Raw genomic sequence first — 53379 nt, forward strand, 5'->3', positions numbered from 1 at the left:
TATAACATTGAAGTCGAGCTTTGAATGCGTCTACTGAACTGGCTTCTTTAACCGAACTTGGTACTTTGTTCCAGTAATTGGCAACACGGTTACTGAGGACCTGATTTCCTCTTTTATCTTTTAGGATCTTGGTACCGCTACGTGATATCCTGAAAAGATCTTGTCCATAGTCCACTTTACCCGTCGTTATTTTAAAGGTTTCAATAAGATCACCCCTCATACGGCGCTCCAGTAGTGTTGTTAACTGGAGGATTCTCAGTCTCTCATCGTATGGTAGGATACCAATCCCGTCGATTATTCGTGTAAATTCTCTCTGAACGTCTTCTATCTTCTTAATAGTCCTCCAGTTTCCGTGCTCTGCTGGTAGATTCCACACTTGCACAGCGTATTCGATGTGAGGTCGAACTAGAGTTCTGTAGACATTTAGCATAACAAATTTGTTACGGCAGATCAAACTTCGTTTGATCCAGCCTATAACAGACTTTGCTTTTTTCACGGACTTATCTATATGATCACTCCAGTCCAGGTTTCTGGTAGTTAGAACTCCAAGATCCTTTTCTGCCTTCACTTGGGGGAGGCGTTCCCCATTCATGAAGTACTCGTGCATTGGATTGTTACGCCCAATATGTAGTACCTTACACTTGCCATCCTTCACATTGAATCTTAGGAGCCATTCCTTCTCCCACGCATTGAGTTTCAGTATATCATCTTGTGCAACACTGTGCTTAGCTGTGCTCGTTACTAGCTTAAGATCGTCCGCAAAGAGTGATACGAAGCTCTCAATTCCATCAGGGAGATCATTTATGAAGAGCAGGAAGAGCAGGGGGCCCAGCACGGTTCCTTGAGGGACCCCAGATGTTACAGCAAACACTCTAGAAAATGATGATCCAACCCTGACGCGAAATGTTCTTCCTGTTAGAAAGTCTTCCACGACTGCAAGGGTGTTGCCAGATATTCCAAAGGATTGTAATTTTCTCAGCAATCGTTTGTGTGGTACAGAATCGAAAGCCTTCTGAAAATCGAGATACAGTATATCAGCTGACCCGTCCTTCTCTAGTATCTCACTGACAATGTCCATACATTCCAGTAGGTTCGAGACGCAGGATCTTTTTGGTAGGAAACCGTGTTGTTCATTCACAATCATGGGGGATACGTGAGCTAGAATATGGTTCCTTAAAAACCTCTCAAAGATCTTGGAAAGAACGCACGTTAGGCTAATAGGGCGATAATTGCTGGCTTGGGATTTATCCCCCTTTTTATGCAATGCAGTGACATTTGCCTGCTTCCAGATTTCGGGAATCTTTCCCTCGTTGTAGCATTTTTGGAACAGTGCTGTGACTGAATCAGCAAACTGTTTGTTTTCGGCTAGTGTTTTCAAAAGCTTGGGGTGTATATCATCAGGTCCAACGGACTTCCAGATGTTAACTTTACGAAGTTGATCTTGAACTTCACTTGTATTGAATTTCAGGTCAGGAATCGTCTCCTTTGCGCTGTCTCCGGGTAGTGGGTCAGGTATTGAGGCCTGATCCTCCTTTACAAACGTGCTCTCAAAGAAAATCCCAAGTTGGTTAGCCATATCATGTGCTGAGTGGAGTTCATCCCCACTAGCATCTCTGATTCCAGATATTGCAGCCCTAATCTTGCGCTTGGAGTTCATATAGCTGTAGAAAGCTTTTGGATTTATTTTTAGCTGGGCTGCTGCTTTATTCTCATAGCATATCATGAGCTGCTGTTGCTTCTTCTCGTAAGCACTCTGCTGATGTAGTGCATGATTCAGGTTTTTTGATGTCGGGTCGTTTTCAAAAATAGACCACAGTTTTTCTTTTAGCTTCCGTGCCTTGATTAGACATGGTTTGTCCCAGACCGATCGTGATTTTATTGCACCTGCACGATTTATCCTCAATTTGACGACTGGAACAGCTTCAGCAATGGTGTTGGCATTGGCCTGAATCAGATTCCAGTGCTCTTCAATAGTCAAGTCATGATTGGCACTCCATTGCAGCGGCCCTGCTGTATCAATGATTAGATCTTTGTTTGCTTTTGACCAATTTTTCTTCTGTTGAGTCACATACTCATCATGGTTAGCAATTGACCACTTACTGATAATTCCCACATGGTCTGATTTTCCCAGCGGTGCGGTTATTTGAACTTCCTGAAATATGGCGGGGTCTGAAGTCATAACATTGTCAAGAGTTGACGATTGCACTGTTGTTAAAACCTTCCTTCTGCGAGTTTTAACATCGTCTCCGATAACCCAACTGAGATCATGTTTTGCGAAAAAATCAAGATAGCACTGTTGAATCAGGAATTTTTGATTAATTGAATTATTCGGACATTTAACTACACCTAAATCCCACACAACATCAGGAAGATTGAAATCTCCCATCATGATTAGTTCGGTATTAGGGGCTAGATTTTCAATCGCTACGGACAGATTAGATAACATTGATTGACACTTATCGATTGTTAATGAAGGGGATCGGTATATAACAAATAATGCAATATCAATACAATCAGAATTTAGCATGACACATATGCAATCAGGTACATTTATTGTTACATTGTGAGATTGGATAGAATCATGCACATATATACAAGAACCACCACCTTTCCCCGTTAATCGATCTACTCTATACAGCCTAAAGTTCGCTAATGCTACCTCTGCATCATACACATCTGCACTGAACATTGTTTCTGTAATTCCCAAAACCTTGCAGTCGCTGGATTCGGCTACAATTTGCAGTTCACTGATTTTATTCTTCAAGTCATTTGCATTTGAATAAAAAACTTTCAGAAAATGACTAGCATTGTTTCTTAGTTTAGAGTTATAACTAGAGACAGCTAATAGGTCGCAACGTTGCCGGAGTTTTCCGATTCCGTACCACCTGTCAATAGTCCCTTGGAACCACTGTCCTTCGTCCGCTCCCGTCTTTTTTGCCGCGCCTCGTAGTTCGCCCTTCTTTCAGCCTGGGATAAGTCTGGATTTATCCAGTAGTCCTCACCATCCTTGAGAACCTTGCAGCCATTTCCGTACTTGTGCTTGCTACGGGCAAGATCTGGTGTCGCAAGCACAACAACAAGGGGTCGTGGCTTTGTTCTTTCCTTATTAGAGCCAGACCCGAGAGGGGGACCAGCTCTGTAGCAGCGTTCTATCTGGTCGGTTGTGACATCTAGAACCGTGGCAGCTATCAGCTTATCGGCTGCGATCCTGTCCTTTATCTCTGTTAGTGAGCTCTCGGGAACAGTAGTGATCACGACGTTCCTGATACGCTTCTCTTTGTCGAACACATCAGCTTCCTGTCGAGCTGTGGTCTGAGATACAATCTCAGACTGGCTTTCCTTAAGCGCAGATGCTAAACTGTTCTCGAAACATTTCTTCGTCTCGCGGCCAATGATACTTTCTGTATTCTTCACAACGTCAGCAAATGTTTTTGTCATTTTGTCTGTTTTGACTATCGTGGAGACAGTTTCAGTCATAATCTCTCTCTAGAGATGGAAATCAATAAAAAGCTTTCCCAGGTAATACAATTCTTATTGTTATTATCGAATATTATTTTACACTATTAACGCAGGATAAAGGGTAGCTTAACAAAGTTAAACTTGAAGGGATGCCATATTTCAGATCAGTGCGAGAACATTCTAGATTAGCTCATCATGAGCTATCATGGGACTTGGAGACCTAAATACTTAAATAGTATGCAGTGCTCACGACGTATTACCTTTATTAGGTCATAATCGTTCTATCACGCTTACTGCACTGCACAGTCCGGAGTGTGATGGTGCTCTACTGTTCATAGGAGAGTACTGGTACTCTACTGTTCATAGAAAGATAGAAGAGTAAGAGATTGGTACACTGCCACTATACTATTGAATAAACAAACATAAGTTTATAATTAGATAATAGCCGAGGTTGGACTCGAGCCAGACTAAGAACAAAATTCCAAAAATGTAAGGTTTTGAATAGTTGTTGCATAAAGTATAAATTAATGTAGGACGCTATAAGTTAAATGTGGAGAGTGATCTCACAATGTGGTGCAGTGCTATTTCTTTGTTTAATATGCCTGGGTTTAATTTTAAGTTGTTACTGCTCCAGTGTAACTTGTAAGCTGATTAAGTATGAATCATGAGTTTTTACTTTGCGGTTTATACTCTAAGTTGATGAACACCAAATTTATACACTGAAGGATATCAGGCTTGTCCGCCGCCGTCGAACGCCGCCGCCGCTGGTCAATTTGACCACGCCACATGCCGCCGGTACACAGCTCAAATTTACTCAAATTGTCGGAAAGAAAGCACGATAATAGACCAAACTTTCAGTTTCATTGAGTTATTGCTCAATAAATTTCGTTCTTAGTTCTACACATGCTCGATGTTGTTATTCAACTTACAGTTTGCAATTAATTCATGTTGTTTTTCTGAGACGTCTAGAATAAGCGCTGGCCGCTGACCCTTAAATATTATTGTTTTGTGATCGATACAACAAAATATCTGATTCTTATTTCATTTATAAGAATGAAACAGTGAAAAGTTACACATGTAAGCATGTGGCAAGCCAACCTTGGTATGCCGTTGACGGGCGAGGATGACGAAGGTTCGTTGTTTTTATTTTCCACAAAATAGGTTACAATATTGAGTACCATAATAAATTATATTTTCATAATACATAAGGAACTGAAACCGAGGGGTTCCGTTCAGGCCCTTCACACTTTGTTTCTGTATAGTTCTAATGTACCAGCTGCATTGTTCTTGTATGTATTGGTTTAGTACCAGCTGCATTGTTCTTGTATGTATTGGTTTAGTACCAGCTGCATTGTTCTTGTATGTATTGATTTATTACAAGCTTCATTGTTCTTGTATGTATTGGTTTAGTACAAGCTGCATTGTTCTTGTATGTATTGGTTTAGTACAAGCTGCCTTCCTAAATCGAGCCACCCTTATCATGAGTATTGCAATCTCTGTATAGAGTAAAAAGCAAAACTTCTGGTGTTAGAATATAAATAGCGATAGCAGATAGCAGATGGTTTTATTTTGGCATTGCGCACCCATGTAAGAATAAGGATAGGTTCCCACTAAGGACTAAACCTGATGGTCATTGGGCCACCAAGTACAGTTTGTACATGTATCTCCTGTAAAGCTGTAATGGTATTGTTCAGCTCTCACTTCTAAAATAACTTATGCATTAGGCCTGTACAAATCAGCTCTTCTCGGTAATATCAGTGTAATTACTGTTGGGGTTAGGGTTATGTTAGGGTTATGTTAGGGTTACGGTTATGTTAGGGTTAGGGTCGTGTTTTCAAACAGTCACTCTGCATACAGGGTGATCTAAAGGTCCGGCCACCGTTAAATTCAGTTATACTAGCGGGATTTTTAGATACCCGCACTATATAGTGACAACACTATAAAGTTTATCAGTTATTTAGAATATATATTCGCATTTATCCACACTATATTTACATTACACGTACAACGTGATATCGTTATCAGTGCAGTGTGTACAACACCAACTACACCGATCAATTGCCAATCTGCGAAACATTTTAATTATTATTATCACTTCGAGATGGCCAGGCCTACTCTCATGTCACTATAAAGTGCTTGTCACTTTATAGTGTCACTTCGAGATATACAGCCACTCATATACACCACTCATATACAGCACAATTTCAGCATGAAATTGTGCTGTATATGAGTGGTGATTTCGCTCTGAGAATCAGGGTCAGTAGCTCAATTGGTAGAGCAAGAGACGCGAAATCTCGAGGTTCTGGGATCATTCCCCAGTTGTCCCTAGTTTTTCAGAGTTAATCATCACATATAGACAGCATGAGAGTAGGCCTGGCCATCTCGAAGTGACACTATAAAGTGACAAGCACTTTATAGTGACATGTCACTATATAGTCCTGTCACTATAAAGTGCGTTTTGCACACTATATAGTGACATGTGAGACGGCTGCAAATTTACCTACAAGGATGTGACCCATGCCTCTAAATGGTAAGGTCGCGTAACATCGAACGTGCTACAGATCATCACTAGCTGATCCGTCATCTCAAATATTTTATATTATTTTATATATAGCGGGATTTTTACGAACTGGTTTCAATCCGACCTTCATTTATTTTGTACAAATCGAATTTAATTTCGTGGATGACACCCTAATTTAAAAATCTACGAACGTCACCAGATGAGGTTTTACCATATTAAGATTATTATACACTATACCTACACATAATATAATAGTGTCATCATCACATCTTGGTGAGGTACACTACATTGTGCCGATGTAAGCCACTTATCGAACTGGATCTTATTTCACTACAGTATAATTTGGACATACATAATTGCAAAATAATTCGCGATTTTTTATTATTTAATTAAATGATAATTTTTGCTTTGAAACAAAAGAACGTTTTTTTAAACCTTTATGTCCTGAACATTTTCGATGCACATTTCTTTCGGCAGTGTTTTGTTCAAATCTTAATTTCGTATAGTCAGAAAGTGAAATTAAAAGGGCCAAAAGTGTCGCAGACCTTTCACACATGCACAAGGCCTTACTGATGATTGCTCGATGAACTATATTATATATTGTAGTAGTTGGGGCATAGTGTTTATCATACATAACTTATATATAAATTAGTAAGTTATTTGTGATATAAACCATGCCTCAGACTTAAATTTTTGTCGATGCTACTGAACGGTGGTCGATGATTCTGATTTGTAGTTTTACTTAAAGGTTTAATTTTAGTTTTATTTACTTATAGGCTTAGTGGCTCAGTTGGTTAATCCGCCTTACGGCTTAGTGGCTCAGTTGGTTAATCCGCCTGGTATTGCTTGAGGTACCAGGTTCGATTCCCGACTCTGTCACTAGCCGTGAGGTGAGCGTCGTCGACGCTCAGCTAAGGATCCTGAGTGGTCTATGCAGCCCCCTGGTCCACTCAGCCAAATACTCGAGAAATCGGGTGTGAGGGTTAAATGAGGAGCTGCACATTGCAGCAAAGTCTCGGGCGAAGAAAGTATGGTACACACTACCTTAACCGTCACTGGCCTAATGTATAATCGAATCCTTCGGCTTCCTGTAATTGGCTGGTTACACACTTGTGTAACAATGTGGCTGTTGGACTGTCCGAAGTAAAATAAGTGTTGAGATAACAAAAAAAACAATAACACGAGCACCAACAGTATATCATTCTCACCGTTACAGCAGGTTACTCTGGTACAGGAAGAGATAATATAGTGTTGTTTCTAGACACTTCCCTTCTGCTTGTAACCGTGTACTTGTGCTGAGTAGCTACTTTATTTGTGCCTCATTTTGTATTTATTTCCTCCTAAGAATGAGGAGGAGGGACTGTTCGTATTTTGATATTCCTGCCAATAATCCACTGATCGCCGTGCAAAACAAAGTTATATAGACTAATCGAGTAATAACACGTTTATACTTATTTCGGAGCACAAATTTGTGCAATGTAAGTCAAATTGTGTTTGGATCAAATCTTTAGTTCGTGCATTCTTCACATCGCTTGCATTCTTTTTCCACTCTGCCAATGTTTTTGGATAAAATCTCTAATGCGTGCATTCTTCACATCGTTTGCTACAGCCTAAATTATGCTAAGACCATATTAACTATATTGTGTAAGTAGCTTAACATAATGCTCACTCTAACAAACCCAGCTGGGTAATCTCTCCCGGAAACGCTAAAGCGTGCCCTGAGCCTTCTCCTAGGATCCATCAAACATTAACACTCTGAGCAATGTTCAGGGACTCAGGTATAAACATTGCAATTTTTCCTCGCGGTATATCATATAATTTAATCGCCATTAAAACTCTAGATACTATAATGTAATACAAAACAGTGTCTTTCACCACTCCTAATGACATTAAACTAGGTGGTAATACTAGTGAACTCTTAGGTATTTTCCCTTGTTCGTTTTTATTGTTTTAAATTCGCTCAAATCACGTTGATTGTCCCTATTTTGCCAAAATGTTTTAGGGGCGAGAAGTTTGTTTGCTCAATAAGCAGTATAGGTACTGCTTATTGATTTGATATTTTATCATGTCTACTGCTATATGCCTAAGCAGTGAACATCATCAGTGTGTATAGCTTTTATGAAGGGTGACCGACAACTGAACCCAATTGAACCTAGTTCCCACGCAATTAATTAGTTTAATTCGCCAATTTAAATAATTATTGGAGTTGACTAGTTTAAGTTACTGTTATAATATTGTCTATTGTCTACTTGAGGAATTGAGGGAGAGCAGTCTTAGTGTCTTACACAAGAATTTGTGTTGCAAACTAATGGATAAACAATGATCTTATTATTACGAATTCTTGAAATACCTACAGTTCTTAACTTTAAAAACAATAGACCTTCAATAGACGGTACACTCTTGAGGATCAATCCCCTTACCGCCAGTTAGCATTCTTTTGGTGATGTTTTTTTGTTGTACATTTTATATGGAATAAGTGCAGACTGCAGAGTAAGAAATCTTTTTTTCGAAAAATCGTTCCGGACGAATTCTTTTTTAATGAGCTGCAAAAATTTTAAACTTCGGATAGGGGAAGCTGGGGTTAAATGAAACACCAGGGTCAAATGAAACACGGCTATATCTCTAGTACCATAAACTTGTCATGGCTTAAAACAGGCGGGATCGACTTCTATTGAATTACCTATTACATATACCTTTCCTAGAATATATGAGAAAAGTTGATTATAGAGTTACAATCTACTTCCTCTCCACTTCATCTTTCCCTAGAATGTTGCGCTTAACATTTGTTGCCTCTGTGCTTGAACCAATTACATTTACCGAATGTTTCTTGATTTAATCTTCAACATTAGTGATCGTATTTAAGTATTCTAGTGGTTTTTAAGCATAGGAACATACAATTAACATGCTGTATTGAAAAACTCTCACCATATACGATTTGGTCAAATGAAACAGTACCCCTTAGGGTCAAATGAAACATCTAATTAAATAAACAATTATTGAATTTTAATGAATGAAGTGTTTAGAACGTTCTTAAGAGCTTGTGTACCCAATATGAGTATATCCCAATGTATGGTATTAATGTTGCATCCAAAAGTTTGTACCCGTTTCATTTGACCCCTACTTCCCCTACAGTTCTCAACCTGTAGGGGAAGTCATTTGACACTGAGGAGGCCTGTTTCATTTGACCCTGGTAATTTGAAATGCAGTAATTCTTAGGGTCAAATGAAACATCTAATTAAATAAACAATTATTGAATTTTAATGAATGAAGTGGGTTGATAGTGTTTAGAACGTTCTTAAGAGCTTGTGTACCCAATATGAGTATATCCCAATGTATGGTATTGATGTTGCATCCAAAAGTTTGTACCCGTTTCATTTGACCCCTACTTCCCCTACCATTTGTACAATTAACATTAATATTGCTTACTCGGTAATAGCGTGTAGTTGTTTTTTAGTTTGTACTCGATTTGATATTACACGTTGTAACCAGAGTAAACAAGAAGTAACAAGATTAGACAAGTTATTATCAGGAATGAAAGGCAATTGGCATATCCTACCAAGCCTGCATTGAGTGCGATTACAAGTGTGAGACACAGTTTTCCCCTTTTCGTCATGCAAGTCTGAATATCAATTATCATATCAAAGCACAATAGTTCCCGATTAGGGGCACAATTGCGATTTGTTTGCCAGTCTGGTTATCTAACTATTCAATGATGAACCTCTCATTATTAGGGCAGTGTTTTATATCAACAGTGTAATTTTAATAATGCCCCTTGACAATACACAAGTTAAAAGATATGCAAATAACCAAGCTGGGGAGCCGTCACAAGTTTACTCTTTCTTACTGCATTTTGTTAACTATGTTATTTTGACTAATTAGATCGTGGTAGCGTCTTGCTAAATGTAATTTGCACCGTAATTATAAGGTTTCCGCAAAAGAAGATCGGAAAACTTTGTCAGATCTTCAGATCGTTGATCTCGAGCAGAATAAATTCAATTATGATATAAGCAGATCAAGGTCACCGCAATTTATTGAGGACCGGAATTTTTCTAATAACTCCGCAACTCAAAAGTTCTTAACTTTCGTCTGATGACGAAATTGTTGCGCGTATATAAACCCAAGTACATATTTGGATTTTGGAGGAGAGCTTACATATGAACAGTCACTAACTGGTAGACAGCAGTGACTGATATTTAAGCAGCATCACACTGTTTTTAATGTTTATTTTCCTGTTATTCATTCTGTTGTTTACAAACTAGGAGCCAACTCACCAACTGGGAGCCGATTGGGTCTTTGGTTCGTTCACTGATCCGTTCTGCTTTCATTTTCAATATCTTGATCTGTCGAACTTGTTTATTGAACAATCAGGAGTCATTTATAAGATTGTTAAAAAATAAGCTGTCACAATTATATTGACAAGAATATGAAATTTTATCAAACAACCGTAACTGTAACTGTAAGTGCCACACTGTGGTCCACACTGACACACTAGAAGTATTCCAGTTTGTTTTAGTTATGACTATTATAGAGTTCAACTAATATAATAGTTATGAACAACTAATATATCATAATTCTTCCACTTCTTCTGTCGATATTCCTGTCCGTCAAATTTTGCTTTTTACGGGAGGCCAGCCATTACTGTGCCTTGCGGATTTCACATCTATAGGGAGTCCAGGAACACGTCTTGTATAATAGTACTCAAAAAATACCAAAATTCCGTAGGAATAGTGGGATTCAGCTCCAGCTAGGTGTAAAACTATAATACTTAAATCTTGATGAAGTCCCAGCAGTTTTCAATGAGAATATAGCAAAATTATAGCAGTTATGGCTCGTCACTCCCTCTTTTTCGCTATTGTCACCATAAAGTGAGAGCGTTTTGAGCTAGGAACTCCGAAGTTTCTAGAAACATTTGGTTTGATAATTGAAGTGCTTTCCCAACATTTCAAGTTGGTTGTTTACAACAATACAACTAAGCCAAGGAGTGTACAATTGTACCGTTTTAGCATGCAAGCGGTTCCAATTAAGCGACACAGTAGTTCCCGATTTAGGGCACAACAGTACCTTGATTAGCATGCAAGCATATTTTATCACTGGATCATTTTTACCAGACCTCAAATTTGCAAAAAGTCAAAATAATTTCAAAGTTTTATCAAAACCACTTTTCTACACGTTTTATGCTACTATACCCTGTCAATTACTAGCCGAAAATATTTTTCGGTTTTTCAAACCCCGCATCTAGTCAAACAATTTTTAATTTTCGAGTTAAAATGTGACAAAACTATGCATTTCAAGATTTTAGAAATACATTTTTTAAAAGAAATATCCGGCAAAAATCTGGCAACACATTTTGAAACCGGAGCAGGAGCCGGAACCGGATATCAAAGCCGGATATCCAGCTGGATCCGATTCAGCCAGATATCCAGTCGGTTCCTAGTTGTGTCCTTCAGCTCCACATATAACCCAGGAGATGGTGAGTCTGGAAGAATGGCTGAGGCAAACAGTAACCAAAACAAAAAGCCAAACCGAAGAACCAATGGCACAAGAAGTGGGAAACTGGGTCGAAATCCGTTTGTTTATATCATCCACATTCGTGGACACCCAGGCAGAACGAGATGTGTTAGTTAAACGGGTAATACCGAGTATTAACCGTAAAATGGCTGATAGGTTTATCCGGATAGTACCAGTGGATCTAAGGTGGGGAGTCCTGGCGGAGGAGAGCAAAGATTGCCACACAATCCAGAAGACGTGTCTGAACCAGGTTGATAAGTGCAGGTTAACTCCACAGCAGACCCCATGGTTCCTGGGTCTGAGGACCTCGCGATATGGATGGGTTCAGAATGACATGATGCCTAGTCATGGGTTTGAGAATCCTGACCTCTTCAAATGGATTGATGAGTTTGCTAGTTCCGGTAGAACTGGAGTGAGTATAACGTCTTTAGAATGCATCCATGCTGTCCAAAATCCATCCAAAATGCTGTCCTCACCTACCGTGTTTTTCTACCAACGGAATATTGACGAAGGTCCCCTGGAGGAACAGTATATCGAGAAGAATATGAGGTGGGTGTTTGATTTCGAGTACAAAGAGGCTGACGAGGAGATACCTGAGGATTCCAAATACCAGTACAGTAAAACGGAAGAAGCTGGTAAATTTGCTAATGATCTGAAAAATCTTAACAAGTATCTTCAAGACATTCCCCATGTGAAATGGAACGAGTTTGAGGTTAGTTACGAACATGGTGGTGCTAAGTTCACCTGCAAAAGAGAGGGTGCTAAAAGTTTTGGGGTGGGTTACACTTCATCTTTAGAGGCATTTGAGGACCAGGTTGAGAAGGATTTGATTGAAGCTATTCAAGAGAACTTCAAGTCTGATTCCTCTAGCATCAATGATTTCCAGATGGAGACGGTACAACATGAAAATGCGATACAATTAAAGGCCTCGACATTTGTTGGAAGAACAGCATTAGTGGAAGACTGCACTGTCCACTGTGAAACCTCAGTTGATGATAGAAATGTTATGATCCTTCACGGAGAACCAGGTTGCGGTAAATCGGGTCTGCTTGCTGCTGTTACCCATGGAGTTACCAAGCCCAGTCGTGAAAGTGGCAACTTTGTTTTTATCCACGTGGTAGATTCCTGCCCTGGCTCTAATGTTCTAGAACAGATGCTGAGGAGGTTGCAGTGGGCCTTAAGAGACTTTCGGAGGGGCAACGGTGAAATCAACATTTCCTCGGATCCCCCTCAATCTGCGTCTGATCTGAGAGCCGAGCACCATAACTTCTTGACTGCCACCGCTGAGAAATACTCTAACAAAAGGTTCCTGATAGTTGTAGATGCTGTCAATCAGTTTCACGAAGGAATGAAGGCGTGGGACATGTGGTGGTTACCTCGCAAGGAGACAACGTCGAATGTTAGGTGCATGATCTCCACTCTTAACAAGGAAAACGGAACCTTTGATAATGCACAAGAAGCGTATCCCGATGCTGTGCTGACCCCAGTTCTGCAAATGTCTGACGATGATCTGGAAGGAATGGTTTCTGCTACTTTGGCTAGATTCAACAAAAAGTTGACAACCTATGACGACTCTCTGCTAGGAAACCAAATGGAGGTCTTGCTATCAAAGAGCGCTTCTCCACTCTACTTGATTGCCTGTTGTGAAGCGCTCCGGAAGTTTGGTATCTTCGAGCGGGTGAGTCAGTATATAAAAGATTTCCCAACCACAATCACTGAGTTGTTCAGTTTTCTCCTTGATGACTGGTCGGAAGAATATGGAAAGATGTTCGTTGAGGATGTAGCAGGATTGATTTGTTGTTCCAAGGATGGTCTACTTGAGAATGAAATCAATGACTTGCTTGCTTTCAAAGAAGAAAGGGACAGGGGGGACGAGGAATATCTTTATGATTCCTCCTTCAGTCGTATCTATGATTCCTTAGCAAGCTTCCTCGCTGCAGGAGGGGGTGGATACTTAAGGTTCTTCCACGACCAACTGAAATACACAATAAAAGACAAGTTCCTGAACGACGATTTTGCTCTTGAAACCAACCAATGGTTGTCTGATTTCTTCTTCTCCTGTACTGAATCACAACTCTGCGAGGAACCCGAGGAGGATCCGGCTGCCTACTACGAACATGTTTTACAACAGCTTGTGTACCACCAACTGAAAGCAACTCCCAAATCTGACAAACTGACAGCTCTAGATTCTACCCTAAGGAATATCTACTTTGTAAGAGAAAGGATTCTTTACAGACAGAGCCAAGATCTGATGGACGAGTATGAACTAGCTATAAAGCGGTGCTTCAAGAACCATGTTAACCTGGAGATCTCCACAGCTCTGACTCAATGGAAGAAGTTTGTACAAATGTATGCAGCTAAGATTGAGGAGTTCCCCCAATTTGCTCGGAACATGGCGGTCACACAAGCCCCTACATCGTGGGTTACTAAAGACACCAACAAGTTAGATACCCCTCCCTCTAAAGTTGGTTACCCGCTCATCTGGGAGAACATACCCGCTGGTGAGGACTCCATGGTCTGCAAATACACCTCCGTGGGAAGGACGTGTGGGATGGACGTTGCAGCAAGTACTCCCTCAGGTGATATAGTTGCCATAGCAGCCGGGGATGAAGCCTTGATTCTCGACCAAAGTTCTGGGGAGATCCAACATCGTCTGAAGACATCCTCCTACTCTATAGCGCTGAGTCCAGACTTCGAGAGAGTTTACAACGGAGGTAGTGAGGGTATCTCTGTATGGGACGTTGGTACAGGATCCAAGATAGCTGAAACTGGTGAGGACTTTAAAATGGATGATGTCGTGGTGTGGATCCAACACATTGGTTCCTTTATTGCTACAGGAACTGGACATGCAAGGAAAGCTATCCGTTGGGACGTTCATAACACTTCAGGTGGTATAGCCCTGTTCCCAGTGGACCACAGTGATATTCTAGTACCTTCCGAGAAGTGGGATGTAGGAGCCCCTTGTTACGACTACTGCTACCTGTCCTGTAGAGAATGGATCTTTGCTGCGAATAAAGGGGAGGTGAGAGGGTTCGACCTGGGAGGGGAGGAGGTGGTAAAGTTAACTGGAGCAGGGAGGTGCTGTTATGCTGTGGCATCTCATCCTACTGAACCTACTATCTTGTCGGGATCTAACGATCTCGTGATCAGAGAATGGAATGTGGACAGTCAAACTTTAGTCAGGTCATTATTATTTTCTTTATATCAATCAATGCTTTATCAGTTAATATAATCAACCAATTTTGCACCTTCATGCGATTGTAAGTCGGTCAGTAACTAAATCATTTTGTGAGCCCCATATTAAGTTATTAAAATAAATTGCAGGACTATCACCGATACCACTAGCAGTGGTTGGGCATTCGGTGGGAACTGGTCCGTGAGCTACGATCCTACAGGATGTTATGTGCTGTCCACAGAGCCAGACAGTAAAAGTCTCAGGTATGTGACCCAAAGTGTCAAGTATGTGACCCAAAGTGTCAGGTATCTGACTCAAAGTCTCAGGTATGTGACCCAAAGTCTCAGGTATGTGACCCAAAGTCTCAGGTATGTGACCCAAAGTCTCAGGTATGTGACCCAAAGTCTCAGGTATGTGACCCAAAGTCTCAGGTATGTGACCCAAAGTCTCAGGTATGTGACCCAAAGTCTCAGGTATGTGACCCAAAGTCTCAGGTATGTGACGCAAAGTCTCAGGTATGTGATTGTGACCCAAAGTCTCGGGTATGTCACCCAAAGTACACCCCAATGTTTCCATCAAATATCAATCTCTACTCTAAATATTACCCAAAGGTTCACCCTAAAATCCACCATAAAATTGACCCTGAAGTTGACCCTAGTGTCTATCCTAAAATCTATTCTAAAGTCCACTTTAATGTCTACCCTAAAATCTCAGATTGTACACCTTTGAGGGAAACTTCGTTGATGAGATGAAGGGACACGCTGACTGTATCAACAAGATTAAAATCGTTCCAGGTTTGTCATTTCGGGAGTTTGGTGATGATTGTAACTTAATAACTTAAAAGTTGAAGTTGGTTGAACATTTTTGTTGATGTTAATCTCTTTTCAATTATATGTTTAACACTGCACATCGCTGATCGCACATATTTTCAACTGTAACACTGTGCAACAGGTACCCAACAAGCGTTAACGTCAGACAGAGGAAGAGCTACCCTAATGTTCAATATACCAAATCCTGAGGATGGGGTCCCTAAGGCTGGCCAGGATATCGACGAGAAGGTTTGAGACTATTTAAGTATACACTTAGTAACCAGTTAGTAACCAATAAGTAACCACTAAGTAACCACTTAGTAACCAATAAGTAACCACTAAGTAACCACTAAGTAACCACTAAGTAACCCCTAAGTAACCACTAAGTAACCACTAAGTAACCACTAAGTAACCACTAAGTAACCACTAAGTAACCGCTAAGTTACCACTAAGTAACCACTAACTAACCACTAACTAACCACTAAGTAACCACTAAGTAACCACTAAATAACCACTAAGTAACCACTAAGTAACCACTACTTTAATACAGGTATTCTGGACTGGCTTTTGTAAAGATGGTGACTTCCTCTTCACGATCTCTAACGAAGCAATAAGAAAATGGAATGCTAAAAGTTTAGAGTTGTTGATCTCGAAGGAATTTGACGGGTTTCACCGTACAAAGGGGTTTTTAACCTGTGACGAGAAGTGGGTGTATGGTTCAGGAAGGGTGGGCGTTACAAGGTTCTCCTTTGAAGATCTTAATGTGGGCGGATATCTTGAGGGTGAGACGAAGCAATTAGAAGATAGTTAGAACATAATTACAACATAATCAGAACATTATCAGACCATAATCAGAACATAATCAGAACATAATCAGAACATAATCAGAACATAATCAGAACATAATCAGTTCATAATCAGAACATAATCAGAACATAATCAGAACATTATCAGAACATAATCAGAACATAATCAGAACAGTTCATAATCAGAGTAAATTAGAAGATAGTTAGAACATAATTACAACATAATCAGAACATTATCAGACCATAATCAGAACATAATCAGAACATAATCAGAACATAATCAGAACATAATCAGAACATAATCAGTTCATAATCAGAACATAATCAGAACATAATCAGAACATTATCAGAACATAATCAGAACATAATCAGAACAGTTCATAATCAGAGTAAAATTAGAACATAATTAGAACATAATTAATAGTCCAATATTGTTTTGTTTTTAACAATAATTGCTCGTTAGCTTTTAATTATTTCTTAGGCGCATTAATTGCAAGTCAAAGAATTGAATTTAAAAAGTTTAATTCCTCAGTATTGCCGGATCCTGACGGGTCCTTGTCTGACTTTTCTGTGACAAGAGATGAATCTAAGCTGCTGGTGACAGAGTGTAAGAATATGAAGCTTGATAGCAGTTATGCTTTTGTCTACGACATATCTGATTTTGATGCCGCTGAGGAAATCAACAAATACGAGTAAGTCTAATTACCTTATAATAATTTACATGGTTTAACCGAATATTGACGATAACTCGATAAACAGCTGACCCAGTTGATATAACTATATAGCACACCGCTATATTTGATATGTGGATTAATTTGCTGCTTTATAGAATGAGGTTAACATCATCATTGCTACTCTAAACTTCAAGCGTATCTCTCTAATGAGAACTCTAACCTCCCTCTAATATGAACTCTAACCTCTCTATTAAGAAGTCTAACCTCCCTCTAATATGAACTCTAACCTCTAATAAAGTAATAACCATCATTAGCAAGTACGGAGGGAGAATGTTTGCGTGTGACACACACTCAGACAACATGAGAGGAGTGGTGAGTGGTCACAATGGAACCCACGTGTTCACTCTGACCACATGTGAGGTGCTCTTCTCGATACCACGTGGTTGCTGGTGGGTCTGCTTCATGGAACTTTCAGACAGGCTCGCTTACTCTGGTTCGTTTAATTTTGAACTATTTATTACAGAGAAAACAAATCGATATTTTAAGGAAGCCTTATGTTTGGTTTGTTGATCGGTCGTTGATTTTATTTCTAAGATTAGTTGTTAAGCGGCCCATTACTGGTTGAAGTATTCGATAAATAACTAAATTTACCGCTTTAAAAAAAACTTAATTGATAAATTATTTAATTAAGTAAAAAGTACCATATAGATGATATTCTTTACATAACAACCTACCTGTAGCTGGAGACTCAGTCTACGTGTGCGACGTAGAATCAGGAGAGGATGTGTTAAAGCTGGAGGGGCACAAGGAGGACGTCAACGGAGGAGCACTGGTCAGGGGGGAGACTGAGATATACACTTCTTCTGCTGACGGCACTATCAAGTGAGTGGTGTCATGACGTCACGTGATAGTGTTATGACGTCACGTGATAGTATATGATGATTGATGGTGTTCTGCTTCACTTTCAAATCTGCTAATATTATAAATAAGAAGTGCATTTTTTCACTGACACGATTTATCTTTACAACACCACCACTACCCAGGTTATTCGACCTAGAAAAGGAGGAATGTATTTATACATTCTTCAACCACCGTGCACGGCAGTACACCAAGGTGGGAGCTAGTCCCTGTGGGGAGAAGGTGGCTGTGGGCAACGAAAACGGCATGTTGTACGTCCTCAAGAGTGGTAACTATCAGTAGTGACTAGTGGGAAAAGGTGGCTGTGGGTATTTATTTACTAAGCTAATACGTTCTTCAAAAAGTTAGCTGATAGAATGTCTAGAAAATCAGATCAAAGATACAGTAAGGCGATGACTTTTATGAGGAAAAGAATAAGATTTGACTTATGAAGGGCAACAATTATTGCTCTTAGAGGAGAAAGAGGAATAAAAAGTGGTAGTATAGTTGAAATATCAGATTTCGATATTAATTTAGAGCCAACAAATTGAATTGGCTACTTTTACTACTACAACAAAGGGTTCTTATGAAATTTTCTAAGATTTGTATTCAATTTTTGAATTTGTATATAGGGTCATTGTTATATGATGTCTTTATGTGTATATTGTTTGAATTTCTGTTCTTTACTAAGGTAAGTTTTTGTAAAAAGAAACTGTCGGTATGCTAGTAGTATAAATACCGTTATGATTGCATGTTTTTACTTCGCTGTCAATACACAATAATAAAGAAATAGCATTATATGCATGCCTTGTTTAAAAAATGAAAAATAGTTTTTTAGTATGTTTCTTATTGCTGATTTTAATTTGCTCTAAGCGAGTTATTGCTTAATTTTAAAATATTTCACCACCGAGTTGGTTTGCTACTATTATAAGGTAACACGACTCCTATCCGACAGCGACATCTGTCCGAAATCCCTAATTCGGCTGTCGGACAGATGTCGCTGTCGGACAGATGTCGCCCAATCTATTATAGTATTACTTACTGCCACTTGTTCATTCTTTGGAGCCTCCCGCGTTTTATGAACATCGTAAGAACTTTTTTTTTCTTTGAATAAATTGTTTTCTTTCCTTTTCGGTAGTTATAATTAGTTTTGTCCTTTTTTGTTTTTAAATTTGTCATGTTTTGTTTATAAATTCGTTTTAATCAGCAATTTTATATTCGTGTCTCAATATTTATCCACAACTAAACTAAATCAAATCAAAATCCTAATTTGAAGAAAACGTAAGTTATTTTCAAATTGTAGGTTCGAACTAGCCCGGGAAACGTAGTCTCGGAGGGCCTACTCTCTGTACGCAATGCTAAGCACCTATTAATAATAGGTCCGTCTGCCTGTCTGCGCACAAGTGCACGGCCATATCATGGCTTTCACTAACTAAAATGAAGATTGCGACGTGAGATAATTATGGGGGGAGGGGGGGGGGGGCAGACCAGGTACCAGCACACGTGACGTGTCAGGATTTTAAGAAAATGAGGAGGTTATCCAGCTTGACATGATCTTCACTTTGGGACCAAGAATAAGCCGATGAATTTAATTATTTGATTACTCGTTAATTGCGTTTTTGATCGCGATAATTAATATTTTACTATTAGTATTAGCAATATTGATATTTAACCATTAAAGTTAAACCTGTATCTTACAGCCCTCAAACACGCATGTTTCATTTTATTTCCATGTGAGTGCATTGTTCTTGCATGTATTGGTTTATAACAAGCTGCATTGTTCTTGTATGTATTGGTTTAGTACAATCTGCCTTCCTAAATCGAGCCACGCTAAACGTGAGTATTGCAATCTCTGTACTTTATAAATCGTTCGTCCAAAATTACAGCCTTAACGCGGTCTCTCTAGATCAACGACAGAGTAAAAAAGCAAAACTTCTGGTCTTAGAATTCAGAATTATGACATTGCACACCCGTGTAACTGTAACTGTAAGATTAAGGATAGGTTCCCACCAAGGACTAAACCTGATGGTCATTGGGCCACCAAATACAGTTTGTACATTGTACCTACCTCCTGTAAAGCTGTACTGGTATTGTTCAGCTCTCACTTCTAAAATAACTTATGCATTAGGGCTGTACAAACCAGCTCTTATCGGTAATATCAGTGTAACTGTTGGGGTTAGGGTTATGTTAGGGTTAGGGTCGTGTTTTCAAACAGTCATTCTGCATACAGGGTGATCTATAAAGGATCCTTTTTTATAAAGGTTCGGCCACAGTTAAATTCAGTTATACTATAGCGGGATTTTTACGAACTGGTTTCAATCCGCCCTTTATTTATTTTGTACAAATCGAATTTAATTTCGTGAATGACAACCTAATTTGAAAATCAAAATGTATGAACGTCACCAGATGAGGTTTTAACATATTAAGATTATTTATATTATACACTATACTCATAATATAGTATCATATTTTCATGAGGTACACTACATTGTACCAATGTATGAGTATTAGTATGAGTATAATATAATAAGCCACTTATCGAACTGGATCTTATTTCCCTACAGTATAACTATAATTTGGACATACATAATTGCAAAAAAATGTGCACCTTTTTATTACCTAATTAAATGATAATCTTTGCTTTGAAACAAAAGAACGTTTAAAAAATACTTTTTAAACGTGCAGACCCTTCACACACGGCCTTAAACTGATAATTGCTCGATGAACTGTATTTTGTATTGTAGTAGTTGGGGCATAGCGTTTATCATAAACGACTTATATATAAATTAGTAAGTTATTTGTGATATAAACCATGCCTCAGACTTAAATTTTTGTCGATGCTATACTGAACGGTGGTCGATGATTCTGATTTGTAGTTTTACTTATAGGTTTATTTGTAGTTTTATTTATTTATGCAGCATGTGGTAGTAGTCATCCAACCAACATCCGCCACTGCAATAATAACACGAACACCAACAGTATATCATTCTCGCCGTTACAGCAGGTTACCCTGGTACCCTGGTACAGGAAGAGATAATATAGTGTTGTTTCTAGACACTTCCCTTCTGCTTGTAACCGTGTACTTGTGCTGAGTAGCTACTTTATTTGTGCCTCATTTTGTAAATATTTCCTCCTAAGAATGAGGAGGAGGGACTGTTCGTATTTTGATATTCCTGCCAATAATCCACTGATCGCCGTGCAAAACAAAGTTATATAGACTAATCGAGTAATAACACGTTTATACTTATTTCGGAGCACAATTTTGTGCAATGTAAGTCAAAATGTGTTTAGATCAAATCTTTAGTTCGTGCATTCTTCACATCGCTTGCATTCTTTTTCCACTCTGCCAATTTGTTTGGATAAAATCTCTAATTCGTGCATTCGCATTTTTCACATCGTTTGCTACAGCCTAAATTACTTATACATATTAATTATACCGTGTAAGTAGCTTAACATAATGCTCACTCTAACAAACCCAGCTGGGTAATCTCTCCAGGAAATACTTCCTCGCGGTATATCATATAATTTAATCGCCATTAAAACTCTAGATTATAATGTAATACAAAACAGTGTCTTTCACCACTCCTAATGACATTAAACTAGGTGGTAGTACTAGTGAGTAGTGAACTCCTAGGTATTTTGCCTTGTTCGTTTTTACTGTTTTAAATTCGCTCAAATCACGTTGATTGTCCCTATTTTGCCAAAATTTTTCAAGGGCGAGGAGGAGGACTCCGGTACCCACGCAGTACCCACGCGGTACTCTCTCGGTACCCACTCCGGTACCCACGCGGTACCCACGCGGTACCCACGCGGTACCCACTCCGGTACCCACGCGGTACCCACTCCGGTACCCACGCGGTGCCCACTGTACTCCGGTACCCACGCGCTACCCACGCGCTACCCACTCCGGTACCCACGCGCTACCAACGCGCTACCCACTCTGGTACCCACGCGCTACCCACGCGCTACCCACTCCGGTACCCACGCGGCTAGCTACGTTACAGCGTATTATCTTATCATTGTATTTGTGAAGTATATTATTTAAAAAGCACATACACGGAATCATCAAAAATTTTCATCAGAAACATCAAAATAATGCGACCCTGAAATAATTTTCCTATCCGGATATTACATATATTATTTACCGAATGCTACTTCCTAGTTGGTAATTCATGATCAGATTTTGTTTACCGATCTGACACGGTGATCATTACTTCATTCGGGGCACTCTGTTTGTTTGCTCAGTACGTTACTTGATTTGATGTGGTTCATTGTGGCATGAGACCAGCAATTACTTAAAATGTGTGTAAGTCTGCAAAGGTAGTACCTCTGGAGCAGTGACCGGATTAATAACCCCGGAATATCTGACAATGTTGTGTAAATCACTATCAGTAACTTCAGCTCCACATATAACCCAGGAGATGGGGAGTCTGGAAGAATGGCTGAGGCAAACGGTAACCAAGACAAAAAGCCAAACCGAAGAACCAATGGCACAAGAAGTGGGAAACTGGGTCGAAATCCGTCTGTTCATATCATCCACATTCGTGGACACCCAGGCAGAACGAGATGTGTTAGTTAAACGGGTAATACCGAGTATTAACCGTAAAATGGCAGATAGGTTTATCCGGATAGTACCAGTGGATCTGAGGTGGGGAGTCCTGGCGGAGGAGAGCAAAGATTGCCACACAATCCAGAAGACGTGTCTGAACCAGGTTGATAAGTGCAGGTTAACTCCACAGCAGACCCCATGGTTCCTGGGTCTGAGGACCTCGCGATATGGCTGGGTTCAGAATGACATGATGCCTAGTCATGGGTTTGAGAATCCTGACCTCTTCAAATGGATTGATGAGTTTGCTAGTTCCGGTAGAACTGGAGTGAGTATAACGTCTTTAGAATGCATCCATGCTGTCCAAAATCCATCCAAAATGCTGTCCTCACCTACCGTGTTTTTCTACCAACGGAATATTGACGAAGGTCCCCTGGAGGAACAGTATATCGAGAAGAATATGAGGTGGGTGTTTGATTTCGAATACAAAGAGGCTGACGAGGAGATACCTGAGGATTCCAAATACCAGTACAGTAAAACGGAAGAAGCTCTTAAATTTTCTAATGATCTGACAAATCTTAACAAGTATCTTCAAGACATCCCCCATGTGAAATGGAACGAGTTTGAGGTCGGTTACGAACATGGTGGTGCTAAGTTCACCTGCAAAAGAGAGGGTGCTAAAAGTTTTGGGGTGGGTTACACTTCATCTTTAGAGGCATTTGAGGACCAGGTTGAGAAGGATTTGATTGAAGCTATTCAAGAGAACTTCAAGTCTGATTCCTCTAGCATCAATGATTTCCAGATGGAGACGGTACAGCATGAAAATGCGATACGATTAAAGGCCTCGACATTTGTTGGAAGAACATCATTAGTGGAAGTCTGCACTGTCCACTGTAAAAGCTCAAGTGATGATAGAAATGTTATGATCCTTCACGGAGAACCAGGTTGCGGTAAATCGGGTCTGCTTGCTGCTGTTACCTATGAAGTTACCAAGACCAGTCGTGAAAGTGGCAACTTTGTTTTTATCCACGTGGTAGATTCCTGCCCTGGCTCTAATGTTCTAGAACAGATGCTGAGGAGGTTGCAGTGGGCCTTAAGAGATTTTAGGAGGAGCAACGGTGAAATAAACATTTCCTCGGATCCCCCTCAATCTGCGTCTGATCTGAGAGCCGAGCACCACAACTTCTTGACTGCCACCGCTGAGAAATACCCTAACAAAAGGTTCCTGATAGTTGTAGATGCTGTTAATCAGTTTCATGAAGGAATGAAGGCGTGGGACATGTGGTGGTTACCTCGCAAGGAGACAACGTCGAATGTTAGGTGCATGATCTCCACTCTTAACAAGGAAAACGGAACCTTTGATAATGCACAAGAAGCGTGTCCTGATGCTGTGCTGACCCCAGTTCTGCAAATGTCTGACGATGATCTGGAAGGAATGGTTTCTGCTACTTTGGCAAGATTCAACAAAAAGTTGACAACCTATGACGACTCTCTGCTAGGAAATCAAATGGAGGTCTTGCTATCAAAGAGCGCTTCTCCACTATACTTGATCGCCTGTTGTGAAGCGCTCCGGAAGTTTGGTATCTTTGAGCGGGTGAGTCAGTATATAAAAGATTTCCCAACCACTATCACTGAGTTGTTCAGTTTTCTCCTTGATGACTGGTCGGAAGAATATGGAAAGATGTTCGTTGAGGATGTAGCAGGATTGATTTGTTGTTCCAAGGATGGTCTACTTGAGAACGAAATCAATGACTTGCTTGCTTTCAAAGAAGAAAGGGACAGGGGGGACGAGGAATATCTGTATGATTCCTCCTTCAGTCGTATCTATGATTCTTTAGCAAGCTTCCTCGCTGCAGGAGGGGGTGGATACTTAAGGTTCTTCCACGACCAACTGAAATACACAGTAAAAGACAAGTTCCTGAACGACGAGTTTGCTCTTGAAACCAACCAATGGTTGTCTGATTTCTTCTTCTCCTGTACTGAATCACAACTCTGCGAGGAACCCGAGGAGGATCCGGCTGCTTATTACGAACATGTTTTACAACAGCTTGTGTACCACCAACTGAAAGCAACTCCCAAATCTGACAAACTGACAGCTCTAGATTCTACCCTAAGGAATATCTACTTTGTAAGAGAAAGGATTCTTTACAGACAGACCCAAGATCTGATGGACGAGTATGAACTAGCTATAAAGCGGTGCTCCAAGAACCATGTTAATCTGGAGATCTCCACAGCTCTGACTCAATGGATGAAGTTTGTACAAATGTATGCAGCTAAGATTGAGGAGTTCCCCCAATTTGCTCGGAACATGGCGGTCACACAAGCCCCTACATCGTGGGTTACTAAAGACACCAACAAGTTGGATACCCCTCCCTCTAAAGTTGGTTACCCGCTCATCTGGGAGAACATACCCGCTGGTGAGGACACCATGGTCTGCAAATACACCTCCGGTGGGATGGACGTTGCAGCGAGTACTCCCTCAGGTGATGTAGTTGCCATAGCAGCCGGGGATGAAGCCTTGATTCTCGACCAAAGTTCTGGGGAGATCCAACACCGTCTGAAGACATCCTCCTACTCTGTAGCGCTGAGTCCAGACTACGAGAGAGTTTACAGCGGTGGTAGTGATGGTATCTCTGTATGGGACGTTGGTACAGGATCCAAGATAGCTGAAACTGGTGAGGACTTTAAAATGGATGATGTCGTGGTGTGGATCCAACACATTGGTTCCTTTATTGCTACAGGAACTGGACATGCAAGGAAAGCTATCTGCTGGGACGGTCATAACACTTCAGGTGGTATAGCCCTGTTCCCAGTGGACCACAGTGATATTCTAGTACCTTCCGAGAAGTGGGATGTAGGAGCCCCTTGTTACGACTACTGCTACCTGTCCTGTAGAGAGTGGATCTTTGCTGCGAATAAAGGGGAGGTGAGAGGGTTCGATTTGGGAGGGGAGGAGATGATAAAGTTAACTGGAGCGGGGAGGTGTTGTTATGCTGTGGCATCTCATCCTACTGAACCTACTATCTTGTCGGGATCTAACGATCTCGTGATCAGAGAATGGAATGTGGACAGTCAAACTTTAGTCAGGTCATTATAATTTTATTTTATATTAATCAATGTTTTATCAGTTAATATAAACAACCAAATTTGCTCCTTCATGCGATTGTAAGTCGTTCAGTAACTAAATCATTTTGTGAGCCCGCATATTAAGTTATTAAAATAATTTGCAGGACTATCACCGATACCACTAGCAGTGGTTGGGCATTCGGTGGGAACTGGTCCGTGAGCTACGATCCTACAGGATGTTATGTGCTGTCCACAGAGCCACAGAGTCAAAGTCTCAGGTATGTAACCCCAAAGTCTCAGGTATGTGACCCAAAGTTTAAGATATGTGACCCAAAGTCTCAGGTATGTGACCCAAAGTCTCAGGTATGTGATTGTGACCCAAAGTCTCGGGTATGTCACCCAAAGTACACCCCAGGCCCAATGTTTCCATCAAATATCAATCTCTACCCTAAATATTACCCAAAGGTTCACCCTAAAATCCACCCTAAAATTGACCCTGAAGTTGACCCTAGTGTCTATCCTAAAATCTACTCTAAAGTCTATCTTAATGTCTACCCTAATGTCTACCCTACAATCTCAGATTGTACACCTTTGAGGGAAACTTGGTTGATGAAATGAAGGGACACGCTGACTGTATCAACAAAATTAAAATCATTCCAGGTTTGTCATTTCGGGAGTTTGGTGATAATTGTAACTTAATAACTTAAAAGTTGAAGTTGGCTGAACATTTTTGTTGAAGTTAATCTCTTTTCAATTATATGTTTAACACTGCACATCACTGATCGCACATATTTTCAACTGTAACACTGTGCAACAGGTACCCAACAAGCGTTAACGACAGACAGAGGAGGAGCTACCCTAATGTTCAATATACCAAATCCTGAGGATGGGGTCCCTAAGGCTGGCCAGGATATCGACGAGAAGGTTTGAGACTATTTAAGTATACACTTAGTAACCAGTTTATAACCAGTTAGTAACCAGTAAGTAACCACTAAGTGACCAGTAAGTAACCACTACTTTAATACAGGTATTCTGGACTGGCTTTAGTAAAGATGGTAACTTCCTCTTCACGATCTCTAACGAAGCAATAAGAAAATGGAATGCTAAAAGTGTAGAGTTGTTGATCTCGAATGAATTTGACGGGTTTTACCGTACAAAAGGGTTTTTAACATGTGACGAGAAGTGGGTGTATGGTTCAGGAAGGGTGGGCGTTACAAGGTTCTCTTTTGAAGATCTTAGTGTGGGTGGATATCTTGAGGGTGAGACGATACAATTAGAAGATAGTTAGAACATAATTAGAACATAATCAGAACATAATCAGAACATAATCAGAACATAATTAGTTCATAATCAGAACACAATCAAAACATAATTAGAACATAATTGATAGTTCAATATTTTTTTGTTTTTAACAATAATTGCTCGTTCGCTTTTAATTATTTCTTAGGCGCATTAATTGCAAGTCAAAGAATTGAATTTAAAAAGTTTAATTCCTCAGTATTGCCGGATGCTGACGGGAGCTTGTCTGACTTTTCTGTGACAAGTGATGGATCTAAACTGCTGGGGGCAGAGTGTAAGAATATGAACAGTGAAAGCAGTTATGCTTTTGTCTACGACATATCTGATTTTGATGCCGCTGAGGAAATCAACAAATACGAGTTAGTCTAATTAGTAATTACGTTATAATAATTTACATGGTTTAACCGAATATTGACGATAACTCAATAAGCAGCTGACCCAGTTAATTTAACTATATAGCACACCGCTATATTTGATATGTGGATTAATTTGCTGCTTTAGAATGAGGTTAACATCATCATTGCTACTCTAAACTTCAAGCGTATCTCTCTAATGAGAACTCTAACCTCCCTCTAATATGAATTCTAACCTCTTTATTAAGAAGTCTAACCTCTCTCTAATGAGAACTCTAAGTGTAACCTCCCTCTAATATGAACTCTAACCTCTAATAACCATCATTAGCAAGTACGGAGGGAGAATGTTTGCGTGTGACACACACTCAGACAACATGAGAGGGGTGGTGAGTGGTCACAAGGGAACCCACGTGTTCACTCTGACCACATGTGAGGTGCTCTTCTCGATACCACGTGGTTGCTTCTGGGTCTGCTTCTTGGAACTTTCAAACAGGCTCGCTTACTCTGGTTCGTTTAATTTTGAACTATTTATTACAGAGAAAACAAATCGATATTTAAAGGAAGCCTTATGTTTGGTTTGTTGATCGGTCGTTGATTTTATTTCTAAGATTAGTTGTTAAGCGGCCCATTACTAGTTGAAGTATTCCATAAATAACTAAATTTGCCGCTTTAAAAGAAAACTTAATTAATAAATTATTTAATTAAGTAAAAAGTACCATATAGATAGTATTGTTTACATAACAACCTACCTGTAGACGGAGACTCAGTCTACGTGTGTGACGTAACCACTTAGTAACTACGTAGTAACCATTTAGTAACCACTTAGTAACCACTTTGTAACCACTTAGTAACCACTTAGTAGATATGATATTCTTAACCTAACAACCTATCTGCAGACGGAGACTCGGTCTACGTGTGCGACGTAGAATCAGGAGAGGATGTGTTAAAGCTGGAGGGACACAACGAGGAGGTACACGGAGGAGCACTAGTCAGGGAGGAGACTGAGATATACACTTCTTCTGCTGACGGCACTGTCAAGTGAGTGGTGTGATGACGTCACGTGATAGTGTGATGACGTCACGTGATAGTGTATGATGGTGTTCTGCTTCACTTTCAAATCCGCTAATATTATGAATAAGAAGCGCCTTTTTTCACGATATATCTTTACAACACCACAACTACCCAGGTTATTCGACCTGGAAAAGGAGGAATGTATTTACACATTCTTCAACCACCGTGCACAGCAGTACACCAAGGTGGGCGCTAGTCCCTGTGGGGAGAAGGTGGCTGTGGGTAACGCTAACGGCATGTTGTACGTCCTCAAGAGTGGTAACTATCAGTAGTGACTAGTGGTGTTTTGTACGGACTCAACAGTTGCCGTGCATTCATTTACTAAGCTAAGTTGTTGTACAAAGAAACTGTTTTGATTAAGTTAATAATATAAACTAATTACAACACTGAAAATCTATTACCTTTATTGAGGACGTTACAGAAGGAATGAAAATGTCCGTAAATGGAGTTTTCTTTGCATCATATATAATTAAGTTTTACTGCAGGAGAATTGTAGTTTTCTCTCACTCAGCCGGACCAGTATTGTTTTAGACTTATAGTTTGACTGTAAGTTTTATGTTTTATTTGATTTGAGCCCTGATACGGGATATATCTGATTTAGGACTTATGGTGGCGTCCTAGTAGTAGTAGTAGTAGTAGTAGTAGTAGTAGTAGTAGTGGCAACAGTAGTTTATATGAGTATGGAATATGAATGAATATCATGTGATGATTTCACGTTTTTGTAAAATTAAACAAATATTTTGCTCCCACTGCCAAATAGTGGATGAACACATTTTGGTTGAAAAGTGTTCATTTTAATAATATAGTGGTAAGTGGTTCCATAATTAATTTGACCGTTTGTGTAGAATAACATAGTAAGTTTGATATTGCTGGCAAATAGGATAGTTCTTCGCGTTGATCGGTTCGTTTATTAATTTTGTATTGACATGACATTTACTGAGTAATTTGTTAGTTATGTTTTGATTTTTAGAATTGAATTCGTTATAATATTGTGATACATTTTTGCTACTTGCTATTTCTGTTACTTATCTTTGTTTAGGTTAGTTCAATGAAATCTAGTTTATGGTTGAGTTTCGGAATGTTCTTTAAGTAGTCGTGGATTTCAAACACCAATCGCTCCATTCACGTCAATAAATTAAAAAGTTGTGCTTATTCATATAAGAAACAATTTTACATAAATAGAATCTAGATACAAAATTAATGGATGTTGCAGCACTTTCCTGAAGCTCAAAATGTTGATTTAAAAACGTTAATGTGTACGCGCAAACATTTACATGTGCAAACGTGTTTCTACGGTAACTTTACAAATTTAAGTCCTATGTTAAAGTTATAATTTTAATAGATCATTTTAAAATAACAACATATTTTTTAAAAATGTTTTCAAAGAAAAAAAACCATCCAATCCCTAGTTTGTACACTAAAAAACATGAAAATATATGATACTAAACAATAATTTCACCTTTGTAAAACTCTAAATTTATCTCAATTACATATCAAACTACTTATTTAAATGATCAAATTGAAGTTTCGTCGCATTTAATGTCATTTTCTGTCTTGCCCACATTTTCATTCTCCGTTCTCACCCTTAATTCTGACATCTCTGTAGCACGACTTACATGGCCAGCTGTGTCACTACTCACTCTTTTACCACAAACTTTGGTAACAAATCTCCTTAGAGCACTCATTGGCCGCATGAGGTATTGTGATAAGGTGTTATCATACAAAAGGGGGTTAATGACACTATTGATAGGTAAAATTACAATTGAGAAAAGTGAATACCAGGGGGTGGCGTCCAAAACTGAGAGAGAGTTCAGACAACATATTAAAACGAATGGGACCCAACAGCAAAAGTCGGTTGCTATGATGATAGAAATCTTTCTTTGCATTTTTCTGTTGCGTTCGGAGATTTGGCGGTTGTCTCTCATTAAGTTTCCTGATTGCAGTGACACTATATTGATATATAGATAAGATAGAGAAATTATCAGAAGCAGAAGAAATTTATCGCTAAAATGCTCCATGAATACAGTTTCTGGGGATCCTTATTAGTGACAAAATACTTGAACATGCAAACGCCGTCATTGCCATAGAAATCAACTTTTCTGCTTTCCAACCCTCCGTATATACTGGAAAACATCCCATTGATCAACTCGAGCGTCATTTTCCAGCTCATTGAGCTTTGATCCCTTCCGGTTCTACCATAGTATGCTTGAATAACCTTAAGATGAACCTCTTTGTCTGGATACCCCAAAAACATTGGATTGTTTTTTTGATAACTTCTCCCGTTTACAAAGAAGTCTTCAAACATTGGAATTATCGGTGAAACTGCAATCCCTAAAGATGACACGATGATCAGAAGAAGTACTAAAGTTATTTTCATGGAGGACTTCCATGAAACTCCACTTTTTGTAATATTCATAGCATTTTTGATGCCGAAAAGTCTAGTAACACTGAGGCAAGTCATGGCAAAGAGTGAAATTTGTGATCCAGCAGTACTACAGATACCAAGAATCGAGCAATAAACACTGCTGAGCCATACGCTTTGTTCGGAGCAGTATGATGGTCCGTACAAATAGTCCACTACAGATATTGCGAACAGATAACCCCCAACTAACAAGTCTCCTGCACTGATGAACACGATCAGAAGTTTATTCAACAACCCCACGCTGGTATTTTTTGCATTCCTTAGTGACCTCAAAGATATGAATATAATTAATCCATTGAATGCCACTGCGAGAATACCAACAATCCACGAAGAAACTTTTAGATAGATTCCGTCTATTATCTCCCTACCACACATATCATTACATTCATCATTTAAATCTTCACAGTCAATACGACCATCACAATATTGCCACTTTGCAATTCTGGTCTTCGAGAAAGGACACTGGAATTGATTTGTGCACTTTTTCTCATCTGATCCATCCCCGCAATCATCTACAAGATCACAAACCTTGTCATAAGTAACACATCCGTTATTTTCACACAAGAAATAATCGTTATGATACGCTCCTTTTGAAGTTGTGACAAATGTTAAATATTCCATGTTTGTCACGGTAAAAATTCTGTTCGGGTACTGGCCTCCGCATGAATCGTATTTCATTGGTGCTGATAAGGGGCATTGTGACTCTAAACAGTTCCCTGCACAGCTTGTATAAAGATACATTTCTCCAAAGGTATAATCACAGTTTACTGGTTTATCAGGCATTGTAATTGCCATTAAGTTTTCTAAGCCAAACGTTTTCTGCATAGGGTATCGGAAAAAGGTCTTTGAACATTTTTCGTCTAATATCTGTAAACTTTCTAGACCCTTCATGCAATACGGGAAAACCTTTTCTGCCCTATTTTTACCTTTAATCATTGTTTTAGATAGCTCAACTGTACCCTTGGACAATTTGCAGATTCCATTTTCGTTACCACACGTCTCCACCATATCACAAAGCTGAGTTTGTGGAATAAACTTTGTTTCACTGTGTAAGCAAAGGAAATCGTCAGTGCAGTAATCATTGCTGATAACATACCTTCTTGTTATATCCAACCCGCACGTCGGCCATATTGGTTGTTCATCTATTGAGGAAATACAGTCTTCGTCACTATCACCCAACCATGCTAGAGGTAACGGAAGACTTTCGCTTTTATTACCTACAGCCCGAACACATTTTTCGTGGGTCATCTCTGTGCATTTGTTCTCGTCGCTATCATCAGCGCAATCTTTTCTGCCATCACATATTTTGTGCTTATGCACATAGCAGGAAGGCGAAAGATGTTTGCAGTTGTTTTCCATTCCATCATCGCATATTCTTACATTTGATATTCCGTGGCAGATGGCTAACTTTGAAATGTTACTCCTAAACCCATTTACCAAGCAGCTCATTCCTACTCTAAAAGGATCAGTACAGTTTGTTTGATCCATCATATTAGTACAATATGGCATCTCTGTTGACGTTATCCAGATATTATCATGACGAATTATTATCTCTGGGCTAAATCGAAACGCCGCACACCGAGTAAAGTTGAAAATAGGGGCTGTAAAAGTTTCCGCGTTGTCCGCAATTGCCACTTGGCACACGTCACCTTTGTAATCTTTTAGAAAGTCCTCCAAATTTGAGAATGGATCAAAAACATCACATACTTTATGATCATGAAAGGCGGTAATATGCCCCTGCACATGAATATGAAAATTTGGAAGATACATTCCATCCTTACAATTTTTTCCATAAGTTAAACCGTTGCAATACCCCTCATCACGACAACCAATCCGTTGGCAGACTCCATCACAGTTAATTGAAACAGCTTCTTTCTCTTTTTCTTCCTCTAAACAAACTTCAGTGCTGTTCAAGTTGTTACAAGAACCTAATCGGAACTTGCTGTTACAAACACTGGTTTTACTGTTTAGCACGGAATCTTGGCAAATAAACCGTCCACAAAGCAACGTGTTTGTGCTTAATCTGACGTTAGTTCTTTCAACACAGGCTTGGTAGAATTTGTTATCTTCTCTGCATGTGTCGGTGAAAGTAGTCCCTGTTTTCTGGATGTCGGTGATGTCGTAGAATGTGTCTGAATTTGCACACAAGATAGTTGTTCTGCTGCTGTCCTGGCAAACTTTTTTCAGAAAGCCCCTATGTGCTTTTACAGTACAATCCTCTGAAAATTTGTAGTATCTATTATAATATTATTACGTTTCCTAAATGTTAGAACAGAGAAAGTTGAATTGCTATAAATACTTTACTTATTCAAAAGTGATTATTATTATTATCGTTCAAACCTTTTCTTATTGCAACACATGTTGGAAATTTGATCCCGGAGTGATGACCCAACGTGCCATTTGCGCAATTTAATATCCAGTCTCCTTCCGTTCTAAATTCTTTGTTGCACGTAATGGTTGCTATGGATCCTTCAATGGTCTCCTCAGGATGTATTTTACCGTTTTCTATGCTTGTTGTGCAAACATCTGAAAGGCAAACAGTAAGATCTTTCGGCAAGTTTTAACAATGATGTAAGGATAATAAGATTATGAATAACATCGAATCAAAAAAGCCAGAAGGATTCATAACTCGTATTCTACCTATACAGCTGTTTTGTTCAATTTATTTGATCTACTTATAAACAGTTAAACTACCGGCCCCGTTATTTGTGTCTACAAGTCTACAGGTCGGTGCATGCATTTCCTTCATATAAATTTACAGCAACTCTAAATTCAGTAAAACGACGATTTTCTTATCGACTTACCTGGTGGGTTTGCAGAAAAAACTTCTACTTCGCAGAGAGTAACGATGCCATCTAAGTGGCTACCCGCAAAAATGGTAATTTTACTTCCGTCAACTTCATCGCAATGGACTGTGTACGGATTTATTTTTCTTCTGTATTCAATTGTTCCGCAAAGTCTATCATCAAGGTATATCTGTAGAAGTTTTCTTAATGAATAAGTGTTTGTCTAAAGAGGATTGTCATGTTCTACCAAGATCACATTTCCGACAAAGGTAAAAAATCTTTGTACTTTTCATAGTCGACGGTTCAAAGATATCGTTTAATCAAGCTACACCATATTTATGTTTCTAAAGTATTTTATTTTATCGCCATCCCGCTGTTCACAAAATGATAAAAATGAAAATTTATACCTTTAATCCATTTATTCTTTTTGCTAACCAGTTGCCATCTAAGTTTCTGTTCCATATTTTTATCAAGTCTATTTGCACGATAGTGGAGAATTCCAGTTTCCACCAAGCTTTGTCACTTCCAGTCCCGTGTCTCTTGGTAGCCGTACAAGTTCCCCTATTACTGTTCAAGAAATGCAAAGTTAGCTATATATAGCTAACTTTAAATTTCTTGAACAGTTATGTTATATATAACATGAATATTTAACCTTGTAGAGATTATGGAAATTTATTTATTGGAATTATCTTTAATACCTGATTGATCAAAATGAACTTAGTTTAGAACAAATATAAAGTGAAATTTGGCCAATATGATGCACCCAAATTTATACATTATAGCCACATCAAAATAACAGCAGTATCTATAATATTTTGAAAAATAATTGCTCACTAATAGCTTCCAAACGTATCTCCGTCAATGGCTCGGCTAGCCACACCCTGCCAGGCAGTACTTTTTTGTGTGGCCACCCCATACTTAGCTATGTTAACTGTAAGGAAATCATTGTCAGAGCGATATTTATCACAATCGAGAAGTACAATTATTATGGATTAATCTTTTAATGGTGTGAAGAAGACTGTTATAAATTTTGATTACCCGTATCTGCCCGCTATTTTCGCCACTTTGCACTTTACACTTTAGTAAATAAGTTATGTTGATAATATTTTTATGATTTTATTTAAACTATAACATTAAATTCCTTTTTGTGTTGAAGCAACACCAAAAACAAAAGACTAAAAAATTTAGCTGACATATGGCTATATGACATCAATGCTCATCTTTTCCAGAAGAAGAGGCCAATGATGATTTAAAACAACCTTCTTGTAAATGAAAACTCAATGCATGCAATACATTGCGAATAAATAATGTTTACGCAATTTTTTATGTTTAACTTTTCCTCAGAAAGAAAACAAAAATGACTCACCTAGATTAGGTCCTCGGTAACTCTCACATCTTTCACTTGGACAGGGTATGTATTGGCTTCCTGCGCAGCACAAACTGTCTCTCTGAATCACACTGCCGTCACACTTGGTACCCTGAGGTTCGTAGTACCCCTCCTTGTTTGATTTACAACAGTACTCTCCGTTGTAGTAGACGTTGGGATGGGAAGCAGGGCATTCACCTGAAAACAAACCTTTTATTGGATTCACAAAAATTCAAGGCTGGTTAGAGTAGAGCCGTAGAGGATTAGGGTTTCGAACAGTCATTCAGGGCCACCTAGAGAACGTGTTAAAAAGTCACGTGGCAGTCGAGTGTAGAGTGATTATTCATCATCCCGTCCATTACAACCAAAGTATTTGATTTTTCTAATAAAACCACCTCTTTATGGTCGGAATACCTAAAAATTGAGTCCATGACGCTTGTTTCAATGTGAAAAAGGATCGATTAAATTAAAACAAAGCTTTTGACTAGCGGGTTAAAAGCCATAATTAAACGAACTAAGGTAAATAATTCAAATGATAACAAAATTGAAGTAAGTGAAATAATTACAAATCGGGCTGGGTCTAAAAATTAACAGAAAGAATTTTTAAACTTTTTATTGAAGCTCATTGTTTTATTGCCTGATTAGTCCTCTAATCATATATGTGGGTGTATTGATGTCCCCTGATTGTTATCATCGGTCACGTGACAAGACATTTTCAGGTAATCTCAGTCCTTATATTTTACAATGTATCCTGTATCAGTATAACATTGATAATAATAATTGAAGGTTTTAATTAAAAAATAGCTTATAACATACGTTTCTTACCAGTGTTGGTTGCATAAGTTAGGATAGAGTTCAGGCACAGAACTATTATCCAAAAACTCCCTAAAACTAACATTTTATCGTTTCTGTGAAAACTAAACGTTTAGTTAGAGAATAAACAATAAATAAATCATATATTTATGTATAAACCCTCACGAATTTGAACAAAACTAATCAATATAAATTACAAAGCATCGTTGGTTGGTATCTTTATAGAATTGATTATACTATGATTATAAATACAATTTAATAGTTAGGGACGAAGTGAGAGTCTCCACTCAGTCTTTATTGTTTAAAACAAATAGTTGTTGACGTTTTGGCAACACGCCTTTGAAAATAGTTTAAAACTATGTAGTTGTGAAAATAGTTTTACAACTTTACAACAACTATTTGTTTTAAGCACTGATAGTACAGACAAATCCGTCTGAAAAAATCGATCTGCCGACACAAGAAGCTTTCTAAGGATTTTTGACGTTTTTGAGTCCCATGAGGTGCCCTTTACGGCTGAACAACTTTTCCAAACTTTTCCACGTGTCTTAAGGCCACTTTTTGCCACTTTACCACTTTTTACCACCTTTCTTGTTTGTCAAATATATTTAGTTGTGAACATCGTAGAAAATTGCAGATTAATCGAGGGTGTTCATATTATCAGGAAAAAAAAAATTTGTGGAGACAATTTTTACCTCAGATAATCAATTAATTGGATAATTATCAATAAGCTAATTAGCAAAAATTAAAATTTTTTTCATTGGCTCAAAATGATTGGAATAGCTTAAAACACGGAGAAAAGTAGTTTTAAGAATAACTTCGAAAATTTGTCACTTACATTTACAAACGTGGAGAAATAGAATAAACGCAAAACGGTCCTTTCCTAAGTCCTAACAGTGTTTCAGTACTCCAAGTAAACCCAATAAATAATTTCGAAAATTGGTTTACAACCATCACGGGTCAAAATAAAAAATATGTTATCCACCAAGTCTTATATATTAGTTAATATTGCAGTACTACTACTACTACTAAACAACAAACAAAAAACCTTGTGCTCAATTCTGACTGTGCCGATTCAAGACATTGCCGCAGCTATGCAGGATGAGTCATTTTCTAATCGTCAAGCTATTATTTTAGACACTATATTCCACAAGTAATCCACAAACACAAACGTCTGCACAGTAATGCCGGACTATGACCTGCTTAACAATGGCAGATTTTTTCTATAATAAAGTAATAGATGAATGATCGCAACCGGACTGTTAATATTTTCGATTTTACTAAAAAGCATTATTTTCCTTCATAAAATAGTCAATTTCAAAATAAAATTTACCAGCTGCGCATTGCGGATAAACTATAATAATATATAATTATCGAAGATTATCAGCCTAAGAAATAGATTATCCTACTCGAACAGTTTAAATCAGTTTTTGGCGCATCGTTGTACTATTTAAATCTTTAGTCAAAGCAAAAAGTTCGAGCACTACCGTATCGAAGGTAGAACGTTATACTTTGAAGGCTCTGTTTCGTTGCGAAATAAATTGATAATTACTACTTACAAAGTTACAAAGAACTTTGAGGTCAAATGTATGGTGGCCTTTCAGAAGCCATATGGTGGCTTCTAGACGGCTTCTTCACAGCAGTATGTGGCCATACCTAATCACTCATTATTCTCTGATTTCCTATTTGACTTATGGTACAGACAAATCCGTCATTAAAATGATAAATCAAATTTCTTACACAACTCGGTCTAATTATTGAGGAAAAGAAGAGGTAGATGGTAATCCAGGGCAACTTGGTCGTTTACCACCTGACAGTCTATGCAACGTCTATGCAACGTCCGTGCAACAACAAAAGAACCGTCTATGCAACGTCTATGCAACGTCCCTGCACAATGAACACTCTATGCACACTCCCTGCACGGTCAGTCTATGCAACGTCTATGCAACGTCTATGCAACGTCTATGCAACGTCTATGCAACGTCCCTGCACAGTACCATATGAACACCGGCTACTAGCCGGCTACTAACCGGCTAGTAGCCACTTTTGTAATAACAGCTCCTCAACTTCACATTAACAACCGGCTACTAACCGGCACTTGAAAAGTGGTCACTAGCCGGCTACTAACCGGCTACTAGCCGGCTAGTGACCACAAAGTGGCTACTAACCGGCTACTAAGCGGTCACTAGCCGGCTATTAGCCGAGCTCTAAAGCAGACCTACTAGTAGCCGGTTCCAAACCGGTTCCAAACCGGCTACTAGCCGGCACTTAGAAAGCGGTCACTAGCCGGCTACTAACCGGCTACTAACCGGCTAGTAACCACCAAGTGGCTACTAACCGGCTACTAACCGGTCACTAGCCGGCTCTAAAGCAGACCTATTAGTAGCCGGTTCTAAACCGGCTTCTAGCCGGCACTTGAAAAGCGGTCACTCGCCGGCTACTAACCGGCTACTAACCGGCTAGTAACCACCAAGTGGCTACTAACCGGCTACTAACCGGTCACTAGCCGGCTATTAGCCGAGCTCTAAAGCAGACCTACTAGTAGCCGGTTCCAAACCGGCTACTAGCCGGCACTTAGAAAGCGGTCACTAGCCGGCTACTAACCGGCTACTAACCGGCTAGTAACCACCAAGTGGCTACTAACCGGTCACTAGCCGGCTCTTAAGCGGACCTACTAGCCGGCACTCGAAAAGCGGTCGCTAGCCGGCTACTAACCGGCTACTAACCGGCTAGTAACCACCAAGTGGCTACTAACCGGTCACTAGCCGGCTCTAAAGCGGACCTTCTAGTTCCAAACCGGCTACTAGCCGACACTTGAAAAGCGGTCACTAGCCGGCTACTAACCGGCTACTATTTGAAACTTGTTATTTGAAACAAATTGTAAATGTAAAGCACAACGTAAATGTAAATACCACATAATCAATCAAAATGATGCTCGCAAATCTTTGCACGTGCAAGTTCATGTAGTAATCATCGTTACCATGGTTACTATACAAATTCCGTTTTTTACCTAACAAATATAATTCTCTGAATTAATTGCCCTGATAACAGAAGGAACCATCACACCCTCCTCTCTCTGATAAAGCGTTACATCAACCCTGGTACTACAATCCTATCAGACCGCTGGAAAGGCTACACACACCTGAATCGCCATGGATATATCCACCTCACCGTGAATCATCGACGTGGATTCATCGACCCTGCAACGGGCGTGCATACAAATACCTGTGAAGGTATGTGGTACCACGCTAAGCGTCACATGAGAGGGGGGCACGGACGAACCAGGACTGATTCAGCTGCAATGGACTTGGCACTCTGTGAATTTATGTGGTTGAAGAGATTTAATCTTACACGTTCTGATGTTTCTGTTCGTAAGAGTTTTAACTTTGAGATTCCTGAGCTCATGAAAAGAACCTTTGGTTGAATAATGGGAAGTTTAATGATTATCTAAAATATATAATTGATGTTGTATTGCATTTAATGAAGTCGTAGATATATCATAATTTTGCAAACTAACCAGATTAATTGTTTTATTTCATGAGGACACTATAATTATTTATATTATATATATTTGCTACCATTTTACTGACACCAGGGCATCAACTTTAACACGACGTTCCGCAAAAACCGTAAAAGATATAATACTCAAATTTGTTATGACTGGGTCAAATGCCTTAATGGCCTTCAAATCAACATAAAAAAATAAGCAAGAATTTCGCCGCGGTCACACCACGCACGATCAATTTTCCCTGCTCAAACCGTTAATGTTTGCAATGAAAAGTTTAATCTTATTGAGTCAAAAAAAATAGGATATTGCATTATTTTGTTGTCATGTCATAAGTTACGAAAATATTCAGTAATAATATAAGTTGCTTAATTCATAAGTACAATGTTTTTAATCGTAATTTATCATTGCGCGCGTGCAGGATTATAATCGAATATTTAGTACGCCGCGCACAAATGTGGGGCTAATTTATTTAAATGGCATCGTTTGACAATTGAAATTCGCGTTGGATAAAACAATTAATTAACACATAGCTGTCGTCGCGCGCAGCAAAACAAACGCCAATAATACCCCCAATTTATGCAGAGTGGTCTATATTGTGAAGGCGCAGACTTTTGTCATAGACGTAGGATCATTTTTTCACCTCATATATCCAAACCCGATTACTTATTCCGATCCCTACGATCTTTTTGCCTTCGGCAAGAGCAGGGAAAAAAATTGGCCAAGAAATAAGAATTTTAGTGCCCAAAATTCGGACTTCCAAGTGGTGTCAAAAACGTGAATTAAATAGGTAATAATAATTTTCACTGGGAGACTTTGCGGCAGGAAACTGATCCGGCCTCCTAAAGTCTTGACACCACTTTAGGGTTAATGGGTTCCTGCTAGTGTTAATAACAGGTAGCTAAACCTTTGTGGCAAGTGTTGTGTGAGTGCTAGCTTCACTGAGCTTATTTGGCCAATTTAGCCTGAGCAAGCTAGCTCGAATTTCTCACGCAGAACTGTTTACATTGGTTAATAGAGACATTGGTTAATAGTGACCACGGTTGTGGTTAGGGTTATGAATAGCTTCGGGGTTAGGGTTAAGGTTGGGATTAGGGTGTCTGTAAAACCGTTTTGTTTGGCTGCAAAACCATAAAAACGGCACGTGAAAATTTGGGCGAGCGAATTAGTTAGAGCCGATTTCTATACATGGCGCTAGCCAGCGCTAGCAGTAGCCGGCACTAGCAGTAGCTGACGAACAATATCGCAACTATATTGCGCTGGCCTGCGCTGGCTGACGAGTAATATCGCAATTATTACATTTTGAAAATAGACGAATGCTCCGCTTGCTCCCACTTTACTAAGAAACGATCTATAAACCGAACCGAAACTGATGGATCCCAAATTATTTATGATATGGGACGCATCAAGTATCATAGTCATTTTTTAATCCTTTTATCAAGATTGTTTAGGTTATATCCCTCCTTTTGCATAAGAATCCCTGCAGGGACGTGATCAGTGAAAACGATGTGATCCCCAATTGAGTTCTAACGGATCACCGCAATCGTTAGGATTTGACGTGACACCATGCATGATAGATCAGATCAAATAACCATGGGTATAACGAGCCCTGACGGACCTGCAGGCCTTTCCAAAAACTATATAAGTAGCATTAGCCACCAACTTATTTATCCCTCGTTCTTTACATCGTTCTTTACTATACATCATTCTTTACTCTTAATCAACATGCGGACCAGAAGAAACAGATATACCGCTCCTACACCTGCTCCTAAATGCGATCACTGTGGGTCTACCGGTCACATCTCCTCAATCTGCTCCAGAAGGACTTACAGTCCCGACCTTCCCTCCCTCAGATGTACTGCCTGCATTCGGACTGTTAGAAGCGCTTACAGAGAGGACCCAGATTATCTACAGATTATAGTACACATCGATCCGTGCTCCCTGCACTCTACACCCACAATTCGACCAAACAGACCTATCCCCACCACCAATCACCGACTTAGAACCTCTTCTACTTCAAGACCTACCCCACCCCCTCCTCCTCCCACTGTTCCAGGACTAGCTCCTCGTACCGCTGCTGCTCCTCAACCGCCTCAACCTCCAGCTCCTCAACCTCCAGCTCCTCAACCTCCAGCTCCTCAACCTCCAGCTCCTCAACCTCCAGCTCCTCAACCTCCAGCTCCTCAACCTCCAGCTCCTCAACCTCCAGCTCCTCAACCTCCAGCTCCTCAACCTCCAGCTCCTCAACCTCCAGCTCCTCAACCTCCAGCTCCTCAACCTCCAGCTCCTCAACCTCCAGCTCCTCAACCTCCAGCTCCTCAACCTCCAGCTCCTCAACCTCCAGCTCCTCAACCTCCAGCTCCTCAACCTCCAGCTCCTCAACCTCCAGCTCCTCAACCTCCAGCTCCTCAACCTCCAGCTCCTCAACCTCCAGCTCCTCAACCTGCTCCTGCACAGCAACCTGTTACTGATCAACAACCTGCTCCCAATTCTCCTCAACCTCGTGCTCAGCAAGCTGCTCCTGGACACCAACCTGCTACTGATCAGCAACCTGCTCCCAATGCTGCTGCTCTGCCTACTGGTCGCAGAACGAGGCGGATATTTTCTTTAGACGGGGTTATAGCGGAATACGACGCCGTTGTGCAGCTAGTCAACTCTGGTCTCTCAAAGTCTGCCGCTCTGGAGCAGATACTTCTCAAGAAAGCGATGTATCGCTGAAGCAGCAAAAGTTGACCTACCAGGTGTCCAACACGCACTGCTGCAACTACGAGACGTCAGACTTCCTAGTGTTTACACCTTCGGTCACTAGTAGCCGGCTAGTGACCGCTTTTCAGGTGTCGGCTAGTAGCCGGTTTGGAACTAGAAGGTCCGCTTTAGAGCCGGCTAGTGACCGGTTAGTAGCCACTTGGTGGTTACTAGCCGGTTAGTAGCCGGTTAGTAGCCGGCTAGCGACCGCTTTTCGAGTGCCGGCTAGTAGGTCCGCTTAAGAGCCGGCTAGTGACCGGTTAGTAGCCGGTTAGTAGCCACTTGGTGGTTACTAGCCGGTTAGTAGCCGGTTAGTAGCCGGCTAGTGACCGCTTTCTAAGTGCCGGCTAGTAGCCGGTTTGGAACCGGCTACTAGTAGGTCCGCTTAAGAGCCGGCTAGTGACCGGTTAGTAGCCGGTTAGTAGCCACTTGGTGGTTACTAGCCGGTTAGTAGCCGGTTAGTAGCCGGCTAGTGACCACTTTCTAAGTGCCGGCTAGTAGCCGGTTTGGAACCGGTTTGGAACCGGCTACTAGTAGGTCTGCTTTAGAGCTCGGCTAATAGCCGGCTAGTGACCGCTTAGTAGCCGGTTAGTAGCCACTTTGTGGTCACTAGCCGGCTAGTAGCCGGTTAGTAGCCGGCTAGTGACCACTTTTCAAGTGCCGGTTAGTAGCCGGTTGTTAATGTGAAGTTGAGGAGCTGTTATTACAAAAGTGGCTACTAGCCGGTTAGTAGCCGGCTAGTAGCCGGTGTTCATATGGTACTGTGCAGGGACGTTGCATAGACGTTGCATAGACGTTGCATAGACGTTGCATAGACTGACCGTGCAGGGAGTGTGCATAGAGTGTTCATTGTGCAGGGACGTTGCATAGACGTTGCATAGACGGTTCTTTTGTTGTTGCACGGACGTTGCATAGACGTTGCATAGACTGTCAGGTGGTAAACGACCAACTTCCCTAATCCAGGTAGGCCGGTTCAGATTAGCACGATTGGCCGTTGATTACCTACGTAATCAACATTTTCTTTTTTACCCTCTATAATAATAACATTTGACATGGACAATATTTTAATTCAAATTCCACTAAATTTCACTCTGATAGTGATAAAGTAAGACGTAAGTAGTTTGAAAGGTGATTGGCCGGATATCATAACAATGATTTCGGTTTATCATGATCAGGGTAGCATGAAACGTAAAGAAAAATGATTTCCAGGGAAAAAAGTCAAAGGGGGGGGGGGGGGGGGGGGGGGAGGGTGATCAGGCTATGATTACGTAATATTGTTATCAGGAGGGGGGTTGGGTCTTGATTACGGAGGGGGAAAAATTGTTTAAAATATTGATTACCTTACTCGGGAATATTATGACTGGGATAAAGTGGTGGGTTTTGGAAAATTCCGCCATATTTTTCCCGGTCATTAATTTTCCCAGTCATAAATTAACCCGCTATAATGTTCCCGAGTAAGGTAAACTAATAATAATACATTTTGATGCTTGGTGGGTTTTGGAAAATTCCGCCATATTTTTCCCGGTCATTAATTTTCCCAGTCATAAATTAACCCGCTATAATATTCCCGAGTAAGGTACGTAATATGTGAACGATCCTTTACTCTTAGTCGACAGTACACACCCCAATCAATGTATGGAAAACTGCAAACATTCACATGACGATGACGTACCCCACTTAAGGAATTGTGCGAGAAGATGAACAAGGGCAAAGATGAGGAAATAAAATATTATTAAAATATTCTTAACAATATCATGAGATTGTTAAGATAATCTATTACTATAATACTAATAATTCCAAAATGTCTGTGTGGTCTCGGCCGAAGGCAAGGGTTATTATACTAGTCAATCTATATTATAACTTTATAACAAACGTTAGCGACCTCAATACGGACAACAGTTCATGAGGCCGAGGATAAAGGAAATATTTCTTCTCGGTCCCCACAAAAGATAATCTTTAGAAGTGGAACATCGAGTTCCGTTCTGGCGAGGTCTGACGAGCTGGGAGGAACTTTCGAGATCGTCTGGAAGGGATGATCTAAAAGCAAGCACTGCTCAGTATTTATACTTATAGCTAATCTAACAGTTCTAACTAGACTAACGAGCCACGATTTTCGAGATTTTCGCCGCGATTTCGCCTAGTTTGGCATGTCGCGGTGTCACGATTTTTGGCCTAAATAATCGCGATTTTCTTTTGTCCTTGCTCATTAACAGCAAGCTCTATTCTTACCGAAATAAAAACCGAGATTAAAGAGCTAAAACTCACGATAACTGAGATGACCCCTGCAACTAAATCAACCGGGAGCTGCCAGGTAGCAACAAAATGCTCAAGTGGCGCAGATCTACTGAAAAATCTGTCAAAAGCTACCCATGACACCAGCATGCTCCTGGAGAAATCTGAAATAGGTCTGAAAGGGCTCACACAAACCCTCAAAGACACTATGTCTGTAAAGAAGGATCTGGAAGTTTGGAGTCAGAGTGTCTTCAAAAGGGAAGAGAATGAAAAAATCAATGAAATCCATGAAATCATCTCTGCCTCAAATTTCAGAAACAACCAGGCAGACCCAGCTCCATATGTTAGCCAAAGCTATGTGAGACATATCCCCAGGTCACCAGCTGACACACGGACTAACAGTGACATCCCCGGGCTGTCACCTAATCAGGGACGGTCTTCCTACAGGAGAGAAGACTTAGAACCCAGACAAAAAGGCAAGATAATCACAAAAGAAACTGCAACAACTCCTCGCAGCACAGGGAGATCCAAAAGAGCGAGTAACCCAGTACAGCGCCAACAGAGAATTGTTCTCCTCTGTGACTCGACCATGCGAAGCTTTAAACCTGACGAGTTTCCAAAGAGGTATAATGTCTCTGTAATATACAGGCCAAGTTTGAAAGAACTTGACTCGTGCCTCGAACGAACAGTAGAAGAGATCTCAAACCTTAATCCAGATGCAGTGTACATTCACCTTGGTACTCGGGACATCCTGGAAGGCAACAAGGCTGATACTGTGGTGGGGTCATTAATCAAGTCTACTGAAAAGATCCTTAGACAGACCTCACAACACTGCCAAATATTCATCTCTCACCCCTTTCTCCGCGACCATCCTGGAGAGGAATGGGGTAAGAATAGTCGACTCAACACAGAGGCAATCAGAAATCTTAAAGATGACAGTGAAAAGGCTGATTTCTGGATGAGATCAAGAGAAAACAGAAACAACAACTTCTACCCGGGGGGATCGGATATCCCACACGACTATCTGTTTGTCCCAGATCAACCTCATCTAAATGACAGAGGTATCAGAGTAATCATGGGAAACTTCAAGACAAGTCTCAATAGTACATTTAGCAGGGACCGTACTTGAATTCTAGTCCCTCATTCTCAGCTCCTCCAAATCTTCCGAGTTCTCTTCTTCTTTCCTCCTCTCCTCTTGCCTCTCTCATCTTCTATACCTGACTGATGAACATCGTCAACGGTATAATTTCCTGGAATGTTGCAAACATTCATGGCTTGCTCGGAAACAAAGTTGAGGATCCCGAATTTGTCAAAATCATCAGTCCAAATGATATAATCTGCCTCCAAGAAACCGGATGCGAAGTTTCCCTGAATGGATACAAATCCTATAGTGACATCCGCAAATCAGGTAAAGGAGGAGGAGTAACCACTTTGGTTAGGAACACAATTGTGGAATATTGCTCTCTGGATAAATGCACACTCACTGCGGACCATACAATGAATATTGTCATTGTTAAAATCACTGATCCCGACAGCAGTCTCAACACCTTTGTTGTCAATAGCTACATCCCACCTACAAATAGCAAACAGAAAAACCGCACTAACTGCTCCGAGGCAAACTTTGATGCCCTTCAGGAAAAAATAACCAGCATCAAGAATAACCCCAGTGATGAGCTATTACTTCTTGGTGACTTTAATGCCAGGATAGGAGTAGCTCCAGATTTTCATATGTATGACAGAGCGGACGAATTCGAGCTCTTTCCAGAAACTGGCAGGTCTTCCGACTTCATGGTTATACCTGACGTGGCACCTATATCTCAAAATAGGAACAGCCAGGACAAAATTACCAATAGACACAAAAACCTTTTGCTTGACCTCTGTGGATCACAAAACCTCCTGATCCTTAATGGACGTACCATCGGTGACTCTGCTGGAAAATACACATGCTACAAGTGGAACGGAAACAGCGTAGTGGACTACTTCATTGCATCAACATCCTTTCTTCACCGTGTCAAGAGCCTCTCAGTGGGTGAGCACACTCTGTTCTCCGATCACAATCCAATCTTACTCAGCCTTTGGCATAGACGAAGGGCCCCTCAAAGGAGTAGTCAAGCTCCCACCAGTATCTACGAAGAAGCTCCCTTTCGATACAAGATCACAGAAGAGGGCTTAGCCAACTTCACAAAATCATTTGAAGAGCCTGAGTTCATTCAAAGAATCTCCCAACTGACCAAAGATGTCGAATCCACTCCAAAAACCCATGAGGCAGTTGAAGCACTGAATAGGCATATTACAGAACTCATAAACGATGTCGCTAAAAAAGAGTTTGATATCTCTAAACAAACTAAGAATCCAAAACCTAAGTTCGCCTCATGGTTTGACGGCAAGTGTCACACTGCACGACGCCTTTTCAAACGGTCAATAAAAATTGTCGACAATAATCCTGATAACCAGAGAATCAAAACACGGCATCGTGCCAACTCTAGAGGATATCGAAAGATTGTCAATAAGAAAAGAGATGACTTCTTCAATAGCCTTAACAAGAAGATTAAAAACGGTAAAACTATATCCTGGAGAGATTTCAAGAAGCTTAAGAACTACAAGAAGGAAGAAGTCCAAACTGAAACGGAGCAACTCAACTCTTTCCATCAGTTCTACTCTGAGCTATATTCTGACAATCATCCAACCGTAGACACTCTCACTAAAAGAGCTCTCCTCGAAGAAGCCAACGCCCTATCCGAGGGATCTGCCCCTAATGAGTCACTGAACAGCCCATTTACATCGGATGAGCTGAACGCTGCGCTAGGCGAACTCAAATCGGGCAAAGCATCTTCTTTTGACCACATCAGCAACGAAATGCTCCGGGGTCTGAGCATGAATATGAGGTCGCTCCTCCTCAAACTCTTCAATTTGTGCCTGGAGACAGGAGTCTACCTCTGGAGTAAAAGTGTGATCACACCAATTCACAAAAAAGGGTGCATCAGGAACCCTGACAACTATAGAGCAATAGCAGTCTGTAGCTGTATCGGAAAACTGCTCTCTACGATGCTGCTATCTCGGCTCGTTAATCACCGCCAAATCTCACATCCTGATCCACCCAATCAAGCAGGCTTTACCAAAGGAAGTCAATGTAATGACCATATATTCACGCTGATGTCCACCATAGAAAAATACAAGAAAGTCAAAAGTAAAATATATGCAGTGTTCATTGATCTTCGCAAAGCTTTCGATCTAGTCTGCAGACAAGCTCTCATGTTCAAACTAGCCTGCTATGGTGTCAATGGTGGCTACTACGACATCATCAAAGACATGTACAGCAAATCAGAGGGTCATATCAAGATGAATGGGAAAATCAGTGAAGCATTCAAGATCCTTAAAGGAACTGAACAAGGACACCCACTTAGCCCTGAGTTTTTCAAAGTTTACTTTAAAAAGCTTTCTGACCTCCTCAACGAAGCTACTGCGAACTGTCCGACACTCGCTGGACTTTCAGTGACTCACCTAGCGTGGGCTGATGATCTAGTAATCCTCGGCCTAGATCCTGAGTCTCTCCAAAAGTTGCTTACGATTATTGGGGACTACTGTAACGAATGGGGTCTGGAAATCAATATCTCCAAAACCAAATTCATGGTCTTCAATGGCAAAGGACCAGACATCCCAAATTGGCGTCCTTCCATTCACGAAAGAGATATCGAGATGGTCTCCAGCTACTGCTATCTTGGGATTATTATAAGCAGCACAGGGAAATTTCGGCAAGCAACTGACTCTCTATACCGTAAAGGACTTGGAGCTTACTTCAGCTTGAGAAGCACTATAGACCGGAGATTCGTTGATGCATCCTGCCTTAACAAATTATTTAACACCCTTGTTAAGCCGATTTTACTTTACGGCTGTCAAGTTTGGGCCCCGGTTCTACCCACCGTCAATAAGGTCCTCTCTAGCTTCAGCAAGTTTCACAATCTTGATCATGCGGTCTCTCACATCGCTAAACAGCAACTTGAGCAAGTGCATCTACGACACCTAAAATACCTTCTTGGTATAAACAGAAGGGCAGTCAATGCTACAGCCTGGGGAGAAACTGGCTCATACCCAATCATTATTGAAATGTTGAAACTGAGTACTAAATATTTCAAAAGAGTTATGAGCCTCCCCTCTACACAACTAGTCAAAGCTGCAATGACTGAGCAGATTAAGCTCAAATTGTCATGGTTTGTAGGCATCGAATCAATCATCAAATCATTCAATAACATCGACCTTCTTGAAAGGAATTCATCGTCGCTGTTGAACGCAACCTCACTCGCAGACTCCTGCAGCCCTGAATTAATCACAGAGAACCTGAAAAAACAGTTCCGCGATTCCTGGGGTTCTCTGGTGAAAGATTCTAGAAAACTATCATTCTACAGTGAAGTCAAAACAGAATTTGCATGGGAGCCATATCTAACCTATGCTAGGTCTTTTCAGGACAGAAGGGCAACCACACAGATTCGGTCCAGTTCTCATCACCTTAGAATTGAAAGGGGGAGATATGACAAAACTCCAATTGATGAAAGGACCTGCAACTATTGCGAGCTTAACACCAACCAGCTATTCATCGAGGACGAGAATCATATGCTCCATTTCTGCCCCCTAGGAAAAGGTCCTAGGGACAAATTTCAAAATCTCAGTGGAAACCTACTCAACAATGTTGGTAATGGTAGCTTCAATCTTGCCTCCACGTTCATGTCGCAGTCTGATTGCAAGGATACTCCCAGTGATGAGGAAGTAAGTTTGATCAAACTCTCAACCAGCACCATTAACAAGATCTACAGACTAACCCTCAACTTCAAAGACAGTCTGAAAGCAGATAATTAGTTTCCTTCCTCAGTTTTCTATTTTTGTATTCTTTCTTCTTTTTTCCTCTCCCCCCTTTTTTCCTCCCAGCTTTGAATCTGTGATGGATGTGATGGAAGGCTTGCGTTTACTTTTATCCCTACATGGGCTCCCGGCCGTGCGTCCATGTAGGAGCTGTGGGGCCTTCCGAGTGATAGGGTTACAGTGACTGCTAGTAGAGAAAATATGAAGGTTCCACCAGTAGACATAAGTATCGAAAGCAGGGCATTGGCTCGACCTCCGAGGCGGGGTATCCGTGAGGACCCTGGTCGTAATCAGCTCTGCACTGTTTCAGTGTATCCTGATGCCTGAAATCTCGGACACTGCCTACGTACGGGGTAGACAGCCACGGATGATTTTGTCTGTGAGCTTTTCATCACTTCCTGACATGAGCCAGACCTCAGCTGGATCCTTCCTTTTCCTTTTTCTTTACTTCCCGTTCAGTCTACCTCTTCATCATCAGTTTGAGTTGCTTCGCATTGCATTCGAACTTTTCCTCCTCAGTTCACCACGGCACCTCTTTTGGATGCCTCCTACCGGGCAACACTAGCTTTCAGACACTGGCTAACTTACCGCGCACGGTTTAGTTTCTGTGTCTTTTCTGTGGCCGTGTATTCCGTTTTATGCCACCCTCTCTGCCGTTTTCGCGCTTGCGCTCACCCACTCCTCAGTGGGCTGTTCATTTGACAGAGTTACTGGCTGGCACTCCCATCATCTTCTCACTCACCATCACTGCCCAATCAAATTTATGCAATCAAAATCACTATACACCCATAATCATATGATCAAAACACAAAGCTTTGAAATATACTTTTTTCTGTTTGAGATTTGAATAACGTTACTGTAATGTTCCAAATTATATTTTAAATGTTCAAAAATGTTAACAATTGTAATAGATTAAGATGAACTACCCGAAGGCAGCTGTACTCGGCAATACAGATTCAATAAACATCAGCTTATAATTGGAAACTAACTACCACCCTTATCCCGAAATACTAGGTATCGACCCAAAAGCAAGTGCAACCCATGAATTCCAAATAGATTTGTACAGCTTGTGATTGATATAATTAATCGAAACTCTACAATTTATAGGCAGTGACCGATTTCATTCTAGGTATCACTATCATTTTGCATTTGCGGACGGTTATTCAAATTATTATCAATTCCTTTTGTTTGCGCAGCCCCCCGGAAAAATTTTGTGAAATAGGGTGTTTTATACGACATTTGGCATTAAAGAAATTTGTAGGACAGCAATAAACTGGGATTGAAAAGAATCAAGTACTTATGAAAATTTGGTAACTTCACAACAGCAATCTGCATTCTTCAATCAGAATTTACGACTTACTCAGGCCTCATCGTCTCAAGATTTTGACATTTCTTACGGTCTAGGGGACACTATTGACTATTTATGGAAGTCTTCTAGAATGTTCGCTTGGATGTTATGACAGATATTTACTAATCCACAGTTCAAATCTTTGACTGACTGCAGTCATAAACACAGCCCAGGTACCAGGCGACCATGGGGACTAGGGGGCTTATTTTTTTTCTAGGGTTCAATTTTTCAGGGGGGGCTGCAGCCCCCTACCCCCCCCCCCCCTGGCTATGTGCCTGGGTCCATTTTACCCATGAATATGGGTTTTGGTCAAATTAATACTATGATTATAAAATAAAATGATCAATTATTTCGAGTATTTCACTTGTACAATATAATTTAAAGATAATGGTCTTTATTAAAGTCGAGTACCGAACAAATTGGTTACCTATAAAAGCCATGGGTTCTTTTGCGGTAGTTCAAATGCGCTAGCTAGTGCTAGATAGCTCTAAATAGCGCTAGATAGCGCATGCGCCCAACTAGACTAGCGCTAGTTATCGCAAATTTGTACCTAGTTTGCGCTTGTCATACGTTGTATGACCCGCCGCGCACGAAGTGCGCAGCTCCCCCTGTATCGTCAGGACGATAGACACCATAGTGAAACGACCGTGGGGGTCACAACGTGATACAAGTTTGCGCTAGCTAGTATCACATATAGCGCTAACTAGTGTTAATTGGCGCTTGATCCCGCTAACTAGCACTATAAGCTATCGAGTATACACTATCGCAATTCAAAAGAACCAAGCCTAAAGCCATGATATGATTATGTTCCAATTGTGAAGTTTTACCGATGCAAAACGGCCGCAGAAACAACAGCAACAACATCCGCGATATAGGCTAATAGTCTGATCTTAATGCTTCTGAAACAGTAACATTAAAGTAGATTCGTATCACTGATATTATCAGTGTTTCCTGAAAGTAAAAACGCTGCGGCATCTTCCAGCATAGTAGGCATTAAAATAGGCGGACTTTATATCTAACGGTCTATATGATTATAGCGGTATAGGTTTAAGCTAATGGTCGGTGATTCAGGTTTTATACTTTTAAAGCAAAAGGGCTTTATAGGTAAACCCACTTTCTATTAAAATATTTACAAAACTGGCCGAAGTTGGTTCTGCACAGACAAATCTGCACAGACAAAATGTAATAAATATGCCGACTTGTCTTGATCACTGTGAGTGTAAGTGCAATTATACTTAACTGCTGTTAATGTTCTCAGTAATTGTAGGTTTTCCTAAAGTTTGTTTTCAAGAGGAGAGGGCAGAGACAAATCTAAATTCTAAATATGCTAAATATACGGTAAGCCTGCATCGACATGGGACTGTTTAAAGTTTAACAGTCTGGAGCTGCTGCACTAATGTGCGCGCGCTTTAATTACACTAATTACTACAGGCAGCAAAGTGGACCGGTAGCTGCAGCAGCAACTGCAGATACCAGGACAAAGGAGTAAGCCATATTGGTACCTTGAATTATTGAAATTGTAGGTTATTGTGACACAAAATTACGCAGTAAATTAGTGCTATACCTGAGCTGTGTGGCCAAGATCATCTCATGTAAGGACAAGGTTACTTGGGGACCCCAGGCTTTATTTTTTATAATCACAGTGCTGGCAAGCACGAGCGGTGTCTTTATTGGGGGAATACTATGTACCCCCTTTACTATTGTACCCCCTTTACTATTATAACCCCTTTACACCCCCTTTGGTACACGTTGGAAGCCTCTTTCGTGCACGCGAAGCGTGCACTCCGGCCGGAGGCGGCCGCCGAAGGCCGCCGCCTCCGGCAGGAGTTTTTCAGGCATTAAGACTCATCGGAAGTCGTTCAGCAGATTTATTTTTAGTTCAAAACATTCTAATTTGATGTCAAAGATGACAGAAATAAGAAATAGTTATGTTGAGATTTTGAAGAAATTTGCATAAAATTCGCGCCAGCACTGTTATACGAAATTCGGTAAAAAAACCCGAAATCGCCATATTCAGGTGCCTTAAAAACCATGTTAAAATTGAGTTAGAGATCTGAAATTTTTCAGGGCGTCTAGATGTTGACCAAATCGACTGCAAAAAAAGTTTCAAGTTTCAGGAGCATCGGGAAATGGGTTTTCTAGAACCCCTGTTTTACTTTTATATTTGATCCTTCGAACAGCTGTTGAGCAATGAAACGCAAACATAATCTTAGCAAAATGAATATATTTCTTTTATCTTCAGCATTTAATCAGTCACATAATCTGAGAATATCAATGGTTAGTTTGAAAATGTCAAAAATTCTCATCAAAAATGTAGTAAAGTCTCAAAAGATTAATTTAGCATCTCGTAAAAATGGAATAGTTTAAAATCGGAACAAAATTAATCGCATGTACTATAATAATGTGGAGTCTGCAGTAGTTCATTAAATCAAAAAGACGCAATTCAAAAATTGATAGACTGCATATATAAACAAAAAATGGACGATTTAAAAATAAAATTCGGGACACCATGAAAAATTAGCTTCCAGAAACGGAATTCACATTGTTCAGGCCAAACGGATAAAGTGTCTTCAATTTGTTAATATAAAACTGTTCTGACTTTCTAATATTATCTGGGGATGTAGAACACAAAATATCAAAATGGAAACTTTCATTGAAAACAGATCTCTCCCTCAAATTATGAACTGAAAAAAGATGTGCCCCTAAAACATTCTCGTCATCAAAATCTCTGTGGCTCTCAACATTCCCCTTACTACTCGCCTCTAAAATCTCATAATATTTACTGCGATGACCATTCACACGTTGGCTGAGGCTGGTGACTGTTTTTCCCACGTATACGTTATTAACAGTACAAAGTTTGCATGTCGCGCCGTACACAATGTTGCGTGTCTTACAGTTACCACCTTGAGTTCTGACTGAGTGTCCATTATTGGCGACCATGGAATTGCCACTAACAAGGTGACAAGTTTGGCAGGGTCTGCCTTTCTTCTTCTCACCAGGTTTGGTGCATGGGTCAGTTGTTCTTGACTCTGAACCTAAGGCAAGCTTCTTTCTCTTGAATAAAGTGTCCTTTAAGTTAGGGGCTCGCCTGGTCACCACTTGGAGTTTAGGGATCCTCTCAGGGTTC

At 40.2% G+C, this 53379-nt stretch overlaps 3 protein-coding genes across 4 annotated transcripts; all 3 read left to right on the forward strand.

Annotated features, from left to right (window-relative positions):
• Window positions 1-11295: 11295 nt before the first annotated feature.
• LOC134824088 (uncharacterized) lies at window positions 11296-19064 on the forward strand. Of its 2 annotated transcripts, XM_063835794.1 has the most exons (10): window positions 11449-14671; window positions 14813-14926; window positions 15378-15457; window positions 15615-15721; window positions 16023-16254; window positions 16811-16970; window positions 17267-17445; window positions 17693-17834; window positions 17996-18781; window positions 18882-19064. In XM_063835794.1, the coding sequence occupies exons 1-9, from the start codon at window positions 11514-11516 to the stop codon at window positions 18150-18152; spliced, it is 4329 nt and encodes a 1442-aa protein (XP_063691864.1). In that variant the 5' UTR covers window positions 11449-11513; the 3' UTR covers window positions 18153-18781; window positions 18882-19064. The 2 variants fall into 2 exon arrangements, with proteins under 2 accessions (XP_063691865.1, XP_063691864.1); XM_063835795.1 differs by having other exon boundaries at window positions 11296-14671; window positions 17996-19064.
• Window positions 19065-22145: 3081 nt separating this feature from the next.
• On the forward strand, window positions 22146-29207 carry LOC134824086 (uncharacterized). The gene is made up of 9 exons (XM_063835793.1): window positions 22146-25482; window positions 25626-25739; window positions 26042-26121; window positions 26279-26385; window positions 26489-26720; window positions 26960-27119; window positions 27442-27620; window positions 28010-28151; window positions 28300-29207. Exons 1-9 carry the CDS (start codon window positions 22220-22222, stop codon window positions 28454-28456), a joined length of 4434 nt encoding a protein of 1477 aa, XP_063691863.1. The 5' UTR covers window positions 22146-22219; the 3' UTR covers window positions 28457-29207.
• Window positions 29208-40798: 11591 nt separating this feature from the next.
• On the forward strand, window positions 40799-41791 carry LOC134823839 (uncharacterized). Its single transcript, XM_063835438.1, has 2 exons — window positions 40799-40856; window positions 41448-41791. The coding sequence occupies exons 1-2, from the start codon at window positions 40799-40801 to the stop codon at window positions 41789-41791; spliced, it is 402 nt and encodes a 133-aa protein (XP_063691508.1).
• The last annotated feature ends 11588 nt before the right edge of the window (window positions 41792-53379 follow it).

This window comes from Bolinopsis microptera, chromosome 12, assembly GCF_026151205.1.
Source record: "Bolinopsis microptera isolate Bmic1 chromosome 12, MBARI_Bmic_1.0, whole genome shotgun sequence".
NCBI classification, from domain to species: Eukaryota; Metazoa; Ctenophora; class Tentaculata; order Lobata; family Bolinopsidae; genus Bolinopsis; species Bolinopsis microptera.

Coding starts and splice junctions, on each gene's coding strand:
- LOC134824088 (XM_063835795.1), top strand. CDS start 11,448: ATGGTGAGTCTGGAAGAATGGCTGAGGCAAACAGTAACCAAAACAAAA. Junction 14,672..14,812: donor GACAGTCAAACTTTAGTCAG/GTCATTATTATT, acceptor AATAAATTGCAG/GACTATCACCGATACCACTA. Junction 15,458..15,614: donor CAAGATTAAAATCGTTCCAG/GTTTGTCATTTC, acceptor ACTGTGCAACAG/GTACCCAACAAGCGTTAACG.
- LOC134824086 (XM_063835793.1), top strand. CDS start 22,220: ATGTTGTGTAAATCACTATCAGTAACTTCAGCTCCACATATAACCCAG. Junction 26,122..26,278: donor CAAAATTAAAATCATTCCAG/GTTTGTCATTTC, acceptor ACTGTGCAACAG/GTACCCAACAAGCGTTAACG. Junction 27,120..27,441: donor GAGGAAATCAACAAATACGA/GTTAGTCTAATT, acceptor AACCATCATTAG/CAAGTACGGAGGGAGAATGT.
- LOC134823839 (XM_063835438.1), top strand. CDS start 40,799: ATGCGGACCAGAAGAAACAGATATACCGCTCCTACACCTGCTCCTAAA. Junction 40,857..41,447: donor TGCTCCTAAATGCGATCACT/GTGGGTCTACCG, acceptor CTCAACCTCCAG/CTCCTCAACCTCCAGCTCCT.